Here is a 56,787-nt window from a genome sequence, read left to right on the forward strand (position 1 = left end):
GCATAGTTGATCCATGCTGTGGAACTTTTTTAAATATAAATATGTTTTAAATAATGCGGCATATCTTAAAACGCTATCCAGTTGTGATGAAGGGTCACCGATCTGAAAACATTTTAATTCTGTTCTCTCCACAAATGTTAACTGATCTGCTGGGCATTTTCAGAAAATTCTATTTTTCTTTCCGCACACAATTTCTTATTTTAAAAGTTCTTTGACTATTACACAGAGATTGGTTCTAAACTGAAAAAAGTACATTTTATATTTGGAATTGCGCCTCCCGCTCGAAAGGGAAGGGATTTTTTTCTTGCATCGATGTTCCCGCGTCTGGCGGCTGGAGGTCACGTGGCACGGGGCCGGCAGAACTAATCGAGCGGGAGCGGGAGCTGGGCTGTCAGCGCTGGGCTGCAGAGATGGCGAGTGAGTACCGGCCCGTTTGGGGAGAGTGGGGGAAGGGAGACGGAGATGGCTCGCCGCGCTGCCCCACAAAACTAACTCCTTAGTGGCGCCCAAATGGTTTCGGGTAAAAGCGCGGGGTTGCCGAGCAAAGTGGGCGGGGTTCTGGCAGCTCGTTGCAAAGGCGCCGGGGACGCCGCGTGTGGAGCCGGGGGTCGGGGCTGGTCGGCTTCTCTTCGCCGGTCCCGGCAACTTTGCGGAGGCTCGCGGGGCTGCGGCTGTGGCTGTTGTGATCACGCCAGCGAGCCTCATCTACGCCATGTACTGTGGGGGTACAGCTCTTTTTACTCGAGGTGGAACGTTTTAAAGTTTACTCCTCCCCATTTCTTTGAATTTATATAGCGCATTTCCGAACACCTCTGTAAACACTTGATGGTCAAACGTGTACTTCAGAGAAGTATACAGTGGTCAATGTACACAGCAAGATCCAACTGGGAAAGAATGGGACGATCTTTCAAGACCTTGGTTGAGTGGGAAATGTTGTCCCAAATGTCAAAGAAATGTCTTAAAGAAGATGTAAACACAAATAAGGTTGTGCTTCTGTTTGTCCAGTGGCGTCTAAATTAAGCCAATGGATTTAGAAAGTACGAAGGAAGACATCAAGTCGTAGGTCTGACTCTTCCTGTGATAACTGGATGCTTGTGTACCTCTCGGATTGGAAGATTACAAACACGTTGGAATAGGAAAATTTAGTTTAATTACATTTGACGGATTGACATTCTGATTTCTGCATAGAACTGTTGTTTCATATTGCAACTTTGATAAGAGTGCCACCAATGACAGTTGAAAACTGTTTGAAGATAATGTAATTATTTGGGTCGTTTGGAAATTATTGTTTACATGAAATAAGATGTTCAGGGACTGAATTTGTTCTTGAAAATAACGGAAAAACAACACACTGAAATGAGTTGAATTGCCATACCTGTCATCTATGTTGACTAAATATGTGCTTTAAAATATGTCACAAATAAACACACATCAGTTTAATTGTCATTCAGAAGAAACTCCCAAATGTTCCAGCAGACTTTAATTACAGCAATATGAACAGGATGCAGGGTAATCTTTATACTAGAAATGGAACCATTAGCTATGTTCTTTTACTGCAAATCCCTGCCTTGATGTGGAGCCTTTTACATTTAGACCCTTTATTGTTATGACATGGCTGTCATGAGCTGTATTTTTCTATTTCCGCACTACTTAGGATATCCCTGGGAATCTAGCAACTTCCAAGTGTGTTTTTTAAAATTGTATGTCTTCTGGACCCAACTACTTTTGTCTAGTATCTTTTCTACCTTATACTGGCTTTACCTTGTTTAACACTCGACTCTGCTATGTTGTCAATAAACAGACCTGCCTATATCCTTAACACTTGCACTATTACAGAGCTATTTTAAGAAAGTGCCTTGATGATTAACTGATACTTGGCAGTAATACACTATAATAACTTGTTGGCAACATTGCACTTAAAAGCTTACAGAATGTTCCTGGTTAGCCACCTGCACCTTTTGCCCCTGCTTCTTTGAATTGTTTTCGTATTGGGTTCCCCAAATTCTCTGTGTTTCTGTCTAGTGAGAGTGTCATGTTGGTGTAAGTAGAATATTATATATTTCTATGACATTAAAATTCTTATCTATGTTTCCTATCAACTTTTTCCACTCTTTAAATATGTTCTTATTTATAATGGAAACTGCTCATCTAAACATTTCACAATGAAATTGAACTCTCCTCCCTCATTCTTCCTCCCACTTCCAGTGGTATATCACGCTAAACCAAATTTGGTCAGTCCATATACCTGACACCAGATTCTCGAAATAGTCGCTCTACTCCAAGCTAGGACACAGCAAGGGAATTCCACCAGGTTAGAAAATAATTTAAGGGCGTTTTGGAGATCCCCATTAAAAATATAACATTCTCACTGGAATTCCCACAGTCGTGTTCACTCTGAAGGGCCATCCAGGAAGACACAGAGTACCCTGGGGTTCCACAGCCGGAGTACATGCAACATATCAAACAACCCACTCTGTTAAGCACCACCTGCCCCAACCATAGCATTCCTGCGTGGGCCACCTTGATTACTTCAGAATCCACAGAACTGGAATCATCCTCGACCCTGTGGTCTCACCTAAGTAGGAAGACCCAACTGCCATTGGCTGGATGATGTTGCTACAGCCTAAAAGTTATCTTGGGATTTTCCATTTATAAATTTGGATAAAGGGATTTATTCTAAGAATACAAACTTACTAAAATGCCTGCCTTTAAAATTGATATTGAGCTGCATCTACATGGTTTGAGCCAATTATTCCCTAACCTTTGATCTTCTTCAGCTGAAAGCTATATTTTGCCTTTATTCCATCACACCATAGGAAATTGTTTGAATGAAAATGATATTAAAGTTAGAATTTAAAAATCCTATGCAAAAACATCTTGCATTTAAAATACTGATGTGGGTCAGTAACCATTTGTATTTTTGTAAACAATCTAGCATGAGTTCTCAAATTCAAATTCATAATTTTCAACAATGGAATTTGAACATATGGCCTGTGCTGCTAGAATGTATTGTTTGTGTGATCTGAGCGCATTTGAGTCTTCACCTTGTTTAAAAATCTCTCAGAATTGATTTCTGTTTGTAGTTGAGAACTGGGTGCAATAATTAGAAAGTGCAAATGATCCTAAGGCAGAATCTTAGTTTAATGTTCAGTTTTTCCTGTTCAGTCGTTTCTGGGTTTTTAATATTCTTATTTATCTACTGGTTTAATCATTGGAAACTATTGGAAGATTATCGGGTTTGGGAAAGGGTAGTTGGTTAGGAATGACCCATGCAACACACCACAGTATGTTGGTCTGGACTAAAACTAAGGAAAGACACAAAATGCTGGAGTAACTCAGCCATGTTCTCAGGCAGCTTGGTTCACATTTTGGTTTGGGACTCTTCTTCAGACTAACTTCTGCAGAAGAGTCCTGGCCTGAAATGTCACCTGTCCATGTTCTCCAGGGAAGCTGCCTGAGAACATGGCTGAGTTACTCCTGCATTTTGTGTCTTTCCCTGAACTAAACCTAATTTAGTTATTTAGAGTAATTGAAACATTGGAAATATTTGACACTTATCTTTGCAAGATCTGTGTCTCAAGAGCTGATGCCCATGGTGTTGTTTACAGGTCAGCCTGCAGTTGGAGGTATGGGCCTTTAAGGTGCATAATTTGGTTATTTAGTTTGGTTTTTAGTTTTAGAGATACAGCATTGGAAACAGGTCTTTTGGCCCACCTAGTCCATGTCAACACGTTCACAGTATTTCTATGTCATCCCAGTTAGTCATCCATTCCTTATACACTAGGGGCAATTTATTATGCCCCTAAAATAATAATAATAATACAAAATAAACCATAATAATAATATAAATAAAGGAATATATTATTATTATTTTGTCCTTGTTTATTCCATTTCATATTATTTATGTGGTCATTTACCAAAGGTTAAGGCAAATATTTAGTTCCAGCAATATCCCTGTAACTTTCTAAAGCTTTGTGTTTAAAGGCAGATGCAGGAGAGGAGATGGGTTCAAAACTAATTTTTGGTAAGTTGTGATCATGCCTCTAATGATCTGAAGAAAGCCTTGTGAACCAAAGGCTTTAAAGTGCCCCATTCTTGGATTCTAGAGGAGAAAATTGTCAAGGCCCTCAATGATATTACAGGCCTGCACTGAGTAAAAATTAACTACAGTGTGAGTGGCCAAAATTAACCACATCTTTAGATAAGGGAGGAGCTAATTTAGTGTGTTTGAGGGAAACCTTGTTGGAATGAAATTACTGCGTACCTAGGTAAAGACAAAATAGAAGTAATCATTCATTTTCACGAAGGACGATTGTGTTTAACAAACTTCAGAATTTCTTGCAGGTGATAAACATTAAAGATGGAATGGATTTTTGGCAATTTACAAAAGCATTTGAGATGGTAGATTTTTTTACTAAGGATTAAAAAGGCATGCATTTCAAGGGTGGTCAACAAACTGAGTTTAAAAAGGAAAGCTCAGAAGGAAGAGTGGGAACTAAGGAGTGTTCCTCAGTGGTTGAAGTTGGTGATGATATTATATAGCTTCTGGGTCTGTGGCCTCTTTTCACTGTAATATTAATGATTTAGATATAAGTCAACAAGTGTCAAGACTATACCAAGGATAGTAATTAAATGAGGGAATGTCAAAAGGGGTCAGATGGAATCCACTGTAAATGAATGTGAGTTAATGGATTTTTTTTTCTTTCCATGGATGTACTCTAATTGAAAGTGGCTTAAATGTTGTGCATGAGGAGAGATTTTGGGGGAGTGGGGGAACCAGATCACAGAAAGCAAAATTTGGGGTTAATAAGATAATAGACAATAGACAATAGGTGCAGGAGTAGGCCATTCAGCCCTTCGAGCCAGCACCGCCATTCAATGCGATCATGGCTGATCACTCTCAATCAGTACCCCGTTCCTGCCTTCTCCCCATACCCCCTCACTCCGCTATCCTTAAGAGCTCTATCCAGCTCTCTCTTGAAAGCATCCAACGAACTGGCCTCCACTGCCTTCTGAGGCAGAGAATTCCACACCTTCACCACCCTCTGACTGAAAAAGTTCTTCCTCATCTCCGTTCTAAATGGCCTACCCCTTATTCTCAAACTGTGGCCCCTTGTTCTGGACTCCCCCAACATTGGGAACATGTTATCTGCCTCTAATGTGTCCAATCCCCTAATTATCTTATATGTTTCAATAAGATCCCCCCTCATCCTTCTAAATTCCAGTGTATACAAGCCCAATCGCTCCAGCCTTTCAACATACGACAGTCCCGCCATTCCGGGAATTAACCTAGTGAACCTACGCTGCACGCCCTCCATAGCAAGAATATCCTTCCTCAAATTTAATAACACACAAATGGACTTGAGACCATAAGAAATGGGATCAGACGAGGCCATTCAACTCCTCAGGGCTACTCCATCATGGCTAATTCAATTTTCCTCGGGTCCACATTCCTGCCCTCTCCCTGTATCATTTGATTTCCTAGCTGATTAAAGATTTTCTCAACTTAGAATATATTTAAATATTGGCCTCCACATCTTTCTGGGATACAGATTTCCAAATATTCTCAACCCTTTGTGAGGAGAAATTTTTCCTAACCTCCGTCCTACATGTTACTATTTAATCTGAGACTCTGCTGCAATTGGAAAAATCCTCCCAGCATGTACTCTGTCGAGTTCCCTAAGAATCCTGTTTCAATGAGGTAATCTCTCATTGTTCTAAACTCCAATGGTATAGACCCTTATTTCCTCATAAGACAATTTCTCATAAGACAATTCAACATTTAAGTTCAACATTTCCTCATAAAACAATTCCTCCACACTCTGGCCATCTGGTGAACCTTCTCTGACTCCCACCAATGTTAATATCTCTTTCCTTGAACAAAAAGGGCAAAACTATTTGACAGTAATCTCGATGTAACATTTCTGATGCACTGAAAAGATTGAGTGGTGGAAGAGATGAAAGTGCTAGTAAAAAGGGCATGGTTTAGACAAGTGAAGAAACAAATGGGTCAAGGGCATGGGAAATGGAGACTATTTGAAATTGTTGAAGTATTATGTGAAATCTGGAGAGTGAGGGTATGTTTGATAAATATTGGCCAAGCTCTGGCCTCTGCTGAATGAACATATGGAAAGTTGGACCATGTCAGTAAAGTGGATGTAAGTGCTGCTGTCAACCAATATAGAGGCCACAAATGGAAGATTTGGAACGGAAAGCCACATCAGGTCCCAGGCCGTGTATTATTTCCTCAGATTTCTTACAATATCCTCTAGTTCTCTCCCTTTTCTTTACTCACTCTAGTATCGCTCGCAAGATATAAATTTAATGCTCACCCCTAACGTGATGGTGAGCTATTGCCTTCAAATGCTAGTGATGGTACTACACAGTACTGTACAGTTAGGAGTTCCAGATTATGACTTTGACACTGGTGATCATGGGTTCCAAGACGGGATGTTGTCTGAAGATAGACATAAAAAGCTGGAGTAACTCAGCGGGACAGGCAGTATCTCTGGAGAGAAGAAATGGGTGACGTTTCGGGTCGAGACCCATGGAGCCTGGAGATGGTGTGAAGGGAATGTGACGACTGCTCTTCTAGATGGTTATTGTATGGCACTAATGTTGCTTGCCACTTTGCAGCTCATGTCAGAATGTTGTTTAAACCTTGCTGCATTCAGGGGCTCTGTGTTTGGTGCTCAGCTGTTATGTGATATGATCTAAAGTGTATCAAATTGGTTGAAGGTTGGATTCTGTGACAGTGGAGATCTCAGGAGGAGGCCAAGATGGATCTTTCAACTCTTCTGGTAGTTGCGAATAATCTGCGCTTTCTTTTGCACTTATGTGCCAGACGACTCTGCCGTTAAACATGGGAATGTTCTTCGAACCGTTAGCTCCTCTGACTTACTTAAGCTTTGTCCTTCATTCACGATTGGTGGGGTCAAGCTACAGATCTCCGAGCTGATATATTAATTGTGAAGTCGCTTTGTTCTGCATGCTGTTTCCACTGTTTAGTACAAAAAGGTGTTGAACCCTGCTTTCCTCCCTTTTTCTCTTCTCCATTCTCAGAATTTAACATTCTTGGATCAATAGAACAGCACAGGAACATGCCCTTCGTCCCACAATGTCTGTGCCGAACATGATGGCAAGTTAAACTAATCTCCTTTGCCTGCATGTGATCCATATCCCTCCACTCTCTGCTTATCCATGTGCCTATCCAAAATCCGCTTAAATGTCACTTATCGTATCTGCCCCCACCACCAACCCAGGCAGCATATTGCAAACCTCAGTCCATGTGTACTGGAACACATTACCAATAATCTCCCTTTTCCTAAACGTTGAACTTCCTTCCCAAATATCATTAGATTCTAGGATCTGACTCCAGAACTGTTTTTAGTTTAGGTGGAGCTCTTGGAATCTCCGTTTAATTTTTGAGAACCTTCCAAATATCAGTAGATTATGGAACTCCATCTTGGTGCTTTGAAATGGCCAAACCACCTCTAATGATGATATCAATTCCCTGGTAATATTACTTCTGTTCTTATTAAACCTTGTTACATGCGTGTTCCTCCGTATAACATTTCCCGGTGACGCAATTCTCTCCTTATTGAATCACAGCGATTTCTATGTCACGTGTTAACTTTTTTTCATCTGGTTTTATTTTCAATAGATCTTTTGAACCTGGAAAAGAAGTTAGCAGAATACAAATGTGATACCAATAAGGCCATTCGGCTGAAGTTAGGTATGTGCTTTAAAAACACTGTTATCTAGCGATGTGCATGTAGTCTCCATAGGTGGACGAGAGGCAAAAGCAAAGGGAAATATTGTTGAAAACACAAAATGCAAAACAACAGGTCAGGCAGCATATGTCGCAAGAGAAATTGAGTTAATGTTTCAAATTGAAAATGGAGAGTGTTTCCGGCATATTTGTTTTTTTTTTAAATCAGATATCCACCATCTGTAGTTTAGGATTTTATTTTCATTTTCTGGGGAATGCTATTGACTTTTTGGTTGAATTATTAATAGAATTGGGTGGGAAAATGGTAATGCACTGCTGATTTGTTTATGATGGTATCCAGGGCAAACCTTATTGCCATCGAACATAGCTTCTAACAGGTCTTGAGATTCACAATTTTTCTACCTATTGAAGTTCTAATGTAACTATCAGGTAGTAATAAATTCAGGTCAGTGTGTCTTCCTCCAAAGCAGAGAGTCTGCTTGATGGTTTTTTCCCCTGTGTTAACAGTTCGATTTGCTGAAGACCTGGAGGATGAGACAACAAGCTTCAATCCGTTGTACAGTCACCAAGTATTCGGAGATGAGTATGTGCCATGTTTAATCAGTAACACTAAATCCATCAAACATGTTTTTTGTATCTAATGTAGAAGCTACAGGAAGATGGGCTGGTTTTCAAGTTGTGTCCAGAATTGGCCAATCTTGGTTATTTTATATTCCTTCGGTTCGAGTGTGCATGATTTAGTACTATATCAGGTGCTGATGGGTTGGCAGTGCTGTTGTCTGTGTACAGCCTTAAGATTTTGTGTAGTGCAACAGTAATTATGCATTAGAAGTGTTTAATTGGCTATTAAGTGCTTTGTAGCATCCTGCAACCATGGAGTTTGCTACATTGTTGCAAGTCTTAATCTTCTCACGCTTGTCCTAACTACTGATTGAAATAGTGAATGGTTTATAGTAGTATAATTTGCATTGATTTTCAAACGGATCAACATTGAATGTGTGACTTTAAAGACTGGTGTGTGCAAAAGGGGTTTTGATTTATGTAGCTATTCATTTGATGTAGGTTCGGGTCAGTGGCCTGGTAAAGCAAATATCCAATAACCAAGGTTTTAAACTAAATATTGGGATGGGGGAAATTTAGAAAATTGTCAGCGTGGGCAATTTGGGCTGAAGGGCTTATGACTATTACAAAGTGTGATGTAGTGATATGGTTGAATGCAAGCAGGGTGTGACAGTAGAGGTGAAACCTTTGGAGTAAATAGGATTAAAGTGGAGAAAGGTGGCAGATTGGTAATCTCAGAGTAAAGTGTCCTCTGAAGAAGAGTGATCATAATGTGATTTTTAAAAATCTGTTCTGGTTGAACGTAACAAATGTAAGTGCAAAACGTAAATAAAGACAATTACACAGGCACAGGGGACAAATTGACTAAAGTAGATTGGGAGATTGTATTAAGCAGATAAGCAGCGACAGACATTTAAGAAATACTTCATAATTTCCAATGAATGTGCATTTGAAGAATGCATTTGTTGAGAAATGGACTTGTGAGAAATGATTGATCCATGGCTACATAAAGCACAAAATGGTAATAGATTTCAACAAGCTCTTCATTTGAACAAACAATTGTAGGCTAGAAGAAGTGGAAGACTTTAGAAACCAGCAAAGGATGGGTTAAAACTGATATGAATGCAAACCAGCAAGTGTATAAGATTGTCAGTATGTAAAGAAGAGAGCAACAAAATTAAATATTAATTGTTTTAGGAACTGTGGCAGAAGAATTAACAATGGGGAATCAAAAACTGGAAGAGACATTAACCATATTTTGTAAATCTTCAGAACAGAAGACACAAAAGGTATACCAAAAGGGAGTGGGGAATTTAAAACAATTGTATTGCTAGAGTAGAGTTATACAGCATGGAAAAAGGTCCTTCAACCCAAATAGCCCATGCCAACCAAGATGCCCCATCTACACTAGTCCCACCCGCCCATGTTGGCCCATATCCCTCTATCCATGTACCTGTCCAATTGTCTTTTAAATGTTCTTGTACCTGCATCAACTCGTTCCATATAACCACTACCCTCTGTGGAAAACGTTGCCCCTCGGGTTCCTATTAAATCTTTCCCCTCTCACCTTAAAACTATGTCCTCTGATTCTTAATTCCCCTGCCCTGGGTAAAATACTTTGTGCATCTTATTCCCCTCAAGATCTTATACACCTCTATAAGATCACCCCTCATCCTCCTGTGCTCCAAGGAATAGCCCTAGCCAGCCCAACCGCTCCCTATAGCTTAACCCTGGTAACGTCCTGATAAATTGTCTCTGCACTCTTTCCAGCTTCACAACATCAGTACTTGGCAAACTTTTCCTAATCCCATTTTTTAAGACCCTTTTGTACATTTGAAAACCATAGATTGCATTTGATATTTTGAGTTCTGTTTCTAATATTGTTACATGGGATTGCACGCTCTACTTTCACTAATGTTGGTCAAAGGTGGAAAATTGGTTAGGTTATCAAATCAGCGCTGATCGTGGGATGTTTGCCATTCACCTGAGTAAGCATGTTTGGCTCTTCAATTTCACATCTGTTAAAGGGCTGTATGAGCACTCCTTCACTACTGCACTTGAATAGCAACCCAGAATATGGACTGTAGTCCTGTAGTAAGGTTTCAATCCATAACTTTGCCGTAGTGATAGTGCTACTGATTGAATCGAGGTGTTATTATTCTATGTCTGAGGTCCTGTTTTTATTGCCTCCTTTTTAGGATGCAAAGCCCAAGTCTTTCCAGCTTCTCATAACTCAATGCACCTGATCTTTGGGATTGGTCTTGTATATATCCTCCACCTTGCGTCCGATGCTTCCTCTTTGACCAGATGGTTTATGACTCGTAAACCAGTCAATTGTAAAGTTTTGCTATACTTCAGTAATTTGGCACTGTAAATATTAAGTTGCATTCTAACACCATTGCTCTCGCCCAGTTTTCAGAACTGCTTAACTACTAAGTGACCACACAAGCGCAATGCGTAATTTGAAGAGATCTTCATGTTAATGTAACCTCTTCTAGTGCAAGTGTTTTCACAGTGCAACTTTCATCCCTTTTATACTGGGATGGTTTTGGAAGCATTTGCATCGCCATTTCCTACAAAGTCGCAAGCGCAGCTTTTCATTATGCTGACAATTCTCCATGCACCGATTATCACACTGCTGTTTTGAGAGCTTGCTGTGCGCAAATTGGCTGCTGCATTTCCTACATTACAACAGTGACTGCTGTTCAAAAATACTTCACTGGTTGTATGGCACTTTGGAACATCTTGCAATTGTGAATGGCGCTATGAAAGAAAGCAAGTTTTATTTTTCAATAGACCAGTAATAGCAAAAGTACACTGCTGAGCTGTATCGGCAAGCTAACTTAATGGCAATACATGTGCAACAAAAGAACTGTGTTTGACAAAATGTTTCCGAGTATTGTGCTCATTTGAAATTTTATAAATGAGCCTCGATTAAAATAAAGAGAAACCTAACCTGCAGATTCTCTACCAACATGTGGTTATTTCTGCTTTGCCTGCAGAGAATCAGTATTTGGCTACAAGGACCTTGAAATCCAATTGTACTACACTACCTGCAGCCTCACTACATTCTTCAATATCAAATACTCCAGCAAAGTTATAGAAAAATATGACAACGTAGAGGTAGGCTATTAAACCGTATCGGTTGCTTGTCTTCACTAGGTCTTGCTAATGCAAAGTAGTGTGGAGGTTAATCACTTCAATGTGAAACAGCAGCCTGTCCTAAAAGCATTAAGGTAATGCATTAGTTCATTGACTTTGCCTTGCATTACCCAAATGGTAATAGAGATTGCAATCTGATTCAGTGTTCTGAAGTAAGGAGGCAAGTTTTGACAGACTTTCTGCTCGTTATTGTCCCGTGAAGATCGCTTTGGATTGTGATGTACCTTTCTCTGTATATTTTGTCTCACCTCTCCCTTGTTTGCATTCTTCAATGGTCCTTTGTCTGGGCTTGTACAATAGGAGCATCCAAGTATTGGAGGCCTGCTGATGTTTCTGATACTGAACCACAGCAGGAGTTGCCACTTACAAGAAAGACTGGGTAGAGATTTCCAAATCCAGTCGGGCTTATTGTCATTTGGACGAGTACAATGCGGTACAGATGCAATGAAAATTGTGCTCGCAACAGCACCATAGGCACATAGACTCAGACAAACCCACAAAAACATAATTATGCATAAATTCTGTAAAACAATAATAGATAAAGACGGACATTAGTGCAAAACGATTAGAAAAGCAAGTAGTGCAAGAGGTGGTCCTTAGTGTTCCATTGCCAAGGTAGGTTTGGGATTATGCAGGTTGGTTCAAGAACCTGAAAGTAACTTCACTGTTTGGAACCAAGCGAAACCAAAAATAAGACAGTGTGCTTGATGTGATTGTTCCACCAGCCTTCCTCTCCTGTATTTATGACAGATATTTCTTCATTTTTTAAATATAACCAAGGAACTGCGTGCATATAGAATCATCTTTGGAGAGCCATGTCTTTGATTAAATTACTTTTCACTGAACTAATAAAGCTCTTTATAACTGTGTTTTTAATAATCTCAAATGTTTTTCCTTGGATCACTAAAAAAAAAATCCCTCAGATCCTACTGAGTAAGAGGAATTGTTCTGACCGAAAAGTAAAAACATTCCTTCTACCCAAACTGAACTGGAAGCATTGATGTTCATGTTCCTGTTGACTTCAATGGTTGATATGAAAATATTGCCAAGATTTTTTTATGTACAGATTTTGACCTGTTACTCAGCTGTAATGAAATAATGTTGAGCTGTGGGAGCAATAAGAATCCTCAGTCGGCAGAAATAGAAGAACGATAGAGGGAGGATAAAAGAAGAAACAAACTGCTTCCATTGGACATAAAGCTCTAGTTTATTTTAAACAATTTCTTCCTATCTAGGTTGATAATATTGAAAGTAAACTGTTAGAATATATCCCAACTGGTTACTGCAGCAACCTTGATGAGTTTATTGTGCAACTGGAAAAGGATGCATCCTTCAGACCATTTGGATTACTTATTCACTCGTACACCATGTATGATGAAAAGGAAGGACTGGAGTTAAACTATGAAATTTACAAGGTGAGTGGATAAATACAGTGATATGGATTTCTAATGGCTAAAATGATGCCTGAGTGATTCTTTGCCTATTTGAACGTCTGACCCCCCCCCCCCCCATTTCGTACAAGCACAATCTGTCAACTGGAAATCAACACTGGCTTTCACTTTTTTTATTGAGACATCGATTTTGGATGTTTTGCATGGCAATAATTTCTGTGGTCAATTCCCTCCTCTTTATAATAGTGCATGTAATTGTCACTAGTATCCTGTTGTGTCCAAGTGGTGACCCGACTGGCTTGAACACTTCCACAGACTCCTCAGCTACTATCAGCAGTGATGAGCTGAGGTATGGTTGGAGTTAGATAGTATTAAGGAGATGAACAATGGATGGCTTTAGTGATGAAATAAGAACATAACAATAGTATAACACATGAACAGCACATAATGGTTGTGCATGGCGCAAAATTAAAATAACCCCAACTGCCTGCAAGTGGTCTATATCTCTGCATATTCGTATGCCTATCGAAATGTCTCTTACACCTGCATGTAATGCTCCAAATGCGGCCAAATCTACATTTTATGCGAGGTTCATCCTGACACGTACTCAATGCCCCAAATGATAACGGCTGTCATGCCCTACACCACTTTTGCCATCCTATCTATTTGTGGTATCACTTTCAGGGAACTATGGACGTGGACCACAAGATCCCTCTGCATATCAATACTCTTAAGGGTCCTGCCTATTACCGTATACTTGCTACCCATGTCTTTCCTCCTGGAACATGCAGGTCCTGATTTCTGATCAGCTAGTCTTTAAACGCCTCCCGCATGTCGAATGTGGACTTGCCTAATAATAGCTGCTCCAAATCTACTACTTCTTGCTCTTGCCTAGAAATGTTGCAATTTCCCTCCCCCCTTTTTAGCACTAAGCTTATCCTTATTCATAAGTATCTTGAAACCTAAGGAGCTGTGATCATGTCCCCAAAGTGCTGGCCTACTGAAAGCTCAATCACCTGGCCAGGCTTGTTTCCCAATACAAGGTCCAGTTGGTCCCTTCCCTGGTTGGACGATCTACATACTGTTCCAAAAAGCCTTCTTGGATGCACCTAACACAATCTGCCCATCTAAGCCTCTTGCACTCAAGAAGTTCCAGTCAATATTGGAGAAATTAAAATCCTGACTACCACCACCTCGTTGCTTTGGCATCTTCCCTTCATTTTACTACATATCTGTTCCTCTAAATCCAGTTGGCCTAAAATATAACTATCAGAGTGATAGCACCTTTTCTTCTTTTTGACTTCTACCAATACTGCCTCAGAGGATGAGCCCTCCAGTATGTCCTCTCTGAGTGCAGTTGTGACCTTCCTGTTTAGAAAAGCAACTTCTCCACCTCTTTTGTATCCCCTCTATCATATCTGAAACATCAAAACTGTGGAACATTGAGCTGCCATTCCTGTCCCTCTCAACCACGTCTCTGTAATGATCTACAGCTCACCAATGAACAGTTTAGTTTTAAAAAGATGCCATGGAGCTGGTGTCTGGGGAATGGAGTTTGTGAATGTATACAGTGCCTTCATCCATCCGCTATTTAATTGGAGGTATGTTCTGCTCATTCAGGACTGGATTTCAGGAAAATCAATTGTTAGGGTTGCCGTGAGAGGGTCAAAGGAAATGATGGTGAGGCAGAACTAGGTGCCAGCAGCTGAATTTTCAGATTATGCTGATAGATCCATAGGGGGTGTTTACAGATAGAGATTAAACATAGGCCCTTCAGCCCAAACCAATCATTGATCACATGTTCACACCAGTTCTATCTTTGCATCCACTCCCTACACACGAGGAACAATTTCTTAGATGCCAGTTAACCTACAAACCTGCACGTCTTTGGAATGTAGGAAGAAACTGGAGGACCTGGAAGAAACACATGCAGTCACAGGGAGAACGTGCAAACTCCACACTAGCACCCGAGGTCAGGATCGAACCTGGGTCTCTGATGCTGTGAAGCAGCAGCTTTACCAGCTGAACCATCGTGCCACCCTTGCCGGATGAAACAATAGAAGTAACAGGCACTCTGATAACAAATTATTGATTGTGCAGACGCCATTGTCTTTGGTATTTACCATAAACTCAATTATCTAACTAATTGTTTCATATACCCCATCTTGTATTCTTCCTCTGCCTACTACTGAAGTACCCAATGACATAAAGAAATAGCATTTTATTTCCAAATCAGAATGGTACACAACTTGCAGGAGAGTCTGCAGGTGGTGGTGTTCCCATGCCACTAATTATGCCTCTTGGTGGGAGAGTTTAGTTTAGAGATACAGCAAGGAAACAGGCCCTTTGGCCCAACGAGTCCACGCTGATCAGCGATCCCTGCACACTATCATTAGGGACAATTTACAATTTTGCCAAGCCAATTAGCCTACAAACCTGTACGTCTTTGGAGTGTGGGAGGAAACCAGGAGAACGTACAAACTCCATACAGACAGGACCCGTAGTCAGGACTGAACCCAAGTCTCTGGCACTGTGAGGCAGCAATTCTACTGCTGCGTCATCGTGCTGCCCTGAGAGGATGTGAATTTGGAAGGTGCTGGCAGCAGAGGCAAGACAAGTAATTGCAATGCATATTGTAGATGATGCATACTGCAGCCACTGTGCACTGATGATGGAGGTAGTGAATGTTTTGGGTGGTGGATGGAGCTGCACTCAAAACAAGTATAGAATTTTCCACCACACCTGGCGTGCCATGTAGATGGTGGAAAGGCCTCAGCATGTCAGGAGATGAGTTACTTGCCACTGGATACCCGGTCTCTGACCTGTCGTGTTATTTATGTAGCCGGTTCATTTGAGTTTCTGGTCGATCATGTCCCCAGTGCATTGGTAGTGGACATCTCGTTGATGGTAATGTCATTGAACATCAAGGACAGGACGTAGACTCTCATATTGGGGATGATCATCGCTCAGTACTTCAATAGCACACATGTGATTTGTCACTTATCAGATCATGTCTGAATGTTGTCTAGGTCTTGCTGCATGCACTTAGGTCAGTTCATTTGCTGAGGAGTTGTGAATGGAATTGACCATTGTACGATCATCAGCAAACCATACAAACCTTATGATGAAAGGAAGGTCATTGACCAAGCAGCTGAAGATGGTTGGGCCAAGGACACTGCCCTGAAGAACTCTTGCAGTGATGTGCTGGGGCTGCAATCATTGACCACTATCAACTCAAACCATTTCTATGTACACGGAGTGATGCCAACCATTGAACTGTTTCTTTTCCCTTTGATGACTAATGACTGCAGTTTTCCCAGGTTTTCTCGATGCCACATTTAGTTAACTGCTTTGTTGACATCAGGGGCAGTTATTCTCGCCTCGCTTCTGGAATTCAACTCTCTGGTCCATGCTTGGACTAAAGCTGTAATAAGATGTGAACCCAAGTGGTCCCAGCAAAACCCAACTGGGCATTGATGAGTGAGAGTGAGGATCAATTAATATCAATATTGACAACACCTTCCATCATTGTGAGAGTAGACTGGGTGGATGGTAATTAACCAGATTGGATGTGTCATTTTGTAAACTGAGCAAATCTGAGCAATTTCCCACATGGGTAGATGCTGGTGTTGTAACTGTCCCAGAACAGTTTGGCTACAGGTGCAGCTAGTTATGAACCATCTATTTTCAGTACTGGGGCTGAAATATCTGTGCCTATGACCTTTGCTGTATAAGGTGCTCTCGGCTGTTTATTTATACATATTATGGAGTGATTCAAATTGGCTGAAGACAGGATTCTGTGAAAGTGGAGATCTCAGGAGGAAGGCTAGATAAATAATCTACTAGACACATCTGGATACAACTGCTTTCGCCATATCATATCATATATATACAGCCGGAAACAGGCCTTTTCGGCCCACCAAGTCCGTGCCGCCCAGTGATCCCCGTACATTAACACTATCCTACACCCACTAGGAACAATTTTTACATTTACCCAGCCAATTAACCTACATACCTGTACGTCTTTGGAGTAGACGTGCCTTGCCTTCAGCACTTGCAAGCTGGGCTCTTCTATTGTTGAGAATAGGGATGTTGCTGGAGCACTGCCAACTACTGTTAGCTACTTAACTGCCCTCTACTGTTCAAGTAAGCACACAGTAGTAGGGTTGATTTGTAGGTTGGCTGATCTCTCAGTTGTCCTGCGTATGCTCCTTCTGTTGTTCTGCATTCATGTTGTTCTATGTAGTAACTTCACTTTATTTCCAGGCACATGTTTTGCTACTCCTGACAAGCTCTTCTGCACTCCTTATTAAATCAAGGGTGGTCCTCTGGCCTGATTGTAATGGTAGAGTAAGAAATATGCCAAGCCAGAAAGTCATATTGTTGTTGGATAGGGGTCGACTGTCCACAGTGTTACATGAATACTCAATTTTAAGTTGTCGACATCTCTGTACTCACTGCTTTAGCTGGAAATAACGCCACCCAGCACAAAAGGAATGTATCCTTTATGTGAACATGAGATGTTATTATATGGCTGTTATCAGCCATGATCACAATGAATGATGGTGCTGGCTTAAAGGGCCAAATGGCCTCCTCCTGCACCTATTTTCTATGTATACGGTTACTCTTCCCGTTTCTGTCATGCTGTCAGCCATAAAAGTCACTGAATCTTTGGTGGGTCTGTCCTGTCTGTGGGACAAGATATTCCCAAAGATGTTAATGGGCAGATCTGTGTGGGTATGATTCAACTTCAGATGCTGGTTAATGCACAAAAAGACATAAAGTGCTGGTAACTCAGCAGATCAGGCAGCATCTCTGGAGAACATGAATAGGTGACATTTCAGGTTGAGTCTGAAAAAGGGTTTTGACCTGAAATGTCACCTATCCATGCTCTCCAGAGATGCTGCCTGACCCGCTGAGTTACTCCAGCACTTTGTGAAACGTCACCTATCCATGTTCTCCACAGATGCTGCCTGATCTGCTGGGTTACTCCAGCACTTTGTGTCCTTTTGTTTCCGGTAACTCCTTGGCAGAGTCAGGATCATAGATTTGAATTCTAATCCCAAGGTTTGAGGACAGAATTGAGGTTGTTGCTCCTGGTGCCTCACTGTTATATATTATCTGGGCATTGTATTGTTGCTGTTTCTGGAAGCTAGCTTTGCACAGACTAGCTGCTGCATTTCCTCACATTGCAACAGTAGGTATGCTGCAGAAGAACTTCAAGTTACACTTTTTGAGGACTACCTGAGAACGAGAAAAAGAGAACAAATGCAAGCTATTTAATTTACCAAGGCTCTTGCTTTTCCAGTTTATCAGACTGGTCTCCAGACTTTGCCACTTGAACCAAGATGTTGGTGAGGAGATTGAAGCAGTGATAATTGAACTTGGTGTGCTTTTGTAGTTTCGGAAATTGAATACCTAGATTGCTTCCGAGTGATGCAACTGATTTTATCTTTCTCCTTTCCAGTAGTTTGGGAACACTGAGTAGGGTACAGTGTAAAAAACTGCATGGGATCACAATAGGCCAACTGAGTAAAGTCAGTGGATTATCGTTCCCAAGAGAACATTAATTTTTTTTTAAATTAATACTGAAAGGTAGTGGAAGGGTGTTATTCAGGCTGGAGGTGTGTATGTGTGTGCGAGTATGTGTGTATGTCTCACACACACACACACACACACACACACACACCACACCTTGGATGTAGGTGGGTTGGTGGAATTTTAGAGAGTGAGGAAGCTGTCAAACTATACAGTGGGGTGTAGACCAGTTACAGAAATGTTCTGTTCAGTTTAGTTTATTGTCAAGTGTACAGTGAAAAGCTTTTGAAATTGCAGGTGAAATTTGATCTGAGCAAGTATGAGGTGTTGCACTTTGGGAGGTTGAATGCAAGGGGAAAGTATGCAATTGATGGCAAGATCTTTGACAGTATTGATGTATTGAGAATCTTGGGATTCAAGTCCATAGCACCCTGAAAGTGGCAACACTAGTGGATATAATGGTAAAGAAGCCATATATTATGCTTTCCTTCATCGGTCAGGGCATTAAGTATAAGAGTCAGGAAGTCAAATTGCAGCACTATAGAATTTTGGTTTGGCCGCATTTGGATATTTTATACAGTTTTGGTTGCCCCATTGAAGGAAGGATGTTGAAGTTTTGGAGAGGGTGCAGAAGAGATTTAACCAGAATGCCGCCTGTATTAGAGGGGATTCGTTAGAAGCGGTGGTTGAACAAATTTAGATTGCTTTCTCTATAGCGTCAGAGATTGAAGGGAGACCTGATGGAAGTATGTAAAATTATGAGAGACAAAATTTAGGTAAATTAGTTTAACTTGGCATCTTGTGACATTGTGGGCCAAAGGGCCTGTTTCTGTGCTGTACTGTTCCAAGTTCTTATTGTCTTGTATGTGTCCATGTCCAAACTGGTGCATGTGTCTATGGCTCATCCTGCCAAAGCTTTGTGCAATCTCACTGCCTTTAAGTGGTTAGCATACTGGGGGATGGGGGAATTTACTGGGGGATGGGGGAATTTACTGAGGGATGGGGGAATTTACTGAGGGATGGGGAATTTATAGGCTGCAACGGTTGTTGCGCTGAAATTGTGAAGAAATTGCACACTAAATCCTTCCAACATGCACTCGACGTTCAGCTGTTGAGACATAAAATGGCCTCGTAAATGATCATTCTCGTGCCTGTATACTTGCAGTTCATGATTACAGTGCTTTCAGGCGAAGATGATGCGCATTATAAAAAAGATGGCCAGAAATTATGACTCCGTAAGAAGAGCGTCCTTGATATCATGGCCTTTGAGCACTAAAATAGCCACAATTTTAATTGCCTTTTCTAAATCTCTAGGAGCAGCATCATAACAGCACTGTTGAACTATTAACACAGAAAATAGGTGCAGGAGTAGGCCATTCAGCCCTTTGAGCCAGTACCGCCATTCAATATGATCATGGCTGATCATCCTAAATCAGTACCCCGTTCCTGCTTTTTTCCCCATATCCCTTGATTCTGTTAGCCCTAAGAGCTGAATCTAACGCTCTCTTGAAAACATTCAGTGATTTGGCCTCCACCGCCTTCTGTGGCAGAGAATTCCACAGATTCTCAACTCTCTGAGGTTTTTCCTCATCTCAATCCTAAATGGATTCTTAAACTGTGGCCCCTGGTTCTGGACTCCCCCAACATTGGGAACATTTTCCTACATCTAGACTGTCCAATTTTATATGTTTCTATAAGATCTCCTCTCATCCTTCCAAATTCCAGTGAATACAAGCCCAGTCGGCTCATTCTTTCATCATATGTCAGTCCCGCCATCCTGGGAATTAACCTGGTGAACCTACGCTTCACTTCCTCAATAGCAATAATGTGCTTTCTCAAATTAGGAGACCAAAATTGCACACAATACTCCAGGTGCTGTCTCACTAGGGCCCTGTACAACTGCAGTAGGACCTCCTTGCTCCCATAAATCCTCTCGCTATGAAGGCCAACATGCTTTCTTCCCTGCCTGCTGTACCTGCATGCTTGCATAGATATATGTTTGGAAGAATTGGTGTGGATATGGTAAGAAGAGAGAGTCCGACAGCGTGATTGGTGTCACGTAACTCCTGCTATGCCATACGCATGGAATACTGCCTAGGGCAGGATTATATTCCGCTTTCTTGGTTCTTTGTTATGTGATTTAATATCCCACCAGTATTCGTTGTCTCTGGACACCTCATGTAGAAAAATGGATGTGATGTTGGAAGGTGGCGTATGTCCGTGAGATCATACCCAGCTAGACTTTTTTCATAAGGAGTGATACAGAAAATCAACAAAAGAATATTCTAACAAGTACATCCAACTCTCGCATCAATATGCTGACACACTGGGCAGCTTGTTGCAGACATTTGCTTCCCCCTGCACAAAGGAGTGAAATCTGAACTGCCTCTTCATTCTCCCTCCAACAACTTTTGGATGGGTGCCTGCTGTGTAGTCATCCTGTATGATTGTCCAGAGCCACTTCTCCTGTGTGAACATTCCCAGTTTATTCTGCCTCTCCTGGTAACCCAGGGGCTAATCCCGGCTCTGTTTGTTTCCCTCTGCGTCTTTCCAATACCTCAATGATCTCTTGTGGTAAAGACCTTGGAACTGTACCCTGCAGTCCGAATATGAACTGGGTAAGGTAGGACACTGTGCAAAGTCTATCACTGAGATTTACCCTGTCCTTCATTATCAAGCCCACTACCTCGTTGCTCTCGCTACTGTCACCACGTCAGAAGTCTTTAGGTTTTATCAGTCGTTATCCATAATCAATTTTCAGTTTTGTCCTGTTGAGCAAGCTTGCACTGCCATTGATTTAATATCTGTTCCAAATCTAGGGCTGTCTTTGTAAAGAAGAAACTGTGGTGATTTTTTTTAATCAACTGCATTGTACAGATCCTCAATTGTATTCGAGGGCACATTGACCATCTAACTGAAACATCACTGGATGAATTGGACTGCGGTTTAATAATGATAATATTTATCTTTTGTGCAGACTGATATTACCTGTCCAGGATTCAAAGAATACCATGAGAGACTGCAGACCTTTCTTATCTGGTTCATTGAAACAGCAAGTTTCATTGATGTGGATGATGACAAATGGCAGTTTTTTCTTGTGTAAGTACACATCTGATGCATGGCAGAGAGGTTTTTTTATGGCCCCTGAGTAATACCATTGTCTAAAATTAAAGTGCCCTCAGGGTAATCAGTTATCGCCACGGTTATCTGCTGATTTAAGGGTAAATAAATCAAAAAACTACAGGTACTTGAATTCTGAAGCATAAACAGAAAATGCTCGAAATAGTCTGCAGGTCCGGAACATCTGTGGAAAGAGAAACAGTTAATGTTTCCAGTTCAAGATTCTTTGTCAGAACTGGAAAAGGGAGGCATTACATTAGCTTTCAATGTGTGCTGATGTAAGCCATCTGTTCGTAAAGCAGAAATTGAGCCACAATAGAGACAGTAGAATAAAAATAGTAATTAATAACAATGTGTGGTCTATCTTCACAAAAAAAAGAAACAAGGCCATAAAGAAAGTAATGTCTATTGTTCATTCTACATTTGAGGGCGGGAATGGATTGAGTGGGCACCAACTCCATACAAGATCCTGAGAGTGAGTGAAAATGTTATAGCTATTGTCATTTTTATTTCTCCATTTCTATTTTATGCAGGTTTGAAAGGTACCTTGAAGATGGTTCTCCACGTTTTGCAACTGTGGGTTACATGACTGTGTATAATTTCTATGCATACCCTGACAAAATGAGACCTCGAATTGGGTAGGTAATTTGGTGCAATATTCCTTTCAGCAGTAAATGTTAAGCAAATTTCAAATTGAGAAGTCTCAAATTATCTTGAAGGATGTTGTCATTATGGTGTGGGCAGTTATAACAGAGTAATTATTTTTCTTTTCATCAACAGCTTGTATTTGCCTGTATAAGAGATGCTATATAAGCATCCCAAGGAGCCTCGGAGAGACACAATTAGATAAAAATTGAGATTTAGACTAGAGAGGAAACATAAGGATGTGTGACTGAAAGATGGAAGATATGTTCTAAGGAGAGAGAGAGAGAAGTAGAGAAGCAGCTGATAGTGAGGGAATTCTAAAGCATTGAGGTTTTTTTGATAAAAGGCATAAGTGATAGGAGTGTGGTGATGAGAGGAGAAATGCACACAAAGGAAAAATAGCGTGTTTAGGGTGGGAAGAAAATGCTGGAGCTTACAAAGAGAGCATGAACAGAGGGCTGGAGGTTGCAAAGAGAGCACCAACAAAGGCCATTGATAAGAAGCGATTTTAACACAGAAGCCAATTGGGACACTGGGAGAAGAGAAGTTGTGCGTTATCTTTGTCTTCAGGATGCTTTTGAAATAGTGAGCAGTTTAGGCAAAGAGGAGTGTAGCCCCACTAAATCTGGACAATACTGAAATTGGCAGAGCAAACAAAATGTTCTTGGCTGTGGCTGAGGTGTCAGTCAAGAGGCTGCATTAGATGATGGGGTCAAGACGGTAGTTGTGAATATTAGTTGGATACTTTATAAGGAGGAAAATCATGTTTGTAAAGCGAGAGCAAGTGAAGGTGGAACAAAAGAAAAAAGATTGAAATTGCTAAAAATGAGGAGTGACTGGAGGCCACGATTGAGGGAGAGGAGGAGATGCAGGGTGGAAATTCAGAGCTTTTGAAGGGAGATGTATTTAACAGAGAAGCAGGATGGAACAAAATGTTCTAGTGAGGAGAAACGGCCACCGCGTTTGATATCGGGCGATGTCAACATTGCAGGCCTTGTGCTCGGAGGATTGGTTCAAAGTAGACACAGCTAAAGGAATTAGGGGGGAGGATAACACCAATTCAAACATGATGTTGATGTAATTTTACTCATTACAAGTTAAGAACAGTAGGGGGCTGCCTTCATGAGTGGATGAGTAAAATGGAGGGTGATGTGAGGAGGCGAGAGATGAGTATTAATCTGCGGCAGTGTCCAGGAGTTGGTTAAATAATGGTCCAAGGGAGAGAAAAATAAACTGTGAGGACTAAAGGGAAATAAAAATTGATGGGGATGGGTGAAGAGACCAACAGCTAAAATTACACACTCCAAAGCATGCAGACTAATACAAATGGACAGTAACTTATATTTATTTTTGTTTTGTTTCATCTTCAAGCCAAATGCTGGTGTTGCCTCCATTCCAGGGTGAAGGACATGGTGCACAACTGATGGAGACAGTCCAGAGGTTTTACACAACTAAGCCATCCATTTTGGATATCACTGGTCAGTCTCTTCACTGCAATATGTTCAGCGCTTTTATTTTGAGAGAATAGTATGAGTCATGCAATGTGGTAAAAGGTCAAATTAAGACCAAGAGAACTTGCTGTCCAAAGACTGATAAGAGAATCTGTACATCCTTCCTCCCTCAGCTTTTGAATATCTGTGTTTTTCAGTGGCCTGTGAGGTGTGGTTTCGTAGGTCAGATGGTTTAAATCTTTTTTTTTAGTCCACTTGCCGTTAGTGTTAATCTGTGGCTCTGCCATGATTGACCTGTTTTTCAGATTTGAAACCAGAGAGAGCAGATTGAACCTCCATTCTGCTCCCAGCCATATAAGCTACAGTGACATCTTTGGTGGGTCTGTCCTGTCTGTGGGATAAAATAGTCCCAAAGATGTTAATGGGCAGATCTGGATGGGTATAATTCAATAGGTTGAACCATACTTGGTACCGGTAACTCTCAGCAGAGTCTGAATCACAGATTTGAGTTCCATTCCCAAGGTTTGAGGACAGAATTGAAACTGTTGCTCCTGGTGCAGTACTGAACATTATTGGTATATAATATCTGGGCATTGTAATACTGTTTCTGGAAGCTTACTTTACACAGAGCAGCTGCTGCATTTCCTTCCATTGCAACAGTAGGTATGCTGCAGAAGCACTTCAAATTACAACGTTCTTTGAGGTAAACCAGCATTCTTTGTGGACATCCTGAGAACAAAAGGAGACAAAACGCAAGCTGTTTAATTTACTTAAGGCTCTATAATGCATTTTGCAAATTATATGTTCTGCAGACTTGGTGTGGTAGCTGGTAGAGTGAATGAATATTTTGGGTCATGGGCAGGGTGCCAATGAAACAAATTAGAGTGATACAGTGTGGAAACAGGCCCTTCAGCCCAACTTGCCCACACCGGCCAACATGCCCCAGCTACACTAGTCCCACTTGCCTGCATTTAGTCCATATCCATCCAGACCTGTCCTACTAATGTACCTGTCTAACTGTTTCTTAAACGATGGGATAGTCCCAGCCTCAATTACCTCCTCTGGCAGCTCGTTCCATACACACACCACCCTCTGTGTGAAAAAGTTACCCCTCAGGTTCCTATTAAATCTTTTCCCCTTCACCTTGAACCTATGTCCTCTGGTCCTCGATTCCCCTACTCTGTGCATCTACCCGATCTATTCCTCTCATGATTTTGTTATTGCTTTGCCATAGATGTTGCTTGAGTGTTCACGCTAGCCTCATTAATGCTCCCGAGATTTGTAGTTGATAGAGAGGTTGGGAAATTAGATACTTTCCACAGAATACCCAGACTGTCACTTGCTCTTGTAGTCATAGCTTTTAGGTGTGGTTACATTTCTGGTCATTGGTGACACCCAGGATATTGATGGTGGGTCTTTAATGATAATAATAACACTCGGAAATGAATGTTACTTGCCACTTATTAGCGGGTACTGCTTCATTATCTGAGAAATTCCAAATAAAGATGTATGCTGCAATCCTTGTTTACCAATGGAGCAGAGTGTATTGTATACAAGTCAGCAATTTTCTTAACAATAAGGGTAAATTTTCCTGAACAAGGTGTTTGATGATGAATTGCTTCGATCAAATGTTTTTTTTCATGCTTTCATTATGTTTGCAGTCATTTCTGTCCCAAATCCTATTGTTTTTAAAGGGTGTTTATTTTGGAATTTCAGCTGAAGAGCCATCTGAGGACTTTGTGAAATTACGCGATTTTGTTCTTGCCAAACTTTGCCAGGAGCTCCATGCCTTTGCTCCTGAAAAACTCGGGAAAGGATTCAGTGCAGAAATGGTGGAAGAAGCCAGAAGAACCTGGAAAATAAATAAGGTATTTGTGGTTTACTCTTTGTTATGACACACTGCTTCAGACTGCTTTTATTTATTCATTTCATCACACAGCTGTTTGCCAATAGCGAGCAAATTTTAGTGCCACGTCATTGGCCTCTGCAAGATCCTTTACAGTGCATGTGTCATGCAGCATATCACAGCTCAGGAGACGTTCCACAGTCTGAAGGCCCCGTCCACACTCGCAGTCTGCCGCATCTTCAGTATCTCCCCACTTCAGCACGTTCGATTTGCTCCTCCCCACGCCTGTCCGCAGTCTGTTGAGCCTGTGCCAGGTTATCCACGGTTGGTCGGAACCTGGTGGGAGTTTCTTAGAGGGATCGATAGCCATGTGAATGTCTTCCGGAGATTTCTCTAGTCTCTCTTCCCAGAGTTTGAGCCTTCTGGACGATGCACTGCAGTCCAGGGGATGGACAGAAGAGAGCAAACTTCTGCGTGATTTCAAACGCTGAGGTAGCAAAGGGTGGTCATGTAGGGGGTGTCTTTCATCCTCTGATTGTCTGAGGCGTTCTTTTTGACTGGCTGCAGCTCTTCTGATTCCAGGTGGTGCAATGCCAGAGAGTAGGTAGATGTTGTCAGTCTTGATAGGTTTCATGCATCCACTGATGTAGCGCCAGCTTGTGTTTAGCACAGACTGCTGAAGCATACACATTCATTATCTCGAAGATAGACACAAAAAACTGGAGTAAATCAGCGGGTCAGACAGCATCTGTTCAAGAAAACTTTCAACACAAATATCGGAAAAGACAATCAAGACTTTATTCACTCTCTCTACAGTGATCACTGGGAGCAATCTAGGAGATTGCTCAATGAACAAAGATTCATCTGCTCCTTAGTTACAGACTTTCCTTTTAACTTTCTGTTTTCCATAGCAAGCACCTTAAAGGTTTTCTTTCTTCCAAATGGTCTTATAACAAATATACATCGAGCAGCTGAAAGACACAGCAGAGTAAACACAGCCCAATTCCACACCGTTACACATAAGCAAATGTCCTGCTACCTTTTCAACCTTATTTTATTGTTTTATGATTGCCATTTGTCCTTTGACATCAGAGAACAGAATCTGACTAAAGTAGACTGCAGTGTCAGCTACACATGCTCAGTTTCAACCTTCTTTGAAGCACAGAATTATTATAATGCATGAAGAGGACTTTAAACATTTTAAGCACTCTACCTATCCTTATCCCATTCTTGAAGCTTTGCAATTTATCTTTGTCACATTTCTGGAGAAAAGGAATAGGTAGCGTTTTGGGTCGAGACCCTTAAAGTCCTAGAGTGATACAGTGTGGAAACAGGCCCTTCAGCCCAACTCGTCCACACCGGCCAACATGTCCCAGCTACAGGAGTCCCACTTGCCTGCGCTTGGTCCATATCCCTCCAAACCTGTCCTATCCATGTACCTGTCCAACTGTTTCTTAAACGATGGGATAATCCCAGCCTCCTCTGGCAGCTTGTTTCATACACCCACCACCCATTGTGTGAAAAAGTTACCCCTCAGATTCCTATTAAATCTTTTTCCATTCACCTTGAACCTATGTCCTCTGGTCTTCGATTCCCTACTCTAGACAAAAGACTTTGCATCTACCCGATCTATTCCTTTCATGATTTTGTATACCTCTATAAGAACTCTCCTCATCCTCCTGCGCTCCATGGAATAGAGACCCAACCTGCTCAACCCCATAGCTCACACCCTCCAGTCCTGGCAACATCCTCGTAAATCTTCTCTGAACCCTTTCAAGCTTGACAATATCCTATAACATGGTGCCCAGAACTGAACACAATGCGGTCTCACCATCGTCTTATACAACTGCAACATGACCTCCCAACTTCTATACTCAATACTCTGACTGATGAAGGCCAAAGTTCCAAAAGCCTTTTTGACCACCTTATCTACCTGCGACTCGACCTTCAAGGAACCATGCACCTGTACTCCTAGATCCCTCTGCTCTACAACACTACCCACTACATTTATTGTGTAGGTCCTGCCCTTGTTTGACGTCCCAAAATGCGACACCTCACACTTCTCTGTATTAAATTCCATCAACCATTAATCCGCCCACCTGGCCAATCGATCCAGATCCTGCTGTAATTGTTCACAACCATCTTCACTATCTGCAAAACCACTAACTAAGAGTCGGGGGAAAGGGAAACGAGAGATATAGACGGTGATAAAGAGAGATATAGAACAAATGAATGAAAGGTATGCAAAAAAGTAACGATAATAAAGGAATCATTCCATTGTTGGTTGTTTGCTAGGTGAGAACGAGTACAATGAGTTCTCACCTAGCAAACAGCCAACTTTTTTGCATATCGTTCCCCGACTCAGTCTGAAGAAGGGTCTCGACCTGACTACCTTTTCTCCAGAGATGCTGGCTGACCCGCTGAGTTACTCCAGCTTTTTGTGTCAATCTTCGGTTTAAACCAGCATCTGCAGTTCCTTCCTGCACATTCATTATCTCTATGGCCTCTGGAGCACACTGAATATTCCTCTTTTGGGGCCTGGGTTTAAACCTGCTGCTTTTTGCTGGCAGTAGGTTCCTATATTAAGTATGCCAGTCTTGGTACAGCAGATGAAACTTTTTCATGCATGCAGCTTGCGTGTTGTAATGTAAATCAATAGTATCAACAATTCTATATTTGGCAGCAAGGCAGCAGTACATGTGAAGCGGAAAGTTCATACTGGAGCAATAAGGGAGGTGTGACAGAAGAAAGTAGATGGAGCTTTACTTCCTGCTTGACGACAAGGTGTACAGGGATTCTAGATTAATGTGTACAGGGATTCTAGATTAATTCTTGAGGAAATTATAAATGTTCCTCTCTGTATATCCTGGTGTAACTATAGCAGGAATGTCCAAAATGAAACCAGGCACATTTAGTTAATTTAAATTGATGGGTGAAAATACATGAGTTTACAATCCAGTTCAATCTTTGTTTTAACCTGCTGAGTTACTCCAGCATTTTGTTTCTATCTTTGATTTAAACCAGCATCTGCAGTTCCTTCCAACACATCTTTGTTTTTAGAATTGCTTTCTCTAGTTTATAAGTGACGTGACCTGAAACGTCATCTATCCATGTCCTCCAGAGATGATGCCTGACCCACTTACTCCAGCACTTTGTTTTGTTTTGTAAACCAGCATCTGTAGTTCCTTGTGTTTCTCTAGTTTATATTGTCTCTCGTTCTTCAACTGAAATGTTAAATTTAGCATTAAATTTCATCTGATATAGTCCCTCCCATTCCATCAGTGTGCTTATATCACCTTGAAGTTTATTGGGATATCTCATTGCATATCCCCAACAATATGAAAAATTATTGTTTATTTTCCCTGTTTCCTGTTGCCCTTTTTTTTTTTATTGCATGGGTTTTAAAACTGAAAACAGCCTTCAATTTAATACGCCTCAGTCATCTTTTGGGAATCTATATATACCATATTAACAGCATGTCTCTAATCAACCCTTTGTTACTGGCTTAAAAAGAACTCTAATTAGTTTTTTTATTGCACTTGGCAACCCATGCCAGCTTGCACTACTAGCCTGTTGTATCCATGGTTATCTCCATTATGTTCCCTGATCAGCCCCATCTTTCCTCTTGGTGCCCATTTACTATTTTTCCCTTTTATGTTTACTGTCATTTTCATTTTTCTCACACTCTTTGCCTCGCATTTCCTTTTTGCTTCCCCTTTGACCTATAGGTGAATCAAGCACCAGAGGACATGGGTTTAAGGTGAAGGGGAAAAGATTTAATAGGAATCTGATGGGTAACTTGTTCACACAAAGGGTGATGTGTATGGGACAAGCTGCCAGAGGAAGTAGATGAGGCAGGGACTATCCCAACATTTAAGAAAATAGGACAGGTTTGGAGGGATATGGACCAAATGCGGGCAGGTGGGAGTAGGGTAGCTGGGATATTGTTGGCTGGTGTGGGCAGGTTGGGCCGAAGGGCCTGTTTCCACACTGTATCACTCTATGTGTAGGAAAATAACTGCAGATGCTGGTACAAATCAAAGGTATCACAAAATGCTGGAGTAACTCAGCAGGTCAGGCAGCATTTCAGGAGAGAAGGAATGGGTGACGTTTCGGGTCGAGACCCTTCTTCAGACTGTATCACTCTATGATCTGATATCTGTCATAAGCCAGTTTTATTTTCTTTATATCTTTGATCAAACATGCTCTGACTTTAATTGCCTTACCTACTTCTCTTATCGGAATCCAAATATTCCTTTGTGTCCTCCTATCTCATTAAATGTCTTGTGTCTATGTATGAGCACTAACCATGTCTTAGCCCCTGTACTCTCTTTTAGAATGGTTTAGATAGGACGAGACATTTTTTGCTTGTGTGATTTATCTTTCCCAATCCTCGCCCCTTCCTGCAAATAGCTGATGATCCTGCGACAAATGCATGGTACCACATCAGTAACAGCCTACCAAGATTAAAATCACCAGCTTGTCATTATTGTTTTTATTCTTTTAACCAAACCTCTATCCATACCACTATATTGTCCCCAACCCCATATTTTGTGTGACAACATTGTATGAGATGCTTCATCAATTGTCTTCTGGAAATCCAAATTCACTATATCCATTTGTTTTCCTTCATCTATCCTGCTAATTACATCCTCAGCTTTGTCAAACACCCTTTTTCTTCCATAAAACCATGTTGTCACTAGCTACCATCTTCTTAGGCAGTCACTGGGCATCGAGGATGACTTGCTTCCAGCCCCAAATTCCCTGGGATTTGAAGTGACTGATGAGGCTAGTGTGGGATCCCCAGACTCTAATGCAGATGAAGTAATATGTGACTGACTGGATGGCGGGTGACTGGGTAGCTTCTAAAGTGGTCAGTTCCATCCACAATGTAGGCACGGCTTTGTGCCCCTGATCGATGGACAGGTTTTTTTTCTTCATCGTGAATACTTTTCCACTTTGAACATTCATGGGCCACAGATTTTCAAGAGCAGTGGGCATGATGGTTTTTTTTCCTGAGGCATCATTGAATGCATCCTTAAATTTTTCTCTCCCTACCTTCCCCCCCATTGACGAACTGTACACTGCAAGGGCCAGGAAGCGAGCGGGCAAGATCATCTCTGACCCCTGTCACCCTGGCCACAAACTCTTTGAAGCACTTCCCTCTGGAAGGCGACTCCGGACTGTCAAAGCAGCCACAGCCAGACATAAAAACAGCTTTCTTCCACGAGTGATAGTTCTACTCAATAACCAAAGTCTGTAGTCTCTTTTTTGCTCTGGTTTATTTTCACCCACATGTTTACACCGTAATGTTGTATCCTTGTTGTTTTGATGTGTTTATGCTTTATTCTTATTTGTTAACTGTATGTTTGTGTTGTCATTTGTGAGCGGAACACCAAGGCACATTCCTTGTATATGCACATACTTGGCCAATAAACTTAATCATTCATTCATAATCTCCTCCTGTGACATAGCTTGGGGTAGAGTATTTGTTTCTGGAGTCTGGTGCTGGGCATGAGAGTGATGCTGCCTTCTCAATGGAGCAAACTGAATGTAAATAGAGCTTCATTGCTGGGAATGTTGGCTTGGAAGAGAACACTAACATTTTGGTTCACTTATCCATCAAGTGAATTTGAAGGATTTTGCAGTGACATAGTGGTATTTTTCTAATACCTTGAGATGTCTCCTGCAGGTGATCTGGTTGATGGCAGCATGCAAGATGATAGTGATCACTGCTGTCCAGTAAGTCATGAGTTTGTGCCGTAGAACATGGAATCGGGTCCTTTGGCCCATCTTGTGCATGCCAACTAAGTTGGCATACTGGGTTAGTCTCTTGTCTGCATTTGGACCATAGCTCTCAAAACCCTTCCTATCCATATATCTGTCCAAATATCTTTTAAAATTTGTAATTGTATGTGCTACTCTAGCAACTGGAGTCTGAAGGAAATTTAACTCTGCAGTTTATTCATATTTTAAAACTTTTCAGCATCACTCAAGAAGAGTATATGAGATTCTACGGCTGCGAGTGACCAACATGAGTGATACAGTGCAAAGCAGCGAGTACCGGTTGGATATGAAACGCAGACTTGCCATTCCTTTTAAGGTATTTAGGACAATGTTTCTCTTCCCTTCATTACTGTTAGAGAGGGTAAAACTGAAGCGGAACGGGTGGTGTGGTTGTAGTGTGTGGATGGGGCAAAGTAGGTCTAAGTACCCACACACACCTAACATAGGATAACAGTGAAAGATTGCCTTTACTTGCTCCATTGCTGTTTGCCATTGATACCATCACCGCATCATTTTGTTGCTTTCAGAATACTTTATTCAGGCAACTATAATCAGCAGCCCTTCTCAAATCTTGGTTACGCAATTTCCTTATCAACTTCGGGGACCCAAGTTTCCCTCCAAGTCAAACTTGGAAATTATTCACAAGTCTCACCATCACTGGGTTCAAATCTAGAACACTCTCCCAACAGCATTGTGGGAGCACCTTCAACAGAAGGACTGCAGTGATTCAAGAAGGTGGCTCATCACCATCTTCTCGAGTAATCAGGATGGGGAATAAACCCTGGTCCATTATCAATGATTTCAAAAAAGACTTTTTAAATCCCTAAAAGAATCACTTGAACCTGAGGAAAAACTCCTCCGGTTTTTTTTCTTGCTCCCGACATCAAAAAGTGGTCTGATTTTGAACAGAAAATTGGAGTTCAGATCTGATGTGGCACCTAGGCTGGGCAAGGCACAATATCCCAATCCCACAATATCCCAATATCTATATACTAAAACTCTAGGTATTTTTCACCCTAGGCTGGGTCGAGTGGTATTTCTCCTTCCCAGCAAGACTCTTGCACAGACAAGGGAAATAATTGCATGTTGCAATGTCTGCCACAGAATTGCTATGTCTATTGGTCTTCATTATCCACCTTTATGACGATGATTTTACTGAACGATAGGATTTGATTTTACAATTGTTGCTCGTCCAGTACCATAACCAGTTAATTACAACACCCATTTTTTGCTTGTCTCAAAGGTAAAGAAGTCCCATTATTCTTCATACCGATCTTTCCTCTGAATAAGTCTATGGACCATATCGTAACTATTAGCTGTGGCACTACTTTCTTTCAGCAACCATGGTTGACCCAAAGGAAAGGGAGAAAATGCTGTCATTCCTTCTGCTGTCTCCCATTGTGCAGAGGCATATTTTATAGTTTTTTAACTCCCTTGTTTCATTTTCTCAGAAAAATAAGAAAGAAGCAACACGTCTTTCTCGCTTGATGCCTGAAGATTGGCTTGCACAGCAGGCAGAGATGAGTTTGAGCCAAGAGCAGGAGTATTTAGAAGAGACCTACCAGAGCACTGTGGAACAGTACCGACGTATCCTGGAGCGCTTGGCACGCATCTAATTATTTTGCAATTCTTTCCCTTGTCTGTGTAAGAGTCTAATTAGTTGACTTATGGTTAATAATGTTGCTGCATTGTCGTCTGTGGTCAAGAGACTCTTGCCAATCACAATCAGTATGTGGCTTTCCATTGAAATTGAAGCACTTGAATCAATGTGAAGCCTTTCTCTGTTACAGTGTACTTTGCTTTAAATGATCTGACATCAGTACAAACATTAATATCTTTTTAAAATGTGTATATAGAAGCACTGTACTATATTTTTAGAAACATATTTACTGTTTTACTTCTGGAATGTCAAGCTGCAATGAATGAATTTGGTGGGAGACAAAGGCTAGTGGATTTTCTGAAGATGTTCACTTTAGCAGAGAAAGGCACTGTCCTGTCCTCCACCTATGCTTTTTTTGGCGTTAGATAAAAGCATAAAAAAAAAACCTTTTCAGTTTGTCTGATTTGATTTCTTTTTTGAATTTGAGAGTTCTGCAATCAGTTATGCCTTAGTTTTGTATCACTATTTGCTTCTGGTAAAAATAAATATACTGAATACTTTCTTATCCAGGTCAAAAAATATATATTGAAGGGTGGTACAGTCCTCACAGCTTGCATTGCTGGTACAATCACTAATACTGGAATTCTACCACCAGTGTGCAAAGTAAAAGTAGATGCAGAGTTTTTTAATCTTCACCCATCTGGTGAGACTGGTATTTGCACTCTGTTGGCCTTTAGCCTTTGGACATCATTTCAACCTATATTGTGGAATAAAGCATCCTGCGTATCTGCATGGTGGTATATGACTACTGTGTAAAATGAGTTTCAATATTCAGTCTGGTCAGAAGTGCATCTGGTATGATATGTCACATTGTTAAAAAGGCCCTTATAATTTTTGGCTGAGATAGTGTACAGAAAGTTGTGCTTTTCTAACTTGTCTGTATCAACCCTGGGAGTTTTTGCTAGTGTGTATGAGATGTACAGAATTCTATTTCCACCACCAACAGCTCTCACTTTGGATAGAAGAATGCTCACTTGATGAACTTGGAGGGATATCTGCTCTTTTGCGTCTGTGTTGCTTTAATTATGCAGCTTACCGGCCAGTTTTTGTTCCATGATATCTCATGCATGCATGAGCCAAGCCCTTAAATGAGCTGCTGTGAAGGTACTTTTGCAGGGTTTTGTGCATCGTCTAGGGGCCTTTGAATGTAAGTCACAAATCTTAACATTGGAATTCTGGACTCTCCTTGTAGGAGTAATAGATTCAGCAGCATCTCGTAAATAAGCACATTGAGGTGATTCATAATTAACATTTTATTTTCTCTCATCTCTTTTCAAGCAGACACGAACCATCCTTTGTACAAATTTCCACGTTTTTTTTAACAGTATGTTAACAATCCTTCAGTAACCTTTATGAGCAATAGATTCATTTATGCAGAAAGTGCATTTGTATGACTGAATGTGATTAAAATTATTGCCTGGAAATTGGATTTCAACCTTCTTTGCTGTGCTAAACAACTGCTGATGCCCCATTGAAAGCCCCATTTAAAAAAAAGTGAGATTGCCAAATGTATGTTAAATATTGCACTATTGTGTGTCATGGATCATGCAGTCAGTTGTGTAGTTCGTGTTGGCATCTCTTGGAAAGTTTGCAACTGCTGCACTGATCGCTGGGAAGGGTGTCAGATTTTAAATGCTCCCCATGGTAGCCACAAAACTAGTTGGTAAAAGGCTAACACTGGGGTGAAGGAAAATACTGGGAAAACAGGTAGGTGGGGGGGGGGGGGGTGTGTGGATACCCCTGTGTAATCTGCCCTGATCCAGTCCCATGCTGAGTTGACCCATGGCACTGCAGGCTGCAGATCAATCAATGAGGCAGAGATCACAGTTCTAATGTGCATGGTATAGAAAATAGGGGCAGAAGAAGGCCATTTGGCCCTTTGAGCCAGCACCGCATATCAAAAAAGCTGCAATCAGTAATGGAGCTATCATGCTTTGCAAGAAATGGATGTCAGAGGGAATATCTCTTCAGTTGCCTCATTGATGATCTTGGTACAATGTGCCCCTAGCTTTTCTGAGTTTACTCATAACCATGTTTCCTTACAACGTAAAAGGAGCATCCAGAAAAAACCCCACATGGTTACAGGGAGAAGGTGCAAACTCCACACAGACATTTCAGCCCATACAACAATCCATCATCCCTGTCAACTATGTTCTTATCAACTTCCATCCGATTCTACCACTCACCTGTAATTTACAGAAGCCAATTAACCTACCAACACACATGGAGCACCTGGAGAATACCCACGTGGAGAACATGCAAACTCCATACAAACAGCATGTCAGGTCAGGATGGAACGTGGATTTCTGAAACAGAAGTGGTTCTACCAATTGTGCCATCACAAACAAGTATTGTTGGTTGCACCCAAAAGCTCCAATTTATGCCAGCATTGGAGGAAACTCAGGACATATGAGTGATACATCAATGGATGTAAGATTTGCCAGAAGTGCCCTGACCAATTTCTATATGGGTAATGTAAGAAAATAACTGCAGATGCTGGTACAAGTCAAAGGTATTTATTTCACAAAATGCTGGAGTAACTCAGCAGGTCAGGCAGCATCTCAGGAGAGAAGGAATGGGTGACGTTTCGGGTCGAGACCCTTCATATAATTTCTATATGGGAGTGATTTAAATACAGAAATGATCATTGATGCAATCTAACCTGTATAAAATCAGCAGGCATGTGAGTGAGGTCAAAAAAAGAAAAGATCCGAGCCCTTGCGCGAGGCTTATAACGGGGGTCAAAAATGTACACACAAAATGACCAGTTTCAAGCCTCTTTTAGTGCATTTCAAAGTAAAAACGAACATTACAAAATAATGTGAATATGTCACTACACTAATAACATTTTGAAGTAAATTCGCACATTAATTGATAATCAGTCCAAAAAGGTGGTAATTGGCTTTTCTGCTGTGTTGTATATTTTAACTCTGTCTTCATTCATTTAGTTATATAATCTTGCACTTAAATGTAATATTTACTCATTACAGTTCCACCACTGATTTTCTGGCACTCTTGGTTCCAGAGCTTTGCTGGTTTATCCAGCAGGCCAAGGATGTCGGCTCTGTGGATAGATGTGCTGGCTCCAGCTGGGCTGGGGTGCCAGAGCCCCGGCCGCAGGTTGCAAATTCAACCCACCGATCGGCCATGGAAGTCCCGATGAGGTTGAGATTGGCTGCCTTGCCCAGCCTAGGTGCCACATTTTCGGGGAGACTTCCATGGCGCGCGGCGGATTTCTCGCGGAACCCCAGTGTTCATTACAAGTCTGTACATTGGGTTTTTTCTTTATTTTTTTCTAACCGATTTCTCCGTTTATTTGACAAAGTGAAAAACGCGTAAAAACCATGCAAAAAGTACGGAAACTGGAGTTTGAAATCCGCTGAAACGCGGAAAATTCACATGCCTGAATCAGTTTTCTACATGATTTGTGTGTGGAAAGTGGCCACTAAAGCGTCCAATCTCTTGGTTTGTATTTGTAAGGCCATGTATTCTGTCAATATGAAACTTAGGAGGTGCTTTTTCTAGATCCAGACCTACTGATCCAGACTTCTTGTTAAATTCCAGTTTTCATTTTGGATGTTTGGATTCAAGTTCCCCGGTGGCATGGTGGTACTTGAACTTGAGAGCCTGTTAACAGTCTAAAACTTTAGCTGCTCATCCAGTGACCTTAATCACCACTACCCTATTCTCTTGAACCTCTGTTCTAAGATTAGTCCAGCTGGGAATTAAAAAAACAGGATCTAACATGCAAGCACCAAGGGAACAACTGGTATAATTTAATAGTTCAATAGTGCTTTAATTATCACATATGCAACTGCATAGTGAAATTGTTTTTGCATATATTCCACATTTTTGATGCCATTAGGGCAGAGGATCTAGGGGGGTAGAGGAACTGAAAGAAATTTTCATTAGGCGAGAAATAGTATTGGGTAGACTAATGGGACTGAAGGACGATAAATCCCCTGGGCATGATGGTCTGCATCCCAGGGTCCTCGGGGAGGTCTAGAAATAGTGGACGCATTGGTGATCATTTTCCAATGTTAAATAGGTTCAGGATCAGTTCCTGTGGATTGGAGGATAGCTAATGTTATCCCACTTTTCAAGAAAGGAGCGATAGAGAAAACGGGGAATTACAGACCAGTTAGCCTGACTTTGGTGGTGGGGAAGATGCTGGAGTCAATTATTAAAGAGGTAATAACGGTGCATTTGGATAGCAGTAAAAGGATAAGTCCAAGCCAGCATGGATTTATGAAAGGTGCTTGACTAATCTTCTGGAATTTTTTTGAGGATGTGACAAGTAAAATGGATGAAGGGGAGCCAGTGGATGTAGTGTATTTAGACTTTTAGAAAGCCTTTGATAAGGTCCCGCATGGGAGATTGGTGACTAAAATTAGAGCACATGGTATTGGGGGTAGGGTGTTGACATGGATAGAAAATTGGATGGCAGACAGGAAGCAAAGAGTAGGAGTAAACGGGTCCTTTTCAGAATGGCAGGTAGTGGCGAGTGGAGTGCCGCAAGGCTCGGTGTTGGGGCCGCAACTGTTTACCATATATATTAATGATTTGGATGAGGGAATTAGACGCAACACTAGCAAGTTTGCGGATGACACAAAGCTGGGTGGCAGTGTAAACTGAAGAGGATGTTAGGAGGTTGCAGGGTGACCTGGACAGGTTGAGTGAGGTGGCAGATGCAGTATAATATAGATAAATGTGCAGTTATCCACTTTGGCGGCAAAAACAAGGAGGCAGATTATTATCTCAATGGAGTTAGGTTAGGTAAGGGGGAGGTGCAGCGAGACCTAGGTGTCCTTGTACACCAGTCACTGAAAGTTGGCGTGCAGGTACAGCAGGCAGTGAAGAAAGCTAATGGCATGTTGACCTTCATAACAAGAGGATTTCAGTATAGGAGTAAAGAGGTTCTTCTGCAGTTGTATAGGGCCCTGGTAAGACCACATCTGGAGTATTGTGTACAGTTTTGGTCTCCTAATTTGAGGAAGGACATCCTTCTAATTGAGGCAGTGCAGCATAGGTTCACGAGATTGATCCCTGGGATGGCGGGACTGACATATGAGGAAAGATTGAAAAGACTGGGCTTATATTCACTGGAGTTTAGAAGGATGAGAGGGGATCTTATAGAAACATATAAAATTATAAAAGGACTGGACAAGCTAGATGTAGGAAAAATGTTCCCAATGTTGGGTGAGTCCAGAACCAGGGGCCACAGTCTTAGAATAAAGGGTGGCCATTTAAAACTGAGGTGAGAAGGAACTTTTTCACCCAGAGAGTTGTGAATTTGTGGAATTCTCTGCCACAGAGGGCAGTGGAGGCCAAATCACTGGATGGGTTTAAGAGAGAGTTAGATAGAGCTCTAGGGGAATCAAGGGATATGGGGAGAAGGCAGGCACGGGTTATTGATTGGAGACGATCAGCCATGATCATAATGGGCCGAATGGCCTCCTCCTGCACCTATTTTCTATGTTTCTATTATTCAAAGTCCGGTCGGCCTGCATACTCTATGTACTGGAGCTGTTCCCACGAACTGACATCCCTTGGGTCGGATAGAGTGGATGTGGAGAGAATGTTTCCACTAGTGGGAGAGTCAAGGACCAGAGGGCACAGCCCCAGAATTAAAGGATGTTCATTTAGGAAGGAGATAAAGAGGAATTTCTTTAGCCAGATGGTGGTGAATCTGGAATTCTTTGCCACAGAAGGCTGTGGAGGCCGAGTCAGTGGATATATTTAAGGCAGAGATAGATAGATTCTTGATTAGTACGGGTGTCAGGGGTTATGGGGAGAAGGCAGGAGAATGGGGTTGGGAGGGAGAGATAGATCAGCCATGATTGAATGGTGGAGTAGACTTGATGGGCCGAATAGCCTAATTCTGCTCCTATTACTTATGACCTTATGATCCCTTTCCTTGCCTGGCCATCTTTGTGTCCTGGGGTGCTCCTGCAGCCGTCCTTGAAGATGCTGGAGGCATTACCCCGGTTCACCCTCCTACCAACACATGGTCCTCACGTCCGATGTGTCCAGCTCCCTCCCGGTTATGCCGTCCGATGAGCCTTTGGATGGGTCCCGCTGCCTGCCGAGCTTTCTTACTGGTAGCTCTGCGAAGATTGCTTTCTTCTTTAACTGTGTCTTTGCTGCTATCATAATTGACAGAGCCTTAACCACTATTTCCCACAACTTTGCTCTCACTCCCTTTCCTCCTGGATGCAGCATGGAGATTCTTCTGTCTTCACTTTCCATCCCATCAGCTTCCACATTCAATAGAACATCCACAATTTTCACCTACCATTTAGATTCCACCACCAGATATATTTTCCCTTTCCCTCCTTGTTCAGCATTCCAAAGGTATTTAGGACTCTGGTCTGCTCTTCTACCCCCACCAGACCGGTCCCGGTTCCATGGCGGTTGAGCCAGGCCTTCTGTGTGGTATAGCTGTGGCTCGTTGAGATCCTTCTAGGGTCTAGGGTAATGTACAGTGGCCAATTGACCTACCTCTCCGATGTGAGAGGAAACCCCCTCGTCATAGGGATAACACGCAAACTCTACACAGACAGCACCCGAGGTGAGAAGCGAGCATGAGCCCCTGGAGCTGTGAGGCTGCCACTCCACTGTGTTGACCGATATATTAAACAGAGGGCTTGTTCAGGCTATGCCCTGTGCCTTAAAGCCCAAAGCAAGAATCATAGCTCAGACTAGAACCACTTGGTGACCCTGAGGTCAGGTGGAAACAGCCAAGCTTATTGAACATGGAGATGTTCTGGCAGCTCAGAACAATGGATGATTTTAGCAATACACAACTCGTTTAAATTGGTATACTGGGCTAGTCCCATTTACCTGCATTTGGCCCATATCCCTCTAAACCCTCTTTTAGAAGGAACTGGATAACACCGAAGATAGACACAAAATGCTGGGAGTGACTCAGCATCTCTGGAGAAATGGATTAGATGACGCCTAGTTAGGAGATTTAAAGAGTGTGATATTAAATCTTACGGAAATTTACATTGGACCTGTTCTGAAGCATCACTTTAAATGGGTGCATGTTCTACACATATGGGTGCATATTCAAAGACACATGTCTTTGATAATTATTGGGGTGTGGATAGGGTTAAACAGTGGGGGTATGAATGGATCATTTCACAAAGTGTTTTGAAAGTGAGCCCAGAGATGAGCCCATCGGGCCTTTGTAACGGCACTGTTGAAATGTTTGTATTTAAATCTAACTTCATTGTTTGTTGTTCTCCTATGCAGGTAAATGTTGCTGCGATACCTCGGTACTCCCAATAATTTATGCAATGTAAATGAGTATAAATGTAAGGACACTGGTTGTCCAAAATGTGAGCCAGGTAACTGAATTCTGGATACCTCTAGCTTCCCTCTCCCTTCCTGACGCTCAGTCTGAAGAAGGGTCTCGATCCTAAACATCACTTATTCCTTTTCTCCAGAGATGCTGCCTGTCCCACTGAGTTACTCCAGCATATTGTGTCTATCTTCTGAATTCTACATCCAGTTTGTAACCATAGAGGTGATGTTTGATGGCTTTGAAGTATTCTGAGCCTGTGTGTCTTTTAAATGTCTCTCCTCTCCAGAAATGAATCAACTTTGCAAATTACTGTTGTTATGTTTTTAAAGTTCATCTCGCAATCTAAATTGATCCTATCCATTGTGAATGAATGAATTAATGAGTTTATTGGCCAAGTATGTACATGTACAAGGAATGTGCCTTGGTGCTAAACAGACTGGATCATGGTTCCACAAGGAAGTACAGATGTTGGAACCTAGAGGAAAACACAAAGTGCTGGAAGAACTCTGCGGGTCAGGCAGCATTAAGAAGAGAATGGACAGACAAAGAAGGGTCTGACACGAAGCATCGCCTGGATTATGGTTAGACCAGAGGATTTAGCAGCAGAATGAGGCCATTCAGCCCATGGAATCTGCTCCACCCTTTGATCATGACTGATCTATTTCTCCCTCTCAACCCCATTCTCCTGCCTTCCCACCTTTGACTCTCAGATGTCAAGAACCTATCAATCTCCGCTTTAAAAATACACAATGACTTGGCCTCCACAGCCGTCTGTGGCAATGAATTACAGATTCACCACCCTCTGGCTAAAGAAATTCCTCCTCTACATTCTCAAGGCACATGCTTTAATTCTGAGCCAGTGCCCTCTGATCCCTCTAGTCCCTCTACAGGAAACATTCTCTCCACATCCACTCCATCGAAGTCTTTCACTATTTGGTTGGTTTCAATGAGATCCCCCCGCCATCTTTCTTATCTCCAGCGAGTACAGGCCCAGTGCCGTCAAACGCTCATCATAAGTTAACCAAATCAGTTTTCTTACCTTTACAAATTCTTAACTCTACCCATAAGAATACTACATCTTCTGATCCTACGGTATGTTGTTTCTTGCTGAGGATTGAAATCCATTCCTTACTAAAGGGCCTGTCCCAGTTAAGGCGACTGCCGGCGGCTAGGCCGTCGCCGAACGTTCGCCGGGGTGTCGCGGGCATGATCGTGAGGAGTCTTCAATGAATCGTAGCGGATCTCGGCGCGTCGCGGAAAAACTTGCTAGAAATTTCTCGGCTTGTCGCCAGGTATCGTAGCTTATTGCGGGCGCTGTCGCATGCTGTCCCCAGGTGTGGTAGGTTGTCACCGGTACTGAGGACAGATGAATTTCATTGTCGACTACCAACGTCAACCGGGATCAGGAGAAGGACAAGGTCCAACAGGGGAACTGAAATGCAGCTGCAATAGCCAGGTGTGAAATGAGGGCAGAGACCGTGATGCTGTCAAAGGTGGTCAACAAACCGACAGCAAGGTCCGGCCAATGAAATTTTCCGGCATATTTTGTAATCGTTTGAAGTGTCCATTTAAAAAAAAAGATTTGGGCATGTAGTTATCCATCTTTCATAGGAATATAGTTTGTTGTAATAAAGTTGATTTTGGTGATTTAAAAAAAATAGAGTCTGAATTTATTGTGTTTCTAAGTACTTTATCATGGCATCTCATTCAAAGATTCTAGTCTCATTCATTTTGACCAATGAAATAAAACGCTGACACAGGCACTGCGCTATGAGAACTATTTTCATTCATTTATTTTGATCAATGAAGCAAACACATACACAAGCATTTCACTAGGTTTAAAGGCAAACACTCACACAAAGACAGACACTACTAACACAAAGACAAACGGAGTTACTGCAATGCTGTTCAAGTGGGTATGGACACCTGACCATAAGGACAGCAAGGTCCGGCCAGACCATTACCAACATCCAGGGATCTCTCGTTTCCCCTCTCCCCTGACTCTCAGTCTGAAGAAAGGGTCTCGACCCCAAACGTCACCCATTCCTTCTCTCCAGAGATGCTGCCTGTCCCGCTGAGTTACTCCAGCTTTTTAGTGTCTATTTTCTTTGATCTGACTGCAGCAGGTTACAAGGAATCGGATCTCCCAACAGTGGGAGGAAGAGTGGCCGTGGGATTTTCAGCGGGACTGGATAAGTAAAAGACATTGATACCGGGGAGGCTGATACAAAGACAGTGGGGACAACAGTATTGGCAGTTGGGTTCTCGCTGTCTTTCGGAAAAGTCCCAGAAGTCACGTTAAAACCAGATTCCAAGTCTCCCACGGGAACACCTTGGTTCTGCTGGAGGTTCACAGATAAACCTTTGTCGCAGATGCATTTAGAAGCACGTAATATTAAATGAAGAAAAGGCTTTTGAAGATACCAGAAGATAGTTTTGTTTAACCAATTTATTTATCGTCAGGACATTGACAGGTAGATTGGAGGCGACAGTTTGACGGTCAGGTAAGCGTAGGAATTTTGCGATGTTACCGAAGACGGTGTAATCTCTGATCCAGGTGCTAGTTTCACAACAAAAAAAAACTTGTATCGACCTTGTCGTGGTCATTGTCGTTGGGTAAAAGAAAATTTCGGCGATCTGCTACGACTTTGACAGTCGCCGGCAGTCGCCTAAAAAATCACCTTAGTGGGACAGGCCCTTTTTTTAAAAAAATCACATTTTTAAATTTTTTATTATTATCAAAAATGTATTCAATTATTTAAAAATAATATTTACAATGCAATAAAACAAAATGAAACCCACCCCCAGAATACAATACAAACAAATATACCAAATGAAACTATTATACAACTATATTACAATCCTTGTCCAGGATACATCCACGCCCCGCGGTCCCACAAATCCCCCAGGGTGCCCGTGGACAGCGCGTGGTCCCTCTCCAACACCACCCGGGCACGGACGGACGTAACCCCGGAAATGGGGCAGGCAGCCGGCTCGGTCAGAGCCCTCTTCCCCCTGGCACCGTGACTCGTGGATGGCCAGCTTGGCCAGACCCATATATATAACATATAACAACTACAGCATGGAAACAGGCCTGTCCGGCCCTACCAGTCCACGCAGACCAGGAGCAACCCAACCCAACCAGGACATCTTCAGCCCCCCCCCACCCTCTCCCCTACGCACAGGGGGTCCAGAGATGAGGGTGGTGAGCGTGAAGTGCAGCCAGAAGGCAATGAGCAGCCCCTGTAGATATTGGAACAGGGGCTGCAATCTCACACACTCCATGTACACGTGGTACACAGACTCACACACTCCATGTACACCTGGTACACAGACTCACACACTCCATGTACACGTGGTACACAGACTCACACACTCCATGTACACGTGGTACACAGACTCACACACTCCATGTACACGTGGTACACAGACACACACACTCCATGTACACGTGGTACACAGACTCACACACTCCATGTACACGTAGTACACAGACTCACACATTCCATGTACACGTGGTACACACTCACACACTCCATGTACACGCGGTACACAGACTCACACACTCCATGTACACGCGGTACACAGACTCACACACTCCATGTACATGCGGTACACAGACTCACACACTCCATGTACACGTGGTACACAGACTCATACACTCCATGTACACGTGGTACACAGACTCACACACTCCATGTACACGCGGTACACAGACTCTTCCAGCCCGCTAACGAGTCTGTGAACCGCGCGAGGAACAGGTTGCAGGTTAAGGGGCAGGGACAGGCCCTTTTAGGTGATGCAGCGGTAGAGTTGCTGCCTCATAGCGCTGGAGACCCGGGTTCCATCTTGACCACGAGTGCTGTGTACGTTCTCCCCGTGACCTGCGTGGGTTTTCTCCAAAGTCTCCGGTTTCCTCCCACACTCCAAAGATGTGCAGGATTGTAGGTGAATTAGCTTCGGTAAAATTATAAATTGTCCCTAGTGTGTGGGATAGTAATGTGCGGGGATCGCTGGTCGTGGCGGACTCGCTGGGCCGAAGGGCCTGTTTCCGCACTGTATCATTAAACTAAACTAGCAGAGCCAGCCCACCCCCTCTGCCCAGCTTGCCTGTCTTTTTGAATGTGTATGAATCCTTAATCAGCTCCCAGCTCTGATCCTCTTTTAGTCACGACTCTGTGATACCAGCCAATTTCTAACTGCGTAATTTACGTTTGAGATTTGGGGAGGGAGGGAGTATTCAGTCCATGTTTACCAGCCATGCCTCTTCCAATACACAGGGCGGCATTTCCCTGTCTAGTTTGGTGCGTGTCTTTGTTGTCACCGGGCGGTCGCGGCTGTAGTTGGTGCAGCGGCCGCTGGGCGGCAGCGCGGAGCAGAGCCGCGTCCCGACCCTCGCTCGGGCCGGGCCGCCTGCACTTCCTCTACCCCTCCTAACTCAGCCTGTGCTTTATTCACTGCACTTCCCGCGGTTTCACTTCGGGGCAAATGGCTGAATTAAGTTGACCTGCTTTGAAAAGCTTCATGGCATTAACGCGTTTTCTCCTCAAAGTCCTGGACGAACTGAGCGCGGATGACCTGAAACGATTTACCTTCTTCCTTGGGAACAGCGCGGAGGAGGAAGCGATCCCCCGCGGTCGGCTGGAGGGTAAAACATGTGAGGATATCGCGATCTTGCTGCAGAAACACTACGGGCAGCAGGCGTGGGATGTCACCAGGAAGATCCTTCTTGATGTCCCGAGGCGCGACCTGGTGGAGAAGATGTTCGCAGGCGGAGAGGTAGACTGGGCCAGAGGAGGTTCGCAGGGTAAGAGTTACACAGAGTGATAGAAATGACACCAGGGAGCCCAGACATGGGAGACCAGACATGGGAGACCAGGTGATGCAGCGGTAGAGCTTTTAGGTGATGCAGCGGTAGAGCTGCTGCCTCATAGCGCTGGGATATTAATGTGCGGGGATCGCTGGGCGGCGCAGACTCGGTGGGCCGCACTGTGTCACTAAACTAAAGTAGCAGAGCCAGCCCACCCCCTCTGCCCTCTGCGAGAATTGGTCAGGACCTACCTTAGGACGAGCAAGTTGTAAACAAACAGAAAATACATTGTGATTCCACTCGTCACTTTAATTTCATGTATTTTGTGTTTTCCATCTCTGATCATTTATACGCTATTTGCATGTTTCATTAACACTTGGATGCAAGTGGTTCAAAGTCGGCAGATCAATTTCCCTCGTGGGATAAATAAAGTTCTATCCTATCGTATCATGGGCCAATAAAAGCTCACCTCCCCTTACGATTAAATGTCCCACTTTCTCCCATTCATTTCACATTGACACCGTTGAGCAAAACAAGGTCTGAAGAAGGGTCTGGGCCAGAAACATCACCTATTCCTTTTCTCCAGAGATGCTGTCTGACTCCAGCTTTTTGTGCCTTTCTTCAATAGTCAATAGTCGTTTATTTGTTACATACACATAAATGTGTAGTAAAATGAAACATTACCCGCAGTTGAACAATAAGACCAATAAGATTAATCAATAAAAATGCAATAACACATACAATCACAACTAACACCAAACAAAAAGAAACATCCATCACAGTGAGTCTCCTCCAGTCCCTCCTCACTGTGATGGAAGGCCAGAATGTCTTTTTCTCTTCCCTGCCGTCTTGTCCCGCGGTCAGGCTGTTGGAGTTGCCACGTCGGGGCGGTCGGGGCTCCCGATATTGAAGCCCCCGCTGGACGGTGAAAGGTCCACGGCCTATTTCAGGCCGCGCCGGACGGTGAAAGGTCCGCGGCGGGCCGACCCAAGCCCCGCGATTCGGGGCGGACGAACATGCTGCCTCTGCCGCTGCCGGTGCTCCCGATGTCGGCCACCATCCAGGGGCCTGCGGGCTTCCGACGTCCACGCGGCCCGCGCCAGAGCCTCCGGAGACGAGTCGCAGCCGCTCCCGCAGCATTCGCAGGCAGCCAGCGCCGCACGTGGTGAGTCCGGACCGCGGGCTCTGCGAACCAGAGCCCCAGGTGGTCCCAGGTGCATGGCCGGTGGTAGGCCGCAGCGGGAACGGAGACACGGCACAGAACAAAGGTCACGTCTCCGTTCTGGAGAGAGAATGTTACAGTTACAGTTCCCGTTCCCTCCCACCCCCCCCCCCAAAACATAACATACAACACTACATCATATTAACACTACAATTGAGACAAAAACAACAAAAAACACAAAAGACAGACGGACTGCAGGCAAGCCGCAGCTGCGACTTAGGTTCAAAACAACATTCTTGCTCTCTCACTCCAGAATGATTAGTTAAAAACTGTTTCTGCTCTTGGTTCAGGAAGTCCACCTTTCAAGAAGATAGGGAGATGAGAGACCCTCATCATGTTCCACTATCCAGGAAGATGATGTCTGACCATATGAGCCGGTCTTGTGCCCAGCAGTCTTCACTACGGTCTCCAGACGATTAGAAATTTGTAAATTTCAAACAGATCTCATTCTGAAATAGAAAGGCATTCAGCTCATCTAGTCTATTGCCGACTACGCAATCCCATCAGTCCCCTCCATGTAGCCTTTTCTCTCTCACATCCACCAAATCCCCTCAGATTCTACCACACACCAACACGGGGGATAATTTACAGCAGCCAATTAACATATCAATCAACACGTCTTTGCAATGTGGTAGGAACCCCGGGAGAGCACACAAACTCCACAGAGACTCCACGGGTCTATGGCACTGTGAGGTAGTAGCACCATTCAATGCACCCCAGTGTACTCTCATTCCTTTGAACCCTAATGTAGACAAACCTAGTCAACTCAATGGCTCCTCATACAGTAGTCCCACCAACCCATCGTCACTGCACTCTCTCTTAGGTAGAGACTAAAACTACTCCAGTTAGGGTCTCATTACAGGCCTATATAATTGTAGTGACAACCGTCCTTCTGTATTCAAAACCTCTTGCAATGCAGGCCAACACACCCCATCTTTCCATCTCTGATCATTTATAGTTGTTTTTTTGGGTCTCACACGCCATTTGCATGTTTCATTAACACTTGGATGCAAGTGGTTCAAAATGTATGGTTCTGGAAATTCCCAAGCTGGAATCCTGGATTTGATTTCTCCCCAAGTTCTCATAAGTTGTTTCTTTATTTAACAGAGAGAAAAAGGGTGGGTCTGCCAGGCCAGGACTGTGCTGGAACTGTGTCTGATCAGTTGCAGAGTGACAAGCCCACTCCAAAGAAAAGCAGTATGTTAAGTCATATTTACATATCCCTTTAAAGTATTCAAGAAATTTTTCAAGACATTATTGGAATGATGTCAAAAAACCTCTCTGCTATTATCTCCATCTTAGCGTCTTACTGCATAGAATAATGCATTTCACAACGCATCCATTGCATGAAGGGTCCTGGGGTTAATTGAATTCTCCTTTCCTGCACACCCTGATACAGTGGGATACACTGCAGGTAATTATCAGCTCGGCCTCAGAACGTACCCCATTTCTCTGGGAGAAGGGTTGTGATGGGTTGAGCCACAGTGAGAGTCCCTTTCAAGATTCAAGATTCAAGATTCAAGATAGCTTTATTTGTCATCCAATATTGGACGAAATTCAGTCACCCACAGTCCAACAATAAAAGCATTAAATAAGCATTAAAATTACACAACCCCAAAAAAACCCCAGCTTGCTCGCTGTTCAGGGCTCCATCACCAACCTGCCTTCATACATGGTGCCACCCCTGTATGCCACCCACATGCTGCCATATCAAGGCCCTGGTTGTCAGTGGTGATGTCTCTGGCTGTGCAGTAATGTCTTAAGGAGCCAACCTATAACCATCAGCTGGGAAAATAGATAGCAAGTGGCTATCCTGATTAATACCCATCCCTTCTCGAACCCCAACTCCAAACTCAGAATAAAGTACATATGATTATCAGCTGGGTTTTTTAACTATCATATCATATCATATCATATGTATACAGCCGGAAACAGGCCTTTTCGGCCCTCCAAGTCCGTGCCGCCCAGTGATCCCCGCACATTAACACTATCCTACACCCACTAGGGACAATTTTTACATTTACCCAGCCAATTAACCTACATACCTGTACGTCTTTGGAGTGTGGGAGGAAACCGAAGATCTCGGAGAAAACCCACGCAGGTCACGGGGAGAACGTACAAACTCCTTACAGTGCAGCACCCGTAGTCAGGATCGAACCTGAGTCTCCGGCGCTGCATTCGCTGTAAAGCAACAACTCTACCGCTGCGCTACCGTGCCGCCCAGCAACACCACCAAACCCAATCATGACATCCATACTTGTGGGTTTTCCACCAGGAGGCATTAGATATCAGTCAGTTCTGTGGAGTATTTAAGTTTTGATTCCTCTGCTCAAGGGAGCCAAGTTTTAATTCAATATCTCATTCCTTACAGGAGAGATTGCAAAGACATTGACTGACAAACAACTGATGAAATTGGCTTCACAGATGGGTGACAATTGGATGCCAATTGGGATCCAGTTCCTGAACCTGAAAAGCTACGAAATCCAGCGGTGTGAATCACAGTCAAGTCATGTCATGAAAATCTTTACCATGTTGGAAATGTGGAGGGATCGGAAAAAGAAGGAGGCCACTGCTAAGCAACTGCACTCTATTCTTGCGAGCAGAGATTGTCCCATCAGTTCAGAATGCATTGATTGGCTTCATGAAGAAAATGAGTGATCAGAAGCAGAAGATGGTGATTTTCTTTTAAATTGGAAATTGAGAATGTCAAAGATCATTATTATGATTTTTTTTTTTAAAAGTCCATAAAAACTGTGTTAAACTGTATGTAGTGCTTTATTTAAAACAAATTTTAAAGTGACTTTTGCAATAATTTCTGTTCTCTCTTGCTGGAAAAGAAAGTTTTAACAAAAAAAATATATGTACAGACACTCTCACACTCAGTTCTGACTCTCGCAAGTCAGGTTTTATGCAAATCGGAATCACCTTAAAACTGGGTAGAAACAAAGAAATGTAGAAGCTGGTTTGCACAAAAACATCGCGAGAGGAGTTGAGTATAGGAGCTAGGAGGTCCTACTGCAGTTGTACAGGGCCCTGGTGAGACTGCACCTGGAGTACTGTGTGCAGTTTTGGTCTCTTAATTTGAGGAAGAACATTCTTGCTATTGAGAGAGTGCAGCGTAGGTTCACCAGGTTAATCCCCGGGATGGCGGGACTGTCGTATGTTGAGAGATTGGGTCGACTGGGCTTGTATATACTGGAATTTAGAAGGATGAGAGGGGATGTTATTGAAACATATAAAATTCTTAAGGGTTGGACAGGCTAAATGCAGGAAACATGTTCCTGATGTTGGGGGAGTCCAGAACCAGGGGTCAAAGTTTAAGAATAAGGGGTCGGCCATTTAGGACTGAGATGAGGAACAACTTTTTCACCCAGAGTGTTGTGAATCTGTGGAATTTTCTGCCACAGAAGGCAGTGGATTCCAATTCACTGGATGTTTTCAAGAGAGAGTTAGATATAGCTCTTAGGGCAAACGGAATAAAGGGATATGGGGAGAAAGTAGGAGCGGGGTACTGATTCGGGACGATCAGCCATGATCATATTGACTGGCGGTGCTGGTTAGAAAGGCCGATTGGCCTGCACCTATTTTCTATGTCTCTATGTTTCTAAAATGAAAAAGTGCTGGAGTAACTCAGCGAGTCAGGCACCATCTCTGGAGAAAGAAAGCATGGATATGTAACGTTTCGGATCGGGAAAAAACTTCAGACTGAATCACCTAAAAACTAATTTCTTCACAAAAGAATGCTTTCTCAGCTCCATCTTTCCTGCACTCTGTTCATCTCCAGAATGTTTGCAGTGACTTGATGGAATTTGGGCTGATAAATGGAGCCATAAACGGAACCATCTTTGTTGAGCTCCGAGGAACAAGAATGTTAGGGAAGAAAAATCTGATTCAGGAAAGAAATTAAAGACAAGGAAGGAAAGGAGACAAGAACAAAAAAAGTAAAGAAAACCTTAGAAAAACTTTTAAAGTTTGGCAACTTTCAGGAATTGCCCAAATGCAGAAACGAGAGGAAACCGTCAAAACTTTCCTTTCTGAATCTCAGAAAATGATTGGCATTGCATAATCACAACTTGTTAAATCACTAATACAGTTAAGTATAAATAGAAACATAGAAAATAGGTGCTGGAGGAGGCCATTCGGCCCTTCGAGCTAGCACCGCCATTCATTGTGATCATGGCTGATCGTCCCCAATCAATAACCCGTGCCTGCCTTCTCCCCATATCCCTTGATTCCACTGGCCCCTAGAGCTCTATCTAACTCTCTCTTAAATCCATCCAGTGATTTGGCCTCCACTGCCCTCTGCGGCAGAGAATTCCACAAATTCACAACTCTGGGTGAAAAAGTTTTTTCTCACCTCAGTTTTAAATGGCCTCCCCTTTATTCTAAGACTGTGGCCCCTGGTTCTGGACTCGCCCAACATTGGGAACATTTTTCCTGCATCTAGCTTGTCCAGTCCTTTTATAATTTTATATGTTTCTATAAGATCCCCTCTTATCCTTCTAAACTCCAGTGAATACAAGCCCAGTCTTTTCAATCTTTCCTCATATGACAGTCCCGCCATCCCAGGGATCAATCTCGTGAACCTACGCTGCACTGCCTCAATTACAAGGACGTCCTTCCTCAAATTAGGAGACCAAAACTGTACACAATACTCCAGATGTGGTCTCACCAGGGCCCTATACAACTGCAGAAGAAATCTTAACTTTGTGGCGAGTGTAGTGGACAATTAAGGTACAGATTTTGCAGACTCTGTTGAATCGGTGCTGACGCTGTACCTCAAAGCACTCAATATTGTGTCGGCAGTTTGTCATTAGCCTGTTGCTCCTATCAGTCCAGATATTTCCCACCACAATAACACCGATCTGTGGAGATTCCATGCAAATAAAGAGCCAAATGTGCTTTATTCTCAGTGTGTGCCAGTTTCAGTGCTGTGCCCAATATTCCCCTCTTGCACTACATCTGTGTACGTTGGTTTGCTGTCTGCCAACTTGGATTCTGATTCAATGCAAAATGTTGTGTGCTTTATCAAAGCCTTGTGCTCAGTATCCCACTGGAAAGTTGGATTGGGATCACATGTGTCACTAGTTTTCTGCTGTGCGAGGACACAGCACATTATTATTATAGGACAAAATTACATTGGTAAACTTAAGCTATTAAGGGTCGCCATTAATTGTATATTTTCCCCTTGCATTCAACGTCAAAGTACACACTTGTTCAGATTAAAACTACATCTGCATTTTTCCACCCATTTCTGTACCTCATTTATATCCCACTGCATACGTTGACGGACTTCCTCATAGTCCACGACCCCAGCAATCTAGGTGTCATCTGCAAACGTACCAAGCAACCCATCTACATTTACGTCCAAGGTGTTCAAGTCATTTATACACCATTCAGCCAAAACATTGTGACCACCTGCCTAATATGCTGTTGGTCCTCCATGTGCAGCCCCATACGCAGCAGGGTGCGATGCACTGTGTATTGTGACACATTCCTCCCGTGACCACCATTAACATTTTCTGTGACTTGTGCCACATTAGACCTTCTGTCGGTTCGGACCAGACAGGATAGCCTTCGTTGCCCTCACGCATCGATGAGCCTTGGGCGCCCAACACCTTTGTGGTTTGTCCCTCCTCGGACCACTGTCGGTAGGTACTCACCACTGCTGACCGGGAGCACCCCACAAGCCTTGCCGTTTCACAGATGTTCTGACCCAGTCGTCTGGCCATAACAATTTGGCCATTGTCAAAGTCGCTCAGGTCTTTACTCCTGCCCATTTCTCCTGCATCCAACACATCAACTTCAAGAACTGGCTGTTCACTTGCGGCCTAATATATCCCACCCCTTGACAGGTGCCATTGTAACACGATAATCAATGTTATTCACTTTGTCTGTCAGTGGTCATAATGTTTTGGCTGTATATTACAAACAACCGAGGTCCCAGCACAGATCCCTGCAGAACTACAACTGGTCACAGACCTCCAACCCTCTTATCCCCACAACCCTCTATCTTCTATCAGTAAACTAGTTATGAATCCATATGACAGTCACTATTAGCCATGCATCTTAATCTTCTGGATCAGCCTACCATGGGGGACTTCATCAAATGCTTTACTAAAAACCGTGTAGACAACATCCACGACCCTGCCCTCATCGATTACCTTTGTCACCTCCTCCAAAGCTCAATCAAGTCAGTAAGACATGACCTGCTGTGTACAAAGCCATGCTGACTGTCCCTAATTAGCCTGGTCTCTTCCAAATGGGAGTAAAATCCTATCCCAATAATCCTTTCCCATAGCTTTTCTAGCAGTGACATGAGGCTCACTGGATTCTCTCTACATTTCCCTGGATTCTTTGTAGTTCCTTTCTTAAATAAAGGAACAACATCTGCAGTCCTCTGGGACCTTGCTATAAAGGCTCCTCCATCAAGGCTCCTACAATGTTTTCTCGTGCCTCTCTCAATAACCTGGGATAGATCCCATCAAGTCCTGGGGATTAATCCACCTTAATGCTCTTCAAGAGCCCCAACACCTCCTACTTCTTAATCTCAAACTGCCTTTGCATATTAGCATTCCCCCACACTGATGTCGCTGTCTGCCATGTCCTTCTCCTTTGTGAATACAGATGCAAAGTACTCATTTAGTACCTCACCTTCATCTCCTGATTCCAAACACAAATTCCCTTTATCCTTGAATGGTCAAGTTTGCCAACCTTATTCTACCCCCTTAATGGGACATGCTGGTTCTGAACCTTGAACAATTGGCATTTAAAGGCCCCCCACATGTCACATGTGGACTTAACATATAATAACTGCTCCCAGTGTCCACTCCCGGGCTGCCCCCGACTTCCAGTCTGAAGAAGGGTGTCGACAGAAAGGTTTAAGATAGAGTTAGATGTACCTTTTAGAGCTAAGGGAATCAAGGGATATGGGGAAAAAGTCGGAACGGGATACTGATTTTGGACGATCAGCCATGATCATATTGAATGGCTGCGCTGGCTCGAAGGGCCTATGTTTCTATGACCTGAAACATCATCTATTTCTTCTCTCCAGAGATGCTGCCTGTCCCGCTGAGTTGCTCCAGCACTTTTTGTCTATCCTCTCAAAGAACATTGAAATTTGCCTTACTCCAGTTTAGTACCTTCCGACAAGGACTTATTCCCATTCAAAACAATTTTAAAACTTATGGAGTTGCTGGGAGAAAACTCAAAAAAGGACAGTCATTGATAATACTATAAATGTCCGAGAAGCATATCAAAGCATATTCGAGAAGCATATCCGAGAAGCAAAAAAATCATTTTTCTACAGTCGTTGGGTTGCAGCACCCTGACTTTATATAAACATGTGCATGTATGTGATGTGTAAGCTTTTCTGTGAATACATAAAAAAATATACAAATTAGAGGTTACTTAATAGACTTATTATTGAATAATATCATGATTGATCTGACTAACATCACATTCCTGACTACCCACAGGAACCTTTCACCCCCTTGCTAATCAAGATGTTCTATAAATACAGGAAGGGAAAGGGAATTATAAAGAAAAGAGTAGACCCTTTCACCCCTAAAGATCAAAACAACAGTCTGGGTGTGGAGGTGGAAGATGTGTAAAGTTCTGAACAAAAGGAGGAAGAATGCAAAGTACTGGAAGAAAGAGAGAGTGTTGAAAGAGAGTGTGTCAAAGTGAGTGGAGAGAGAGAGAGAGAGTGGCAAGAATGAGATAGGGGGAGATGGTCAAAGTGGTCAAAAGGACTTTTAGTGGAATACCGCAGGGCTCAGTACCTTGCTTTTTGTGGTAAACATCAGTGACTTGAACTTAAACCATGGGCCATGATTGAGATGTTTGCTGGTGATACCAAAATTGGCAGTGTGGTTGATAGTGAGAAAGAAACTTGTCGGCTGCAGAAAGAATAAAAAAACTGGTTAGAGGGGTATTAAAGTAACAAATGAAATTCAGTCCAGGGAAAAGTGATATACTGCATGTCGGGAGAGCAAATGGAGTTATGGAATGCATGCTACACAGGGGGAGACCAAGGAGTGTAGAGGAGCAGCTGGGTCTTGAGGTTGGTTGGTATATGGAACAAGCTGCCAGAGGAGATAGTTGAGGCAGGTACTGTCTATCATAACATTTAAGAGACATTTGGACAGGTACATGGACAGTATAGGTTTAGAGGATTACTAGAGCAAGTGGACCCGTTGGGCCCACAACTCATTGGGATGCCATTGTGTTGTAGTCTGTGGCCTATTAGAAAAACAGGCAGACAACCGAATTCGTTTAACCTCTTTATTCTACTCACCCAGGTGGGAGAGAGTTTAGAAACCGGAGCGTTTAGAAACACTCAGGAAGCTAGTGTAGTCTCTCTCTCCGAATGCTAACAATTACACATATTTATACCTGAAATACATGTGCCAGTACATTTCCTGTTGCTACCTTATATGGCAAGTTTTACAATGTCCTATAAATCTTTATGTGTCTTTCGGGACCTCCGTGTCCGTTGTGTCCATCGTGACCTCTTCTTTCTTGGGAACAGAGAGCAGTCCATATGGCAAGTTATTCTTCTTAACACTTCAAAGGATGGCTAACCATCAAAGCCTTAAAGCCAGTTGCCCATATCAATGGATACCCTTAGCCATAAACAGGATGTCCTGGCAACATAATCGAGCTGGAGCTTTTACACCTTTTTTACACCCCTGCAATAAAACCCACATGGCTACGCTGAATTTGAGCCCTTACAATTGTGACGTACGAAAATCGCAACTTTTCTTTAAAATTGTGTTTTTTTATGCATTGGTCTAGCACCCTCCACTCCCCCACTCCATCCCCCCTCAACCTCCTCTCCTCCCCCACCCACTCCCCCCCTTCCCCTCCCACCCCCCCCACTCCATCCCCCATTATCCCCCACCCTCCACCTCCGGCAGCGCCGACATTCCTGCCCGTCGGGTTTCCATTGTGACGTTGAATACGGAGGTATCACTGCGCATGGGCGGCTGACGGGCACAAGTGGAAAAGGGATTTATTAAAGTTTAAAATGTGAATAACTCAAAATATAACAACAATTTGAACATTAAAGTAGATTTATTTTAGTAACTTGACAGTTGCTGTTTTGCATTCTTTCTCGTTCAGTTCTTTCTCGTTCAGTTCTTTCTTGTCAGTTCAGTTCTTTGTTCAGTTCTTTCTTGTCGCGTCTCTTGTTTCCCTTTTTGCGTTCTTTCTCGTTGATCTTCGACATGTCCATGGTTTGGCCTTGCGCTTTATGGATCATCAATGCAAAACTTGACTGCATCGGGATTGTCTCTGCTTAAGTGGAATGTCTTCGTCTTCTGTCAAAGTGAGCATTATCCTAGGAAACATAATAATGTCATCTTTGAAGGATCCAAAGTTGATTTTTGCAGCGATCAGGTTATCGTGTAGCTGTTCCACGATCATCCTCATTCCATTGCAAAGCATTGGGAGTTCCAAGTTTCTCATTAAAATGATTGGAGATCCTTTTTTCAACTCCAATTAGTGTGGAGGTAATGCAGAGATCTCAACTGAATCGAGGAATTCTGTCGGGAAGTGAGTAGCATTGGTTCCCTCAGTCACAGCATTGAAAGAAAAGTACTCCTTCATGATTCCAGGGAAGCATCTGATACATCTAGAATTGATGCTCCTCATAATATCGTTGAGCGGAACCAAGATACAATTGTTGGAGAATAATTCGGCAGGATTGTGGAAGGTGGGATATATACAATCAGTGATCTTGCTGAAAGAACCATGTCTTCTGGGATTTCAATTTCATCGTCATCATTTTTTGAAATCCTGTCTTCTCTGACTTTCAGCAAAAATTGGGAATAGTTGTCTTCTCCGTCTCTCAATCGTATATTCCTCTTCAATTGAAACTTGGTGAAAGTCCTCCACAAGTAGGATTTCTTCATGCAGGAATTTTTCAACATCAGCATCATTTCCCCTTTTCACAACAGGAAGTTGTCGAAAATCACCACAACAAATGGTAAGAATGCCGCCAAAAGGCTCATCGATCTTTTCGCATAGATATCGAAGAGTTGTGTCCACCGCTTCAAAGCTCTCCCTCCTAATCATCGGGCACTCATCCCAAACAATCAGCCTCACTCTCCTGATCAAATCTGCTGTGTTGGAGTTCTTCTCAATGTTACACATTGTATTATCGGTCACTTGGATGGGTATCTTGAATCGAGAATGTGCAGTTCTTCCACCAGGTATCAATGTAGCTGCTATACTAGAGGATGCTACCTCGACCTCGAGTTGACCTCGAACTTTGGTGAGGATCAAATTGGTGAGAAATGTCTTGCCCATTCCTGTTGGTGAATCAATGAAAAACATTGAAGGAACATTCCTTTCCAAGCAGCTGCACACATGGTCATACACTGCTCTTTGCTCAGCATTCAGCAGAGGCTCCTTCTCTTCAACAAATCACTGTTGTTCAGGTCTATTGTACTGCAATTCACTCAGCAATTCTGGATTGTCACCATCAAGGTTCTTCCTTCCATGTCTTGGTAGTGGCACATGAAAGTACCCAGGTGTCAGGTGGTAAT

The 56,787-nt window shown here is 42.7% G+C and overlaps 2 protein-coding genes across 4 annotated transcripts; both read left to right on the forward strand.

Moving 5' to 3' along the window:
• Window positions 1-366: 366 nt before the first annotated feature.
• On the forward strand, window positions 367-34,308 carry hat1 (histone acetyltransferase 1). 2 transcript variants are annotated; one of them, XM_078431413.1, is made up of 11 exons: window positions 367-417; window positions 7,664-7,735; window positions 8,240-8,315; window positions 11,296-11,416; window positions 12,691-12,870; window positions 21,362-21,483; window positions 22,038-22,142; window positions 23,521-23,627; window positions 25,317-25,468; window positions 31,433-31,549; window positions 32,685-34,308. In XM_078431413.1, exons 1-11 carry the CDS (start codon window positions 411-413, stop codon window positions 32,847-32,849), a joined length of 1,224 nt encoding a protein of 407 aa, XP_078287539.1. In that variant the 5' UTR covers window positions 367-410; the 3' UTR covers window positions 32,850-34,308. The 2 variants fall into 2 exon arrangements, with proteins under 2 accessions (XP_078287539.1, XP_078287538.1); XM_078431412.1 differs by lacking the exon at window positions 367-417 and adding an exon at window positions 463-746.
• A 10,242-nt stretch (window positions 34,309-44,550) lies between these two features.
• On the forward strand, window positions 44,551-50,585 carry LOC144611936 (uncharacterized). 2 transcript variants are annotated; one of them, XM_078431282.1, is made up of 3 exons: window positions 44,551-45,009; window positions 47,342-47,431; window positions 48,606-50,585. In XM_078431282.1, the coding sequence occupies exons 1-3, from the start codon at window positions 44,727-44,729 to the stop codon at window positions 48,890-48,892; spliced, it is 660 nt and encodes a 219-aa protein (XP_078287408.1). In that variant the 5' UTR covers window positions 44,551-44,726; the 3' UTR covers window positions 48,893-50,585. The 2 variants fall into 2 exon arrangements, with proteins under 2 accessions (XP_078287408.1, XP_078287409.1); XM_078431283.1 differs by lacking the exon at window positions 47,342-47,431 and having other exon boundaries at window positions 48,606-50,581.
• Window positions 50,586-56,787: the final 6,202 nt, after the last annotated feature.

The sequence above is a fragment of the Rhinoraja longicauda genome, chromosome 42 (genome assembly GCF_053455715.1).
Source record: "Rhinoraja longicauda isolate Sanriku21f chromosome 42, sRhiLon1.1, whole genome shotgun sequence".
In the NCBI taxonomy this organism is placed as follows: Eukaryota; Metazoa; Chordata; class Chondrichthyes; order Rajiformes; family Arhynchobatidae; genus Rhinoraja; species Rhinoraja longicauda.

Bases quoted from the DNA above. Each gene is read 5' to 3' on its own strand.
- hat1 (XM_078431412.1), top strand. From the start codon at position 713: ATGTACTGTGGGGGTACAGCTCTTTTTACTCGAG. The intron at 8,316-11,295 runs GTATGTGCCATG...CTTTGCCTGCAG, and splicing joins CACCAAGTATTCGGAGATGA to AGAATCAGTATTTGGCTACA. The intron at 22,143-23,520 runs GTAGGTAATTTG...TTCATCTTCAAG, and splicing joins AAAATGAGACCTCGAATTGG to CCAAATGCTGGTGTTGCCTC.
- LOC144611936 (XM_078431282.1), top strand. From the start codon at position 44,727: ATGGCATTAACGCGTTTTCTCCTCAAAGTCCTGGACGAACTGAGCGCG. The intron at 45,010-47,341 runs GTAAGAGTTACA...TTTATTTAACAG, and splicing joins GGCCAGAGGAGGTTCGCAGG to AGAGAAAAAGGGTGGGTCTG. The intron at 47,432-48,605 runs GTATGTTAAGTC...CATTCCTTACAG, and splicing joins GCCCACTCCAAAGAAAAGCA to GAGAGATTGCAAAGACATTG.